The sequence below is a fragment of the Aristolochia californica genome, unplaced genomic scaffold (assembly GCF_029961685.1).
Source record: "Aristolochia californica isolate CCGP_79_NKW_82.1479 unplaced genomic scaffold, dmAriCali1.0.hap1 SCAF_6, whole genome shotgun sequence".
In the NCBI taxonomy this organism is placed as follows: Eukaryota; Viridiplantae; Streptophyta; class Magnoliopsida; order Piperales; family Aristolochiaceae; genus Aristolochia; species Aristolochia californica.
This window is the reverse complement of record NW_027182257.1, coordinates 28,811,753-28,883,841: the sequence shown is the minus strand read 5'-3', so window position 1 is coordinate 28,883,841 and position 72,089 is coordinate 28,811,753. Positions and strand designations below refer to the sequence as shown.

Sequence of the window (72,089 nt, the reverse complement as noted above, 5' to 3'; positions counted from 1 at the left end):
GGAGCCCAGAGTATATTAGAGAAGCCGAGGAGGATCTCTTCCATATAGAATGTTGAAGGGATTAGACTACAAGGAGGTGTGGAAGGAAGTGTTGTAACAATATTCAGCCCATGGAGCCATTGAACCCAGTTTTTAGGATGATCGCCCACAAGACATCAGAGATACATTTCCGCGGTGCGGTTAACCACCTCTGTTTGGCCGTTTGTTTGAGGATGATAGGATGATGTGAATTTCAATTTGGTGCCACATAGACGAAAAATTTCCTACCAAAAATAGCTAGTAAAGACTGTATCACGATCACTGATAATCGATTTTGGAATGCCATGTAAACGAAAAATATGCTTGAGGAATCTGTGCCACTCTGGATGCAGTATATGGGTGTGCCATGGGAATCAAGTGAGCATATTTGGAGAACCAATCCACCACCACAAATAATACCGATTTTTCAAAAGACTATGGAAGACCTTCGATGAAATCCATAGATATATCGGCCTACACTTGTGTAGGAAGTGCAAGAGGCTACAGAAGATCCGCTAGACTTAAGTGTTCGGCCTTGTTACATTGACAAACCGGACATGATGTTACATATGCTACAATGGAGGTCTTCATGACCTGCCAATAGAAATCCACTCGAATGCGATGCAATGTTTTTTGTATGCCTTCATGAGTGTTGTCATGGTATGCGGGGATGATGGCTGAAACTAACTCTGAAGTGTGTGGTACATATAAGCGCAATTTGTAGTATATAAGAGAATCCTGAATGGCCCATCTAGAGTCCAATGCCCCCGCTGTAATTTTTGTGTGCAGATTTAGGAGGACCGGATTGCTAGTATTTTCCTCCTTTACCAAGTCTAAGAGAATAAAATGAGGCTATTTGATAGAATAGAGAAGCGGCGGATTCTCCAAATGTCGTGACAAGGCATCAGCCACTTTTTTTAATCGCCCAACGTGGTATTCCACTATAAATTCAAACCCTATCAATTTGCTAATCCAGTGTTGTTGAGGAGAAGTCATGAGGCGCTGCTCCAACAAATATTTAAGACTGTAATGATCAGTGTGAATGAGAAATGTGTTGAATTTATGGAAAATTAAAATACTTCATTGACATCAATAACATGTTGTAATCAGAGTACATGAACCTCTATTTATAATAGTGGAAGGTAGTAGAGTCCAATTACAATAAAACTACATTTGTCCCAATTATACCCAAACTCTAACTCTTAAAGATAAGTCCTAACATAATTAAATAACTCAATATTGATAAAAGACAAACATAACTCAAACTAAAACTCTTCTTGGTCGTGACCCTAAGATAAAGATACTTTTGTAAGTCCTTTTTGATCTTCCAACTGATGTGATAAGGATGCCAGCTCATGGTAATCATTGTGGGTCCTACTTCTTATGGGCTTGGGCCCATCTAGTGGGCCTTCCTTGGTCATGTGGGCTTGAGCTTATCTTTCAACACTCCCCCTCAAGCTAGGGGTGAGAGAATAACATGAACTCCCAGCTTGTTGCATATTATGTATAGAATATTTTTGTATAAAATGGCACATCTTCCAATATACCTTCATCTTCCAATACTCCCCCTCACGCTGTTGCGTCCTTCATTGAGGCCCTGTGGCATTATATAAGTGAGAGTAAAAATCACTCTTAACAGGTAAGCCATTGTTTCATACTCCAGTCCCAATGTTGGATGTAGGATACACTACACTCCTATAGGTAGTGTGTCTATTGGCATTGCTCTGAAGTGTCCACCACCGTGTCCCTCCACAGGACAACGACTCTCAAGTGATAGGAGACATAAAAGCCATTAAAAAGGGGGGGGGGGGGGGGGGGGGGGGGGGGGGGGGGGGGGGGGGGTGTGGAGTAACGTAGATGTAATAATAAGTTCCTCCGTCATGGACTTCCAACCACAAATAGATCTTTTTTACGGGGATGAAGTTCCTTCGTCAAAGACTTCCAACCACAAATAATTTTGATCTTTTTGACGGGGATGAAGTTCCTCCATCATGGATTCCCAACCACAAATAATTTTCATCTTTTTGACGGGGTAAAATAAATGATGACATGAGGCCACCTTTTCTTCAATAATAATGTCCCCAAAGAGACATAATAGTTGCAGCTGAATATAACACAACCATCTTCCAACACATATAACATGAACCAAAATAATCAACCTTGTAGAAGGACCCATGAAATAATCATAATCCGATATAAATATTTTTTCTTAGATGCACAAGCTTCATATTTTATGCTCCCCCTTTCTTGAATATTTTGGTCACATAAACTTATCCACAACATAAGGAATAAAATACCTCTTTCTTGTACTTCTTCTACTTCTCCCCCTCAAGCTGGGATGTAATGGCAGTAATCCCAGCTTGAACCAAATATCATAGATGCAGCAATAGGCCCAAATAGCAAAGATGTATAAATAAGGTTTCAAACCATGGAGAAGTGAGTTATTTTCCTAATATATCAACTCAAAAAGTGACTCAAAACAATTGGCATAAATTCGGATTTTTCAATACAGCAGAATACCTGCATGACCTTTGATTCTTCTAATGCGAATATATCTTTAAATATAGATCAGATTGACAAGAAATTTTCTTCGTATGAAACTAGACTTAAATAAATTTCATCCAAGTATAACATCTCTTCATAAAATATAATTATGAAGAAGATAAATAATCTGATAGGTTTTGGTCTCTATCAACTGGCAGAACTAAATATTGTTTCTCCTATTTTTCTAGAATGACCATTGACTCTTCAAAGATCAATATCTCCTTATAATAAAATCATACCGAGAATTGGTTGAATAGGTAAAAAACTAGACTTATGTCAATATATAAAATACCTCAGAATTTGAAGCTTTCTACTGCCGCTCGAACCTCTTTTTCAATCTGACCTTTGCTGCTTCAAATATTTATTTATCTTTTTAGATAACTCAGATAAAAAATTGGTTGAATAGGTAAAAGAATAGACTTATAGATCTTTCTTTTCATATATACTTTTCATATAAATTATAGTTCTTCATAGAAAAAAATACCTCAGAATCTGAAGATTGCTACTACTGCTCGAACCTTTTTGTAATCTGACTTTTGCTCATTCAAATATTGATATCTCCATGTAGATAACTTCGATTGGAACAAATAGTTTTTCTTTGGAAAATAGACTCAAATATATTTTCGTCAATATATAATTTTCAATATGAAAAACTCCGTATAGAGGAAGAAAACACAAAGAAAACTACTGGTGTAGGGACTGAAAAAAAATAGTATGAACCTAGACCTAGGGTTTAGGGTTTAGAGAAAAGGATCACATTACCTCTTTGAGTTGACCAAGTCAACTCATAGGACCTGCTCTAATACCATGTTGAATTTATGGAAAAGTGAAATACTTCATTGACATCAATAACTTATTGTAATCAGAGTACATGAACCTCTATTATAATGGAGGAAGGTAGTAGAGTCAAATTACAATAAAACTACCCTTGTCCCAATTACACCCAAACTCTAACTCTTAAAGATAAGTCCTAACATAATTAAATAACTCAATATTGATAAAAGACAAACATAACTCAAACTAAAACTCTTCTTGGTCGTGACCCTAAGATAAAGATACTTTTGTGAGTCCTTCTTGGTCTTCCAACTGATGTGATAAGAATGCTAGTTCATGGTAATCACTGTGGGTCCTACTTCTTACGGGCTCGGGCCCATCTTGTTGGCCTTCCTTGGTCGTTTGGCTTATCTTATAATAATCTTAGATATGTGGGTCTTCCTTGGTCACGTCGGCTTGAGCTTATCTTTCAACAAAATGCATGGCCCCATAAGTAAGGTTGTCAATGTTGGACTACTTTGGCCAACCCGATTAGCTCGCTTTCATATGTTACCAATTTGTGATGTCGTTCTACCAATTGTCTGCTGAAATATGCAATAGGGTAAAAGTGCTGCTGTAGAATGGCCCCAATGCTCCCGCCAGATGCATCACACTTGACCTCAAATAAATCTTCAAAATTGGGAAGTTGTAGAACTGGTGCGGATGCAAGAGCTAATTTGAGATTTGAGAAGGACTGTGTTGCCTGGGCATTCCAAATAAAGAATTTTTTCTTGAGGAGGCTTGTCAATGGTGCTGCTAACAGCCCATAATTCTTGATAAAATTTCCGTAATAACCTGCTAATCCCAAAAACCCTCTCAACACAGAGGTATTCATAGGTTGTGGCCAATCGTCAATGGCTTGAATTTTTTTGGAATCAACCGTGACCCCATCATGGAAAATAATATGGCCGAGATAGGCCATATGTGATGTCAAAAAAGAACATTTATATTTGTTCAAATATAGTTGATGTGCACGTAACAATTGAAATACCACTCTTAAATGCTCTAAATGATCGTTGTAAATGAGTATGCCATAAAAAAAAACAAGTACAAATTTGCGTAGATAGTTGCAGAATACCTCATTCATTAACACTTGGAATGTGGATGGTGCATTGGATAACCCAAATAGCATGACCACAAATTCAAAATGACCGTGATGAGTACAAAAGGCAGTTTTCTCGATGTCATCTGGATGCATACGAATCTAATGATATCCAGAGCGCAAGTCCAATTTGGTGAATATATATGACCCATGTAATTCATCTAGAAGCTCCTACACCACATGAATAGGGAACTTGTCTTTCACAGTTTGTGCATTTAAATTCTGATAATCGACACAAAATTGCCATGTACCATAAAATGGCAATCCGTTATATCTTCACATACACCCCCTCAAGCTGGTGGTTTCTTTATTCTTTTCCAAGAGGCCCAGTTGGCATAATATAAGAGAGAGTAAAATCACTCCTAGTTGTAAGACATCGCTTAATACTCCAATCAAATGGTCATAGTCAAAAATAGTTTCTACTCAATTTTACACACGAAAAAGTAGCCCTACTATTGGGCACAGAGTCTACCCACTTTCTCAGGGTAGCTCAAAACAAAACACTTCTTGGGTAAATAATAGACTCAACTCACGCTGGATGTTGGGCACACTCTTATCCTTTGTAGGTAGTGGGTCTATAGGCATTGCTCAGTGTTGAAGAGTAAATATGGAAGAGTCTTACATGACTCTCACAATAAGAAGTCTTACAGAGCCACAATTATTATGAAAGGAGGTCTCACAGAAGAGTTTTAGTTTAAAGGTGTTTTAGTTATGTTAGTCTTCTATTTATGTTGAGTTATTTAATTATACTAGGACTTATCTTTAAGTACTATAGTTTAGGTGTAATTGGGACAAAAGTAGTTTAATTGTAATTTGACTCTACTACTTTCTGCTATTATGAATAGGGGTTCATATACTCTGATTACATCAAGTCAATAAAGTATGTCTTTTTTCCATAAATTCAACATGGTATCATATCAGATTCTATGAGTTGACTTGGTCAACCCACAAAAATAGTGTGATCCTTTTCTAATCTATTATCTCTAGTATTTTAGGTTCGCATTTTTTTTCCTCTTTTTAGTCCATATAATTGTTGTTTAGAGATTTTTATATTACATATTATATATTGGCTGAAAGATATTAGAATCTACTTTCCAACGAAATAAAAATTTTTGGCAATCGGAGTTTTCTACAAAGAAAAATCGATGTTTGAAGCAACAAAGGTCAGATTACAAAAGAAGTTCAAGTGGTAGAAGAAAGCTTCAACTTCCGAGTTATTTTGCGCTATCAAGAACGAGACTTTATATGAAGAATTATATATCAAAAGAAATATCTATAAGTCTATTTTCTTATCTATTCAACCAATTCTCAATCTGAATTTTTAATATGGAGATATTGATCTTGGAAGAGTCCATGGTCAAGCTGGAAAAAAGGAGAAAGAGTACTTAGTTCAATCTATTACAGAGACCAAAATATATCAGATTATTTATCTCAAAATAAGTATATTTTATGAAGAGAATTTATACTGAGATTAAATTTATTTAAGTCTTGTTTCAGAAGGAGAAAATTTCATGTCAATCTGATCTATATTTAATAATATATTCGTATTGGAAGAATCAAAGGTCATTCTGATATCATGTTGCATTGAAAAATCCGAATTTATGCTGATTTTTTTGCATCACTTTTTGAGTTGTTGTTATTGATCAACTATATTAGGAAAATATCTCACTTACCCCTTTTTCGGTTACCTTTCTCCTACCATCCTTTTTTTACTCTCACTTACTCCTTTGGGCCAACCTCTTGTGTGTTGTTTCAGTTGGTTTACCTTTATATATATATATATATGTGTGTGTGTGTGTGTGTGTGTGTGTGTGTGTGTGTGTGTGTGTGTATGGGTCTTTTAAAGTTCATTGAGACTTTTTATATGTATCTATGGGTCTTTTATTGTCGTCCTGTGAATGACAAGCATTACCCACATATCACCCTTTCTACCTTTGAGAATCGGTGCCCGGGTTGCGACACTGTGATAAAGGTGCTTATTTCTACATCTATGTTATTTGGTTCAAGCTGGGATCATTGCATTACCTCCCAATTTGAGGGGGGAGAAGTAGAAGTAGAAGAAAAAGTACAGGAAAAAGGTATTTTATTCCATATGTTGTGGTAAGTTTAATGTGACCAAAATATTCAAGAAAGGAGTAGCACAAAAGACGAAGTTTTTGCATCTATAAAGAATTGTATTTGCAAGAATTTTTTTTCAGCAAAAGAAAATTGAAGAGTAAGAATCTTTTTCATTGCAAGCTAAAGTTATAAACTCCACCTTGAGGGGGAGTGTTGAAGAGAAAATATGAAAAAGTCTTACATGAGTCTCACAATAAAAGTCTTGCAGAGCCACAATTATTATGGAAGGAGGTTTCACATAAAAAATTCAGTTTAAAGGTGTTTTAGTTATGTTAGTCTTCTATTTATGTTGAGTTATTTAATTATGCTAAGACTTATCTTTAAGTGTTAGAGTTTGGGTGTAATTGTAACAAAAGTAGCAACCGAGAAGTTTTTCAATAATAATATCTCAATCAAAGAGGCACAATAGCAACAGCTAAAATGGGCATGGGCCCAAATAACATGCACCGAATAGGCAGTTATATAGCAGAACATAAACCAGTAGGTAGTAAAAGTCCTTAAGAGCAATAAGGGCACATAAGATAATCTGCAACAAGTCCATCCTTGAATAAGGAAGTTATGCACCAAGTACTAAGTTGAGGATCCAAGGTAATAATCCATGGTAATAATCAAGCTGGTACTAGATAGAAAATAGCACATAGTAGCTTTGATAGTGAATGAGTGTGTCAAACCGAGTAATAGACTGCCAATAATAAATTGAACCAAGTATTGTTTGATAATCAATAAATCAAACAACCCCCAATGTGTTCATCTTTCATACTTCTCCTTCTATTCACCCCCTCGAGTTGGGAGATAATGTCAATGATCCCAACTTGAAGTCAACAAATATTTTGCAAGCCAAGTGTTAATCCAACTCTTGTATGATCAAGTAAAATAAGACTAGTATCAACAACTTCACTAGCTCAAATATTGTAAACCAAGTAACTCAAGCGATCCAAATATTTCAATCTTTTCTTGCCTTAATTTTTTAAGCAAGGATACTAAATCAAATTCTTTGTAATCTTTCAAAATATCAATAAAATCTCACAAATTTTGTGACAGGAAAAATCTAATAAATACTTCTCCATCAATTGGTGCCAACTTAGCAATCGGAGAAGACACATTTTGTTGCCTTTTTTTCTTGAAATATTTAGGTAAGGCAACCTTTAACAAATAAATCAAGGAAAATTTAAGAAAATTCATCTAAAGATTCTTTCCAAATATTATTAGTTAACAAAAAGAAATTTTCCAAAGGTAGATCATAAGATACTTTCCTAATATTGTTGATAAATAACATCAACTCAAAAAGTTAAGCAAAAGATGTTATGGTCCCTTGTCATGGATCGAGTAACTCAACATGGGATTGGTGAATCTATCGTTGTAAGAGGGCTCCTGCTCTTGTTAGGAGGAAAAGAGCCTCCTTTTTGTAGCTAGGGTTGACGCCAACATAGTTTTAGGGTTTAATTTTATAATTTTGTCCCTACGGTAATTTAACTTAAATAATGCATAAAAAACGAATTTAAAACAATATGGAAATAAAGAAATTAACTCAGGGACTCAATGCGCCTCCTTTGGATGACTCGGTTAGCTATTGAGTCATCAACATCTGCCCACCCCCCCCCCCCCCCCTGGAGAAAGAGCTTGTCCTCAAGCTTGTAAGCTGGGTAGACTTGTTTGAAGTTGTCCAACTGTTCCCATGTAGCTGCGGCGGGTTTAGTGGTTGTCCAATGGACAAGAATCGCCCACTGGTCATTAACCAATATGGCTCGTAACACTGTGGCTGGTGTAAGGATGACACATCTTTTGTCCAATGGAAGAAGTAACGGAGTGGTCGGGGTGGTGAGCCCTGACAGAGTTTTAGTAAGGATACATGAAACACATCGTGCAGCTTGGCCATGACTAGAAGTTGCAGCTAATAGGCCATTGGTCCCATGTGCCTATTGATTTTAAGGACTTCATGAATTTAGCTCATGGAGAAAAAGGGAGAGAAACCCATTGGGAGAAAACTGGAGGAGAAGAGGTTATGGACTTGATCCAAACCCTCCCCCATAAGGTATATTTATAGATATCAAAACTACCAATATTACAAGTATACCCTTCACCCTAATAAGAGTGAAGAAGAGACAGAAAACGTAAACTAATTACATCAGTGTCATCCTAATTACATCATATATTCCAACAACACCGAATAATGGGGAAAGGGCCAAAGTAATTTGGTGAGAGTTTATGGCGCGGCAGTCCTGCAATGGATTGTTGTATGTATGGTTGGAGGCGTAGCCAAACGTAGGCCCCCACCTAGTATGAGACGTCTTTGTCCCCTTTCTCATAGAAATCTTTCATACGAACCTGTCCTCGCATGAGACGATCTGTAATATTCTGCAGTACCTGGTCGCGGTCCATGAGGGCCTGATCAATTGCTTCCATACGGGTGGAACCTGAAGTATAAGAGAAAATCCTAGGAGGATTTCTGCCATATAGACCCTGAATGGAGTGGATTGCAAGGCGGATTGGAAGGAAGTGTTGTAACAATATTCAGCCCACAGTAGCCACTAAACCCAGTTTTTTCGACGATCGCCCACAAGGCACCAGAGATAAATCTCTATGGTGTGTTTAACCACCTTTGTTTGGCTATCTTTCTGAGGATGATATGATGATGAAAATTTCAATTTCATGTTGCTCAGACAAAAAAGTTCTCACCAAAAAGTGTGGGTAAAAACCGTGTCCCGATCACTGATAATGAATTTTGGAATGCCATCCAAGCGGGCAATATGCTCAAAGAAGGTCTATGCCACTCAAAATGATGTATCTGGGTGTGTCATACGAATAAAATGTGCATACTTGGAGAACCTATCGACCACCACAAATAATAACGATTTGCCAAATATCTAAGGAAAACCATCGACGAAGTCCATAGAAATATCAGCCCAGACATGGGTAGGGAGTGTGAGAGGTTGAAGAAGACCTATTGGACTTAAGTGTTCGACCTTGTTGCGTTGACATACCTGGCAAACTATGACATATGTTGCAATGGTGGTCTTCATGGCCTGCCAATAAAAATCTGCCAGAACGCGATGCAATGTTTCTGGATGCCTTCATGTGTGCTGTCATGGTACGCAGAGAGGATGGCTGCAAACAACTCAGAAGTGTGTGGAATATAAATCCGCATTTTGTAGCAAATAAGTGAATCCTGGATGGACCACTTAGAATCCATCATCCCCTCTAATATATTTTTTTGTGCAGCTCTTGTAGGGCAGGAATAATGGCATGTGCCTCCTGAACCAAGTCTAATATGAGGAAACGAGGTTGGCCGATAGCATAGATGAGTTGTTGGTTCTCCAAACGTCGTGACAAGGCATCCACTGCCTTGTTTAATCTCCCATAGCGGTACTCTACCGAAAAATTAAATCTCATCAACTTACTGACCTAGTGCTACTGTAGAGAAGTAGTGAGTCAATGTTCAAGGAAGAATTTAAAGCTGTAATGATCAGTGCGGATGAGAAATGCACGGCCCCATAAGTAAGGTCGCCAGTGTTGGACAACCTTGGCCAACCCGATTAATTCTCGTTCATACTAGGTCAATTTGTAATGCCGTTCGGCCAGCTGCCTGTTGAAATATGCAATGGGATGGGAGTGTTGCTGTAAGACGGCCCCAATTCCCCCATCGGATGCGTCACACTCGACCACAAATAAGTCATCAAAATTGGGAAGTTGTTGAGGTGAGAACTAGTTTGAGAGCCTTGAAGGACTGTCTGGCTTCATCATTCCAAATAAAGGAATTTTTTTTGAGGAAAATAGTCAATGGTGCTGCCAAGGGGCCATAATTCTAGATGAATTTTCGGTGGTATCTTGCAACGACCAAAAATCCTCTCAAAAAGCTGAGTTATTTTGAGGTTGTGGCCAATCGCTAACTGCTTGAATCTTCTTGGGATCAACAGTGACCCCTGCATGGGATATAATATGGTTGAGATATGTGACATGTGACTTCACAAAAGAGCATTCAGATTTCTTCAAATAGAGTTGGTGGGCTCATAATAGTTCAAATACTACCCATAAATCCGCTAAATGTTGTTCCCCGGACTTGCTGTATATGAGTATATCATAAAAAAAAAAACAAGCACAAAGTTTCATAGATAGTTGCGAAATACCTCATTCATCAATGCCTGAAAAGTGGATGGGGCATTTGATAACCTAAATGGCATCATCACAAACTCAAAATGGTCGTGATGTGTGCGAAAGGTCATCTTCTCAATGTCAGACGAGTGCATACGAAGCTGATGATATCCTAAGCACAAGTCCAATTTGGTGAAGACCAATGAACCAAGTAATTCATCCAGGAGCTCCTCCACGACCGGTATAGGGAACTTATCCTTCACAATTTGGGCATTTAATTCCCTGTAATCGACACAAAATCGCCATGTGCCATCATGTTTATTCACGAGCAAGACTAGTGAAGAGAATGGGCAGAGGTTGCTACGAATAAGGCCCTATTGTAGCATGGCCTAGCACTACCATTCGATTTCATCCTTTTGGAGGTGTGGATAACAGTACGGCCTAACCACCACCACATCTGAACCTGGTTTTAAACATATCCTATGGTCACAATGCCTCAAGGGAGGCAATCCGGAAGGCTCGTGGAAGAGGTCTGAAAACGCGTCAAGGAGTTTTTCCATAGTGTTGTTCGGTTGGTCCTGTGTGTGGATGGTATGAAGGTGATGGGGCTTGTCCACTTGACTATTCTATAATAGCACTTGGCGTCCGCCCATTGTAAAGCTCATAGTTAAAGTAGAGAAGTACCACAAGATCGGTCCCAATGTTTGTAACCATTTGATGCTCAATACCACATCAAATCCTGCCAACAGGTATAACAAAAAATTTTGAATGAAATAAAGTCGTACCAATTGAGAATTTTACCGCTTTGTTGATCCCATAGTTAGGGACTTTCTCCCCATTGGCCACTGAAATTGTGGTTGTTGGGTGTGGATGGATCTACAACCGAAGATGTTGAGCAGTTGTTAAGTTGAGAAAATTGTGTGCTTCCCGAATTCACGAGTTCCTAGTCCATGACTCGAGCTCTGACTTGCATAGTTTTGGCAAATTTTCGCCCAGTAATGGCATTCAGAGAGATTTCTGGTGAGTCCTCCTCAATAGGACCATTACTCTGTTTCCTCGACTTCCTCTAATTTTAGCCAAAACAACCATTGACATTGGTGGCATGTCCTGTATGGTTCATCACAGTTGTAGTACAGGTTCTTGGACCTCCGTTTTTCCATCTCTAAACTTATTAATTTTCTGATATACTAAGCTTGTGGATTAGTAGGGCGTGCATCGCTGGCAGAGTAGTGATCAGATTATTTGTGGGTGGTGGTAATGGTGGATGTGCCACCTGAGGGAAGTGTTTCTATCCCCTTGCCAAACTAGTCTTCATTGTTGAAGTCGTTGCCTTTGTTCCATTGCTCGAGAAAAATTCATTGCCTGAGCCAAGTCTGAAGGGGAGTGATGTTCCACCTCTAACCTCAAAGATTCATTGAGGCTTGTTGTAAATAAGTTGACCTGCTAGTCGACCCGCACCAATCGGCCAGCTCGATCGAATTTTTCTTGGACCTATTTTTTATACATTTCAACAAACGTGGTTTGTCTCAATAGCACCAAATCTCCAAAGGGGTTGTTGTAGGCTGGAGGGCCAAATCTAATTGTGCATAACTCTGTAAATTCCTCCCAATCCATCACTAATCTTTCTAGTTCCACTTGATGATACCATAGTTGTGCCTCATCTAGCATGTGGAAGGCGGCTAGTCCCACCTTGTCAAACTCAGTAGTCCCTTGATTTAAAAAATATTTCTCACATCTATGGAACAAAATTAAGGGATCGACTGACCCAATAAATGTAGGAAGATCCAATTTTGTATGCCTGGGTATTGTGCCTCCACCCTACGGTGTGCCCAGCAAACTGCTCCTCCCTTCGGTTGTGAGAATTATTCTCCCCCCTTCGGTATGGGGTAGTGTGTGTCTCTGCCATGATATCAGACATCATGCTAGAGAGTCGCTGGAGTTGCAAGTTAATGCCAGGAAGTTGTTCCAGTTGCTCTCGTTGTTCAGCCTGTGCATCATGCACCTCTTTGATTATGCTTCTCAGTTCTTTAATGCTGGATATATCCCCCATGTTATCCTGCTCTGATACCATGTTGGTATGGTCTTTTGTCATGCATCGAGTAACCCAGCGTGGGATTGGTGAATCTAGCGTTGTAAGAGAGATGCTGCTCTCAGTTAGGAGGAAAAGAACCTCCTTTTCGCAGCCAGGTCGGTAAGGGGCTATGAAGCCCTTGCTGCTCTAGGACAGGAAGGGGATGGCCCCTTGCTGCTCACGATTGAGAGTGGTTAGGACCCTTCCTGCTGCTGTCCGGGTTAGGGGCTGAAAAGCCTCTAACTTGGGCAGCCCATGGATTAGAGGTTAGGAGTCCCTAACCTTGATGCTCGTTGGATTAGAGGCTGAAGAACCTCTGGCCTTTGCTGCTCTCGGTATAGGGGCTAGAAAGCCTCTATCTTTGCTCGGAAAAGAGAGAAAGAGAGAGAGATCCTCTCTTGTTGTTGTGCACAGATTAGAGGTTAATAGCCACTTGTTGAGCTCGGAAAAGAGAAAAAAATCCCTCCTTGTTTTCGGTGAAGAGCAAGGTAAAACAGAAAATCAAAGAGAGAAGAAAGAAATTCAGATTCAAGAAAGAACCTGGGCCTGGAGCTCGACAAGGAGACCTCCAAACCCTAGAGTTTGTCAAGGAGAACTCCAAACCTTGTTTAACCTAATTCAAGAATTACCTTTTTATCATTCTCCTTCCCCTCTAGTAGGGTTGACGCCAACATAGTTTTAGGGTTTAATTTTACAATCCTGCCATTGCTGCAATTTAACTTAAATAATGCATAAAAAACGAATTTAAAATAATATAGAAATAAAGCAATTAACTCAGTGACTCAGTGCACCTCTTTTGGATTACTCGGTTCGCTATTGAGTCCTCAACAAAAGATCTGGCTTAAATCTGGATCCTCCTATGCAATAGTATACTAGCTTGACCTTTGATTCTTTCAATGTGAATATCTCTTTAAATATATATCAAATTGACATAAATTTTTCTTTTTTCTTAAACTAGAATTAAATGTCTTTCAACCAAATATAACTTCTATTCATAATATATACATTTGTTTAAATAAACAATCTGATAGATTTTGGACTCTGTAATCTAGCCGAACTAAGTACTCTTTCTCCTTTGGCCAACATGATCATAGACTCTTCCGAGATCGATATTTTCATATTAAAAACTCAAATTAATAATTGGTTGAATAGGTAAGAAAATAGACTTACATATATTTCTTTTGCTATATAATTCTCCGTATAAAGTCTCATTCTTGATACAGCTCAAAATTTGATGCTTTCTGCTACTACACAAAAATTTTTTGCTCTATTACCTTTGTTGTTTCAAATGTCGATTTCTCTTTTTAGAAAAATATGGTATATAATTTACTATATAAAACATACGTTAAGAGAGTTAAAATCCAATGAAAAACATGATTGGGAAAAACGACTAAAGAATAAACAAAAAAATCTCTTTTTCTTTCTTTTTCTCTTCTTCTTCTTCTTCTTCTTCCTCCCTTTCTTCTCCATCTTCATCTGCTTTTCCATCTCAGATCTTTCCTCACTCTGATACCGTGTTGAAACTTAAAATTCTATGATGTATAATCACAATAGAAGAAGATTAAGGGGTGAGCAGAATAAGAAGAGTTGTGGAAAAAAGGTAGAAGAGAAGAGGAAGAGTGACAAATTTGGAGAAAAGAAGAGGAAGATTAGGGTAATGAACTTATCCAAACCCTCCCCTTTAAGTTGTATTTATAGATATTAAAAGTACTAATATTACAAGAATATCCTTCACCCTAGTAAGAGTGAATAAGAGACATAAATCATAAACTAATTACATCAGTGTCACCCTAATTATATCATATCTTCAAACAAGTTTCAAGGACGAACTAATGGGTGTGCTAACTGCCTCAAGATTTTCAATAATTATCTACAATAGTTATATGCAATAACAATTGGTAAGAAAACAAGAACATCCTCTTCAAGAGTCTGAGCAACAATTTGTTTACCTGAAATAGGTGGAATAATACCCATAATAGCTGAAGAAAATAAAGGAACATCTTAAAAAAATTGAGTAGATACAAATGTCTTCTTAGTGGAAGGATAGAAACATTTCTACTAATTTGTGTATGAGAATACCCCGAAAAGATACATTTTACTATACGATAATTTATCTGAGGAACTAAATACATCAACAAAACATACACATTCAAAAACATGAGAAGATAAAGGAAAGGAAGTAACATAAGTCATTTACACCTGAATAAAAAATTTTCCCCAAGAATAGAATAATATATTTTGTTGAAAATAACACACGCACCCAATAAAGAATTATGATCAGGTTAGTAGGAATAAATGGTCCCTAATAAGAAATTATATGAAAATAAGATAAAGCACGAGTCACAAATTTGGTTATTAATGGGTTGTTTATTCAGTAATACAAAAACATAATGATAGAAAAGTACTATTTTTGGACATTTGTCTCTTCTAAATACTGAAAAATAAAATTCTTCTTGTTCGGTTTTGTTCCATTGGTATTTTTTTCATTTTTTTCTTATATGAGCAAATAGAATATCGTTTTGTTATATCTTCTTATAAGACGATTTAGGATAAAAATTCTCTTACTTAAGGCACAAATATTAGGAAATTTTGATCAAAATATTAAATATTCTTTATTGAAAACTTTTTAATGATTTTTACTATCCCTTTTTCGTGGAACTTGAAAAATATTTTTACTACTGATTTCTGGATTCCCTTACGTGAATCTTTTTTCTTCCGGATGACCGTGCCCATTCGAGCTCGTGTGCGATCCGACTCCATTCCTTATGTCAAAAGGATTGTCAAGGGGGCCTGCTCCACATCATGAACAAGCCTCCCGCGAGGTTCATGGTAGAACATATCGATGACAAACGGCAATTCCAAGAACCCCCTTTTAATCCTAGAGGAAGCTGAAATCCACTTGCGAGTGACGAGGAACGATTGCCTAATTTCACATTTCTTAAAGAGCAAAGGGCAGAATAATTAGAAATCCAAGTGAATGACACTATGCTCATTAGTAGCGAAAAGGGGAAGTAAAAGAACACATTTCACACAACTCTATTGGAGTTCAAACCCAGAATCTTTGGTTCCATAGACCAGACCTTATCACAACTCGATGACTTTGACTCAGATTTGACTCAACTCGGTCCATTTATTTTGAGCAACGTACTCACAAATTTAAATGACTCAAAATTTTAAAATATAATGCAACAATTAATTCCAAATTTGTGAAGAAAAAGTAGACGATCAGAAGCACTAGATTATTTAATAACAACTTCAGTAAGATGATTAAATATTCAGATTGAAGAAACAAATAACGAAATGCTAGTGATACCAAGCATCCTAATTGGATAACGTCTCGTACCTTAGGATGCCCAATTCGGGTGCCTGAAGTGAAATCCTAAACCCGAATCCAGCACCCTGATCTTATAGCTGTCTTCCCAGTCCAAATGAAAGGCAGCATCAACTAAGCAAAATAGAATCAACCTAGTACCTGGAAAGAGGCCATGCAAGAAAACTTTTAATGATTTTTGAAACAAAAAGGGAGAATAGCTGGAAGAACCTCACAAATGCTCACCTTAGAAGGGTCCAGAATTGATTGCATTGTCCAAATCTGCTATTAGATCTTCAACGTCTTCAATTCCAACCGAGATTCGAATAAGATCTTCAGTCAGTCCTCTGGATTCCCGAACTGAGGTTGGTATGCTTGCATGAGACATAAAGCATGGCAAGCTTATGAGTGACTTTACACTACCTGTAATCACAAAAAAGTGTTATATACATGATACAATTCTAACGAAAGACAAGATAGGCTAATTATTGTTAACCTACACCGTCTGGGAAAGTAATGCAGTGGTTTGGGATGGGGAAATAAGAACAGGAACAAAAATAAGAGTACATAAACAGATGTTACAATTGACAGACCATTAGAGCCAGTAAAAAAAGGCGGAAAATTATTCCTGTCAGTGCCATTTTAGATGAGACACTAAAATCTATTCTCCTAGGAGGAAGAAAAGAGAAAACAATTCCTCTTTCCCCAATAAGAAATGCTAAAAGAATTACTGCATTAAACCCAACATAAACCCCTAGGGAGGCATTTTGTAAGAAATTACTAGACTAATTAAAGCACATACTTTATGAATATAGAAACATATTCTCCATCCAGTTTCTATATAAACACTAACACCCTAAATATGATTTCTGTTAAAATCATCATTGATATGATTTCTTCATTGCCTCTTCTGCTCACTACAAGTTTTAATCCTTTCTTCAACATGCTATTCTGTGAATAAGAAAACCAAACCCTCTTCCTCTTTTCTTTATAAATAAATAATGAATATGGTAGACTAGATAATAATTTCCTAAGGTCACCATAAAAAATGGTCAGAGAGAAAAAGGTATCTTTCACAAACTTTCTCCATTACAAAAATGTCAAATGACCATTCTGATTCCTGCAGAAATATTGTCCCCATGGGAACACTAACCCCTGAGAACATACCAGAGTATAAAACTACGAATCAAACATGAAATATTTTTGAACCAGGAGGATGGTTTACCAAAGCTAACAGTAATGCTGAAATACTTGGTGGTTTCAACAATGTGTTTTGAGAGAGAAAGCGACCCTGTTAAAAAACTCAGAACAGAACCGGCACCTCTTGCCTGCAAGTGTAAAATGTTTCCAGTTTTCATCATTAATGCCAGCAATAGTTTCCAAATATAGAAAAAAAATAAAACTATGGAAAGCAAATTTTCCAAGGCTAGAACATAAGAAAACTAAACTAAATGAGCAAATTTTCCAAGGCAAGACTTTTTTAAGCAAGATATACCTGAGAAAAGTGTAAAGCACTTCCAGGATGATTAGAAAGACCAGCATAATTCACTCTCTTTACCCGTGGATGAGATGTGAGGAATTCGGCAATCTTCTGAGCGTTCTCCTGCCAAGAAAAAATCCATATGGGCAAATGATTAATGAACCTGTATCAATAATGAAATAAAAGAATTTGAATGGGCTGAGAAGACTAGAAAGTACATAAAATTGAAGTTAAACCTGCTGCTTTTCAACACGTAAAGCCATGGTCTTAATGCCTCGTGCACAGAGCCAGCAATCAAATGGAGCTAGGCCAGAGCCCTCTGCATTTTGTAAGAAGGCTATCTCTTTCACCAAGCTAGTGTAATACCAAAACATGAAAAAATCAAAATTTGGGTGAAGGAGGTGGAGAAAATTGAAAGAAAAAAGAGAATTAAAAGGAAGAAATTTCTGAAGAGCCTGAAAGGCTTCGTTGGGAATTGTGGACGAATTCCCAGACTTCTTAAATAGGTGTTTTACATTAAAATTACAAAAATGCCCCTATACACTTTGATAAACCTTAATCTCTTTGTATCTCCCTAACTGCACATCCTATGTAGATGAAAATTTAACCACTAATATAATTTAACATGCAGAACAAGATTACATAAAGAAAATTAACCACTGAAGTGGTAAAATGACCAAAATACCCATAAAAGATAAAATAACCAAACTACCCCTAGATGCATTTTCTAACACCCCCTCAAACTGGAGCGTATATATCTAGGAGTCCCAGTTTGTTGCAGAATGATATAAATTCTCGTTTGTCAAAGGCCTTAGTGAAGACATCTCCCAACTGATCTCCAAACCAAACAAACGGAGTTACTACCTCCTTTTTTATCACTGCATCTCGAATGAATTGGCAATCCACTTTTATATGGTTAGTCCTCTCACGGAAAACTGGGTTACTTGCAATAAAGATCACAGCTTGATTATCTCAAAACATGTTCATCGGCTCATCCTGGTTGAAACCCAACTCTCGTGAGACTGACCTAACCCACATCAACTCGTTCACTGTGTCAGCCATCACCCTGTACTCAGCTTCTACACTAGACCGGACTACAACATTCTGCTTTTTACTTCGCCAACAAACCAAATTTCCTCCTGGGAAGACACAATATCCAGAGGTTGACTTTTTGTCTAGTTGGGACCCTGCATAGTCTTCATAAGAGAAAACATCTATCTCTATATGATTGTTAGGTCTAAAGAAAAAACTTTTTTTCCCGGTGCTCCTTTCAAATACCTCCAAATTCTTTGCACAGCTTCTAAGTGTACTTTCTGAATACGTTCCATAAACTAGCTCACTACACTTACTACAAAAGAAGTGTCAGGTCTAGTAATTGTTGTATAAATTAACTTTCCCACTAACCTCTAATATTGTATTCTGTCATTTAATTCATCACTCTACTCATCATGGAGCTCACGTCCCACTTCCATTGGGGTATCAACTGGCTTGGCTCCTAACAAACCATACTCTTGAAGCATATCTGTGACATACTTCCATTGTGTCATCACAACGCCTTCTTTACTTTTCGCCACTTCAATGCCCAGAAAGTATTTCAACGGTCCCAAGTCTTTAGTTTGAAAATGTACACATAAATGAGACTTGGTATCCTCTATACCAGAAATATCACTCCAAGATAATATAATGTCAACTATATAAACCAAAAGCACTACAATTCCAAAGGATCTCTTCATCACAAACAAGGAGTGATCACAATGACTCCTCGAGAACCCCTTAGATACCACAACCTGGCTGAATTTTTCAAACCAAGCAAGTAGACTCCGCTTCAGCCCATAAATCGCCTTCTTAAGTCTGCATACTTTATGTGTCTCTCATTGAACAATATATCCTGAAGGTTGCTCCATATATACCTCTTCTTCCAGATCACCATATAAGAAGGCGTTGTTAATGTCCAGTTGACGTAGGGACCACCCCTGATTCACTACAACTGAGAGCAAAATACGAACAGACGACAAACGAGAAACAGGCGAAAAGGTTTCAAACACATCAATACCAAAGGTTTGAGTATACCCCTTCGCAACCAACCGAGCTTTATATTGCTCAATAGAACCGTTTGCAATATACTTTGGCCCATATGGTAGATCACACAGTTACCAAGTGCCCCGATCTATCAAAGCATCCATTTCAACAACCATAGCTTGTTTTTAATGAGGAGACAAGAAAGTCTCCAGCACTGAAGAAGTGATAGTGCAAATAGATATGGACAAAGCAAATTTTTATAGGAGTCAGATAAGGAACAAAAAGACACAGACTGAGATAACAGATACCGCGTACCTTTACCTTTCCTGACACCCTTCTTGAGTCCAATAGGTAGATGTAGATCATTACCTCTAGGATCATGAAACAAAGTAGAGTCATGTTCCGGTGAGAGAGTCGGTGGTGATACTTCTTTTCGGCGTTTATATATCAGTGAGGGTTTCTCAACAGTGAAAGTTTGTTACGGTCTAACAGGCTCATCAACTGGTACATGGATAATTGGTGCCGGTTCAGGTGAGACAACAGGATCATATGGTAAAGACATAGAGGAAAATAACAGTGCATCCTCAAAGAAAGTAACATCAGCAGATACAAATGTTTTTCTAGTGGACGGGGAAAAACACTAATACCTCTTCTGTGTGCGAGAGTACCACAAAAATACACACTTAATTGCTCGGGGAAACTACTTAACCCTAGAAGACCCAAATACATGAGCAAAACAGACACATCCAAACAAGTGAGGAGAAATAGCAAATAATGGTGCGGACGGTAATAGAGCCTACATAGGATTTTTTTCTTCTAACACAGACAAAAGCATTCTATTAACCAAGAAACAGGCTATAAGAACAGCATCACCCCAATAAGGCATATGTATCATCATTGTCCTAGCTACCTCCAATAAATGGCGATTCTTACATTCAGCTACACCATTTTGTTGAGGGGTAAAGACACACGATGTCTGATTAATAATTCCTTGTTTTTGACAAAAGACTCAAATTTTATGACTCATGAATTCGAAGCCATTATCAGTATGAAAGATATGAAGCGAAGTAGCAAACTGATTTTTTATTTCATTGAAGAAAAGTTTGAATACATCAAAGGCCTTAGATTTTTCCCTAAGAAGGTAAACCCAAGTACACCTACTAAAATCATCGATAAAGGAAATAAAATACCTATAACTAAATTGACTAGTCACAGGACAAGGGCCCCAAATGTCTGAGTAATCTCAAATAGATGGCTGATTTTATGAGACGAGACTAGAAACGAACTTCCGTGATGCTTACCCAGTTGACACTAGTCACACTGAAAAGAAGAACTCGAAGGAAAGTCTAGAAAGACTTGAGTCAGTTTTGTTGTAGAGAACTGACCTAGCCACTAGTGCCACTGTAGAGGAAAATTTACGGTATGTAATGCCTAAATACTATTCTATCGATGGGTCTCCAGGTAGTAAAGCCCATCTCTCTCACAAGCGGAACCAATTGTCCTCCTTGTCATGAGATCCTGAAAAACACAATGAGTAGGATAAAATGTGAGAGAACAAGTCATTGACTTGGCTAGTTGACTAACCGACAACAAATTTAGAAGAAACTAGGGAACAAAAAATCCTGACTAAGGAGACAAAAAGAAAGCAAAAGTAACATTGCCTACCCCTTGAACGGGAGAGGTAGAACCTAACATGTTTGACACAGAGACTTTTTTAAATCGAAAAACAATGACAACACTCCTAACATGTGTCTGGAGGCTCCTAAGTCAAGAACCTAAGATGGTGACGAGTGAACATGATAAGCTGCCATACCTAAGTCAACACTGGTAGAACTAGGAATTGGGATGGAAGAATGAGCTACAGAGGCTGAGGTCAAGGTAACATAGATCTGGGCCTTGTGCTGAGCAATTTGTTGTTGTTGCTATATCAATTGTTGTATTTCATTTGGAGCACCAGATGTAAACTTCCTCTATCAGGAGTTGTAGAATTAGCCCATGCAAGTTTTCCAAACTTAACCCAGCATCTGTCAGAATAATGATTATTTATGTCACAATGAACACACTTCCTTTCTGACTTATCAACACCATGTCCTCTACCTCTGCCTGGGCCCTCTCCAACTCAGCGTCTACCTCTACCTCTAGAGGAATCTATAAGGGTTGATGTAGTGTTGGAAGCATTTAGAGTAGTAGCTTCCATTATTTTACCTCTTTTACTTGTTCCAGGTACAAAAGTCTTCTCAACAATCATAATCCAATTAAAAGTGGTAGAGAGAGTAGGGATTTCATCTGAAGCTAACGACATGGCCTTTAATAGCATCAAATTCAACACCTAAACCATCCAAAAATTTTGTAACAAGCAGTTGATTTTTTTTTTCTCAACTCATTTTCTTCCGTAGTAAACAAATGATATGCATTGATCTCCTGCCATATACCAAGGAATGCACTATAATATTCTGTAACAATTCGATTTCCTCTTTTCAACACAAAAAAAATCTGTATACAGCTCATAAACTCTAGAGATATTACTCCTGTACATATAAAGATTCTAGAGAGAGTCACATAGCCTTTGTTCTCTCATAGTTCATCACCTGATTTTTAAGAGTAGAATCAATACTATTGACAATCCATATCATAACCTGACTATCCTCTGCCTCCAAATCATCATTTGGAGGTACTGGAGGAACATCTCGGATAAACTTCAAATTTTTTCTACCCTTAAGATACATTTTGATAGACAGCCTAATCAAGATATTTAGGCCCTATCAATTTTCCTGAAGTAATCATGAAGGTATCCTTTCCATCGAACCCAGAATTTTCTCTAGTCGGAGCATAAACTTCTCCTTTCTCAACTATAATATTGATATATGATAAGAAAATAACTTATATAAGCTTACAGACAATTTCCAAATTAATCACCAAGGTGGGTCCCACTCATAAAATTAGGGTTAGGGCACAAAAACAATATATGCGCATTTCAACAATCCAATAACCAGCAATTCACAGATGTAGGCATCCAACAATGGGTTGGGTGACGCAGATCTCAAAAAACGCCAATTAGGAACCCAATTAGGGAAATCAAAGTGTAGAGAATGCTTCAATGATTCATAAAGACCAGTGAGTTTAAGGTTATGGTAGAGAAAAGAAGAAAAAAAACTTAATTTTGATGAACCGGCATGAAAAGCCTATAGTTTTTTCCTACCAATAAGTCGCCCTCCTAAAAAATGGCAAGAATTTGCATTAGAAAGCTCCCAGCAACGATCTACTGCTTTGATAACATGTAAAAATCAAGATTGGGGTGAAAGAAGAGGAGAAAATTGAGAGAAAAAAAGAAATGAAAAGAAGAACTTTCTGAACAAAAAAAAAAATAGCTCAACGTCAAAAAATTATCAACTAGTCCAAATAGCGGAGCGATGTGCGAGTGGGCAAACACATGGATGAGATCGTGCGCGAAATCGCTAGCAATATTGTAGGCGATGAAATCGCTGGCGATAGCATAGGCAAACGAAGGAAACATATCGTAGGAGAGAATCGGCAAACTATGCAAGTGGGTGGAGCAGAAGGAGTACGGCGATCGGCGCGAGCATATACGGTGGATCAATCAGTGCTTTATCCGGAGACGGGAGGGACGACAGGGATGTCGGCTCACCACCGGCGATCCCCCTTGAAATGACCCATCTTTGCTCCAACAGCAAGCATTGTAGCTCTATTGGATGCGAGAAAGAGGACTTTATGGTGGACCTAGGCAACAGCAATGGCAACAAAAAGAAGATTGCGGTTGACGATTCGGAAGGATGGACGGAGATTCAGAGACAACGAAAAGGAAAAGGAGAGCTTCCTCAACAATCCCTAGTTACCCTCACTTTTGAGGACTTGGAGCTCTCCCTGAGATGAATCTTAGGCAGAAACGGCCTCTCGGTTTGCATTACCATCAGGAATGGTATGAAGCGGGCGTTCATTTCGATCCAGAGTCGGCGGGGATGGATTTCCTTCAGATTTTTTATGCCATCACAGCAGAGGGTTCTTCGTCACCACAACGAAGGGAGCTATGGACGAACCCTCTCTCCTTCTCCCTCTTTGTATTCCATTACCATGGAGCCAGAGAATGCAAAATTATTCAAAGCCAAGGAGAGTTGGTCATAGTCCAAATCTACATCCCGAAAAAAGCAAGCCCTTCTTTCAACTAGACCGTCTTTTGAAATTCTCTCTCCTCCTCAATGAAAACCACCCGAACCCTCTCCACACTCTAGCGACCACATTTCCTTTTCTAACACCCTCCGAAGTTCCAAATCAACATCCCCCCTCTAGGGATCTAAGCCAGTGTCCTCACCCCCACCCTATTCCTCCAACTTTGCACTGCCCGTCCCCCAAGTTCTACAAAACAACACCAATCCCTTTCCACTTGATGCCCTCACGGAGGGCCAACGCTCTCTAAGCTCAGCGGTGATCGATGAGGTCTTAACCCCATGCTAGGATAGAGGCAGTCTCGCCTCCTGGTTTTGTGATCCACTCAACATGGACTACCGGCCGGTCATATCCTTTCTGGGACACTTTCGATGGTTGGTCTCCTTCGGTTCTGTGGCGGATAAGGAGGTCGCCCTCGCCCTCGCCCTCTCTAGCATAGCACATTGATTTCAAGGCGATTAAGGATTGGACCGAGACCTCCCCCGAGAACCCCTATGGACAATGGATTTCCTTTTGGGGAATCCCGGTGGAGCTCTAGTAAAGAGGGCTCTGGATCAGATGGCATGGATCTTCGGGAAGCCGATAAAATGGGCGGACGAAACCACCAGTCAAGCCAGAATGGATGTCGCAATGGTTTTCGTAGCACCATCGTCCCCCTGATCGGAAATTTCTTTTTTCCAAATCGTGGTGGATAAGGAGTTCTTCTGGATCAAAGTGGAGTTCGGAGAATTCTCCACGGCAGACTCGTCGTCATCTTCATCCCAAAGGTAGGCCACCCATACATTGACTCCCCCCCCCCCCCCCTCTACAAGACCGAGTCATCGCTTGGCTGAGTCGAATCACCCAACCCACTTCCGACTCAGCCTCCCCCAACTCATCCGCGCCCCTCCCAATCTCAAATTCAAATTTTTAGGCTCTAACATAGGCTGACAAGACTACCACCCCAACTTTCAAACTTGACCCCTTGATAAAAGCCACCCTCAATCCTATCGCCCCACCTACTCAACCTGTCAATCACACCACCCGTACTCAGAACCCAACCGACACACATGCCAACCCTGGCCTCAAAACACTCACCCCTAGCCCTCGAAAAACCCACAAGCAGCCCTCGACTGCAGCTTTGGAAGAAGTTCACCTCGACTGTCCCACTCTAAACCCTCTTTTAACCCACCCACAATCCTCGAACCCCACTTTTGCAGACCCTGACCTTGATTGCCCTGACCTCAATCCTTGTCTACCCCGCCCCCAGTAATCGAGTGCCGTAGTAGTAGACCCGAGTCTAGACTACCCCACCCTCAATTTTCGTTTACACTGCCCTCAATCCTCAAGTACCACAACAGACCCTAGACTCGGCTGCCCCGCCCTCAACCCTCGATTGCCTCCCACCCTCGAATATCACAATCACAGTCCCCTGTCCTCGAATGCAATCCATCCTCCACCCTATCAAAACCAAACAACTTTCTTCGTGCCTGCCTTCCAAAACCCCTTTTCAACCACCAAGAAGACAACCATCCCGGAGTCTTCAGCCCATGCCTAGAGATAAACTTTTTGGACCCTTGGCGAAACGGACCTCCATCGGATAAACCCACAGTTTTCCAAAAATCACCCCAAATTCCCCCTCTAAACACCACCCCGACAAGCGCCGAACCCAACCTCACTACTGAAATGATGGATGCACCATATGTTTCTCCCCAACACTCTCCTACTGATCCCGGGGAATTTTCAAACTCTAAATCCCCCACTAAAACAACTCCCCGACCGGAGATACCATCTCCACCCATTTTGGCTACATACCAAAGAAGGCGATAGGCCCACCCTGTTTCAAATCAATCCGGTGAGTTTTCGGGGAGCGTGGATGCCCCCCCCCCCCCCCCCCCCCCCCCCCCTCCCACCGTGCCTTCTGCACCCAATCATCTCTCTTTTCCACCTCCTATTGAGAGATCTCAGAGGTTGGTAGAGGAACTTCAGTCCAAGCGTGATCAATTCAATGACAAAACATGGCAAAATATGATGAATCTGGAATGGTTTTTGGGGGTGGTTTACAATGGCCAGCTTCCAAGAGATAACGTTTGTTCGAGAGTCCAAAAGGAGAATCACAAATGATTCTGATCTTTTGGAATGTTCGGGGAGTGGGTTCTATTCGGAAGCATGCAATCATTTGTCGCCTCCTGTCCCAATTCAAGCCTTCAATCATTGTGCTTCAGGAAACGAAGTGTCAGGCCACGACTACAGTCTCGCCCGAGATTTCTGGAACTGTCCATCATTCAAGTGGGCGGCCGTAAATGCAATTGGCCACTCAGGCGGGATCCTAGTCCTTTGGGACGACTTTCTTTTTTATGCTATTGATACCCTTTATGGAAGTTTCTCAATGGGGATCCACTTTTATGATCGCAGTACTGGTTCCCAATGGTGCCTTGCTGGGGTCTATGGGCCAAACCAATATCGTGAGAGAATAAGCTTTTGGGAGGAACTCTCTGAGCTCCAACTCCAATGGTCCTTGCCTTGGATTTTTGTGAGGTATTTTAATGCAATCCGGTTCTGCGATGAAAAGCAACCACCAACAACTCACATCACCTCCTCCATGAGAGAATTAGCGGATTTCATTGGCAGCGGAGAGCTAGAGATTCCCCTTCCCCTTCTCGGGAAGACTTTCACTTGGTCCAACAGATAGCAACGTCCAGTTCTCTCCAAGCTGGACCGGTTGCTCGTTGACTCAAACTGCCTCCACCTATACGACAAGGTGGCTAGGAGGGTTCTCAACCGGGTTGGGTCTGATCAATGGCCCATCCTTCTATCCTCCTCGCATGGAAGATGGGGTCGCCCCCCCCCCCCCCCCCCCCCCTCTTTAGAATCGAGAATTTTTGGCTAATGGAAGCTGATTTCAATACTCTGCCGAAGGACTGGTTGTCAAACCTTCAGGCTAGAGAGAAACCTTAATGGTCTCTTCTGATTAAGCTTAAGCTCCTAAAGAAAAAGCTCAAGGATTGGTCTTTCTGCCGTCACCGACCGGTAGGTGCCGAAAAGGCTTCTCTCCTCTCCCATATTGCCGTTTTGGACTCAACAGAGGAGGAAAGGTATCTCTCCCACCCTAAGTTCTCAACTCGTCTTTCGCTCCAAAATGAGTTGAAATTATTTCTGCACCACGAGAGAATCAGTTGGAAACAAAAGGGCCCGTTTCAAGTAGCTAATTGATGATGATGCGAATACTAAATTTTTCCACTCACTCGCTTCGTCGAGGAGGAGATCTAACTAAAATACCTCCTTATGCATCAATAACGAGGTAACGTTGGATAGGATCTCCATTACTAATGAATTGCTCAAGCTTTTCACATAATTATACACAAAGGATTGCCTCAATCGGCCGAAAATTCTGCATCTTCATTTCGCCCATCTGCCTCACGCAATCTTGTTTCTCTGCTAGAGGTTCCTTTCTCCCAAATGGAAATTGAAAAAGCAGTGATTGGCTTGGCTTGTGATAGGTTTCCGGGTTCCGATAGTTTCAATTGTGATTGCTACCGGCACGCCTGGCCAATCATAAAGGAGGATATATGCTATGGTTGGAGGGTTTTTTTAGTGGGACACCACCTTTCGGAGCATGGGTGACTCCTTCATTACCCTGGTCCCCAAAAAGAAGAATGTCGAGAGCCTAGGTGATTTTCGGCCAATCAACCTGGCTTCGAGCACATATAAGATCATTGCCAGACTTCTCGTACATTGGCTCAAGATGATCCTCCCTTTAGTGATCAACCGTGGTTAGTGCTTTCCTGAAGGGCAAAAACATTTTGGACTCCACTATGGCGGCCCATGAGCTTGTCGACCATTTCTCCCGTTCAAAGAAGTCATGTTTCGCACTGAAGTTGGAATCTGGAAAAAGCTTTCGATCGTGTTAATTTGATTTTGTTGGAGGATCTCATGTATCTCATGTTGGGGATTTGTGGAGATTCTGGATCAGGAGTTGCTTATCCTCGGCATCCTACTCGCTCATCCTCAATAGTACAGCCTGTGGTTTTTTTAAAGGATCGAGGGGGCTAAGGCAAGGCGATCCTCTCTTCCAGCTTCTATTCAACATAGTGGCGGAATTTCTTCCGGCTATGTTCTATTCAGCTAAAGAGTGCGAGTGATTAGCCCCAACCAGCAATTCTCCAACTTTTGACATTCCGGTCCTCCAATATGCCAACGACACCATGATATTCGGAGACGGAACAATGAATGGATTAGAAGAATCAACGCGATTCTTGGGCTTTTGAGCTATGCTCGGGGCAAAAGGTTAACTAGCGAAAGACCTCGTTGATAGACTTTGATATTGACTCCAGGACTCTCTCAAATATGGCTGGAATTTTTGGAGATGGCACACATGCAAGGACCTCTGGGTTCCGGTGATTGAAAAGATCGAAATGCGTCTTGCCACGTGGAAGGGGCAAATGCTTAGCAAGGTAGGAAGACTCACCCTTCTCAAATCTAGTATAGCTGGAATCCCCAACTATTTCTTATCCTTTCTACCTTACCTTGGATCCGTGTGTCAAGTGCTGAAAAAAATGAAGAGGAGATTTCTTTGGCGGGGAACTAGCCCAGACTTCAAGTATCATTTGGTCAGCTGGGAGGAATGTCTGTCTTCCCAAATATCATGGGGGCCTAAGGATCCATCTAACCAAAGACATGAATCATGCTCTACTCTAAAGTGGATTTGGAGATACAACTCGATGCCCCAAATCTCTGGAAAGATGTGGTGCATGCAAAAGCAGCTCCGCAATCTAGTGGACCGAGGAGGGAAATAGAAGGCGTTTATCATCTATCTAAAGATCTCTCTATCTCCTTCTCCTAATTTATTCCCCTGTGATTCGCTTTTATGTGGGTAACAGGCAGTCTATCAGATTTTGGGAAGATTGGTGGGTGGGCAATGCACCCTTACAAAAGTCTTTTCTAGCTCTCTTTTGCCTCTCCATGCAAAGGAGGATTTTAGTAATTGAAGCCACCTATGATGGGGGGTGGAATCTTCATCCTAGCCGAGGTCTATCGAATCCAAAAGCTCTAGAGGCCAGTCGCCTGTTGGATGCTATTCAGCCAACTAAGATTCAGGTTTGCCGCTAGGACAAGTTAATTTGGTGGCCTGATAAGAGTGACACCTTCACGGTCTCCTCTGCTTACCTTGTTATCAGGGGATGGCTCATTCACAGTTTGGGGCATGAGGTGGCTTTCACTTGGCGGCTCTGTGCCCCACCCAAAGTGAAATTTTTCATGTACAATGTCTGCCTTAACAAAAAAAAATTCAGGAGAATCTCAGGAAGCGTGGTCAAAACACGGTGGATACCACCTGTCAATTTTGCCAAGGTGTAGAAGAAACTGTCAACCACTCGCTCCTCTTATGCCCTTTCTCGTGGGGGGTTTGGACATTGATTCTTAGCTGTATTGGTATTTAGTTTTGTATTCCTGCAGATCTCCCCACCATCTGTCATATGCTTCTTGGGTCTACCGTCCCCGGCCTTGGCAAAATGATGATATCTACTTGCTCTGCTTTCATTCCTTGGGGTCTATGGAATAAGCGCAACCGCAGGTGGTTTAACGCCAAGTTTGAATCCCCTGAGAGAGTTGCTGAAATCATTTTAGGGAATATTTCTACCTGACTTCACACAAAGAAAGCCTTCTCCCCCTTCACCAGATCATCCATTAGAGACAACTGGTGTCGCCTTGCCCAGCCCAGTTCCACGTGACCTCGAAGCCTCCAAGTGTTACCGAGTGGACCGCGCCAAAGCCTAATGTCCTTAAGTTAAATTTTGATGGCTCCTCACTCGGCAACCCCAAGAAGGCTGGTTTCAGCAAAGTTGTTTGTGATTATTTGGGTAATTAGATCGTCTCCTTTGCGGACTCCACGACGGTTGAGCTTCATGGTCTCCTCAATGGACTCCGAGTCTTCCAAGGTTGGTGATTGGCTGGTGCACAAGATCGTCCACTCCTTGGTGTCATTGGGACTGTTTTTATGAAATTATAGAGATTGTTAGCTTTTTTTATTGTGTTTGGTCTCACATCCCAAGATATGCTAATTTTGTGGCTGATGTTCTAGCTAAGCAGGGAGCCTCCTTTCAATCCCTTGTTGTTAGGGGTTTACTCCCTTGAGGTTGTGTTCTCCTTTTTTCTCTCTTAATAAAATCGCCTTTCATAAACAAAAGAAAACTTTTTGAAGAGCCTAAAAGGCTTCGTTGGGAACTGTGCACGAATTCTCAGACTTCTTAAACAGATGTTTTGAGTTACAAATTACAAAAATACCACCACACACTTAATAAACCTTAATCTCCTTATATCTCCCTAATTACACATCCTATGTACATGAAAATTTAACCACTAATATAATCTAACATGTAGAACAATCTTACATAAAGAAAATTAACCACTGAAGTAGTGAAATGACCAAAATACCCCTGGACGTATTTTCTAAAACAAATAAAAATGCAGAAATTAAGAAAACAGATATGAGAACATAATGCACAAAAAGATCAAAAGAATGAACATTATCACTCCATTACATATAATCATGAGGAGAAAATTAGTGACCTAGCAACTAAAATAGATAGAAAACAACTTTGCAGATAAAAGAATTAGTGTAGAACGTCAACCACTTTACATGACTTTATAGACCAAAACAAACTCTTAAGAAAATGTGGATAAAAAAAAAAACAAAAAAAATCAGCATTTGGCAATAAGGAGCAAAGAAAAAGAAAGGTTTTTTCAAAGACAGCATCAAAGCCTAAACAACATTTGAGTCGGTATGAAATAAAATAATTATAGTAACTTATTTTTTCTTGTATTAAGGGGACAGCTTGCACTTAATGATTTTGACAGCTATCAGTAACTATTTACATTTTTTCAAAAGGTAGCAAGACCCTTCTTTAGACGTTTCAAATATTAAATTAAATGACTTCAAACTTGCAAACTTTATTTCTTCTTATACTACAAGTTTTTGTCGAATGGAATCATGTTTTCTTATTTATTTTAATTTTAATGATAAAATAAGGATAATGGCATTATTCTTAATACAATGGATTAAATGGGATCCTTATAATTTGTGTAACTTTTCTAAAGCTATAATTAATGTATCCCTCAAGAAATAAATTTTTAAAACAAATAAAATTCTACACACTCTGTTCGATAATTCTTACCAATTAGAAGGTACATGACACTTTAATGCATGTTTTTGAGTTATAAACTTTTATAAGTGAAAACACTCAAATAATAACTTTGGAAGAACATAAGTGTGTACAAGAATATAATACCTATGTCAAAATCAATAAAATCCCATAAAACTCTTTCCTATAATTCTTAACCAATTAGAATGTTTTACTTGATATTTTCACATAAGTTTATCGCATCTTTTGTGTAATAAATTTTGCAAGAGTACAAAATGGCCAACAATAACCGTTGAAGAAATTGTCTTATCTTTTTAATAATTTTTGGATTGACCTTTAGCAATCTCATATGTACTCTTGTAGCGTCTGTTTCTTTTAATGGATATTTTTTCTCATAATCATTAAAAGAAAAACTGTAGAAGAAAATAAACAAGTACAAGAATAAGCATGCTAACAAGTTCCTTCAACGTGCTCTACATATTTCTAAAGATACATATCTATTCCTATTGCACAATTCAGAGATAACAGACTGACAACCTTTCCCCCTTTACAGCCAGGACGCCTGCCATAACATCACTATGCCCAGCTATGAACTTAGTAGCAGAGTGCATCACAATATCTGCAAAATGTGAGAACAAACAAGCAAAGTTCCATTCACACATTGACAAAAGGAAAATACATATTCTTGTCTAGAGTGAACCTACAATTTTCTCTAGAGAGTGAAGCTCCATTGACATACCTGCACCAAGTTCTAATGGCCGGCAAAGAACTGGGGACATAATGCTGTTATCAACCAATACAAGAGCACCATATGCATGAGCCAGTTCTGATACTCTCTGTTAGTTGGAAGGACAAACAACATCTAAGTAGGAGAAAATTGAACTTTTGAACAATATAAAGCAATACTTAGAGAAATGCAAGAAAGTATTCAAATAGCAGTTGGGCACATGGAGTGAAGCATGTGGAAACATGAGAACAAGAGAAAGTGTGTGTGTGTGTGTGTGTGTGAGAAAGAGAGAGAGAGACAGACAGACAGACAGACGGACAGAGAAACAGAGACAGACAGAGAGCTAGTAGACTTCCTAGAAAGTAAAGGTTTAAGATAAACTCACAAATGAGTAAAACATCAAGGAGAAACATGAGAATATGTTATGGGACATCCTGGTTATGGGCCTGGGTTAAGTATCTATGTCTTCCGCTCCTAACAGGCCGGTCTTTTGGGTAGTATTGGCTAGGTGCTTAACATTTGGTATCAGAGCCGACCCTCGGTCGCGAGTTCGATTCCCGGCAACGCTGCAGAGGCTGGATTAAAATACTGGTAGGCCGTAGGATAAAAAACCCGGGTCGGGCCAGTGTCGCTGCATCGCGCGCAAAGGCTAGATTAAAATACAGGTAGGTCGTAGGATAAAAACCCGGGTCGGGCCTGTGTCATTGTGCCGCCGTGGTCGTCGGCTCGCGAAGGGGGGGGGGGGGGGTGATGTTATGGGACATCCTGGTTATGGGCCTGGGTTAAGTATCTATGTCTTCCGCTCCTCACAGGCCGGTCTTTTGGGTAGTATTGGCTAGGTGTTTAACAGAATAATACAAAGAACACCACTGACATAGGATACTGATTAAATCCAAGCAAATTTTCAGAAAAGAATCGTTGTATTTATGAAATTTTAACCCACCAAAAGTATCAATTTTGCATCATTTCAATTCCTAAAGTAACTGCTAACCCAAATAATTATTAAGCACTACATAAAATAGAAATAAATACTCACCCGTATGTCTGAAATTTGCAAACGAGGATTTGTGGGACTCTCCAACCACACAAGTTTCGTTTGGGGGCCAATTGTAGTTGCAACCTCGACTAAGTCAGTTGTATTTACTCGTCTAATAATTAATATAACTCAGTCAAAGTTTGCCACATATTAATTGGCATACATAAAGAAAGAGCACAATACTTACTTCACCAGAATTCCCTTCTTGGGAACAACTTGAGAAAGCAACCGATCAGAACCACCATATATGTCATCACCAGCAACGATTTCCTGACCTTGTAAGTTTCACACATGGATGAAGAAAAAAGTTGTAGTGAACCAAGGATAACAATTAAAATAAGAATAGAAAATAAAACAAAAGATAGAAAAATCATTTTTTATGACTATGATAAAGAAGGATTTATTAAGCTCTTTCTTAATGAACCATGTGAGGTGGGCTGGATTGAACCAAATGGTCGGGATTTAGAGGTGGATGTCCTGCTATTTCAGTTTGCAGATGATACTTGCTGGTCCTACCAGGTGACGAGTGAGCAGATTAAGAACATCAAAGTGCTATTAGGCATTTATGAAGCTTTCTATGAACAGAAGGTCAACTGGAAGAAATAAATGTGGCTGATAGCTTAGTGCAAAAGGCTGAATGCATCCTTGGTTGGAGAGCCGATACTCTTACCATCCATGTACCTGGGGCTCCCTCTCTTCATGGATAGAAGTTCCACTCCCCTATGGGCAAAGTAGTGAAGAAAATGGAAGCCAGGTTATTGACCTGGAAAGGGGAAATCCATTCTAAAGCAGGGAAGCTACCCTTCTAAAATCCTCCCTTGACAGCATTCCTGCTTAACAACTCTCATTCCTTCTCTACCCAACCAGCATACTAGAGAGAATTTAAAAGCTCGAGAGGAGCTTATTCTGAAAAGGAACTAAGGGCTTCAAATTCCACATGGTCAACTAGAAGGAGACTTGTCAGGCCAAGGAAGAGGGAGGCCTGGGCATTAGAAGAGTGAAAGACATCAACAAGGCTTTTTTATTAAATGGACCAGGAAATTCGCCAATCAGGACAATACTATTTGGCAGAAAATCATTCTGGCTAAGCTGGGTATGGCGTGTGGTTCGACAGAATCACAAGCAAGAAACTTTTTCGAAAATGCACAAAATTGTCCCATATCCCACATGGGGAGACATCATTCTAGCTGCTCAACAAGTGCTGGAAATGGCACCAACTTCTGGACTGATCTGTAGGTCGGTAGACAGCCTCTTTGGAAAGAGTATGCAAGACTCTTCATTATCTCCAGCAGCCCACGCCAGCTTGTCACTGATGCTGCTGATGGAAATATCAAATCCTGGAATCGTAAAATATGGTGGAACCTGAAAGATGATGAAATGGCGGAGCTTTGTACTCTCCTCTCCAAATTAGAGAGCCATATCTCCAGACTTGCCATAAAAGTTACACTTCTCTGGACTCCTACCACTTTTGGGAGATACAAAGAGTGGATATACACTGATCCAATAACCATCCAGGCGTAGTCCTGTGGCACTGTACACTGATCCAATAACCATCCAGGCGTAGTCCTGTGGCACTGTACACTGATCCAATAACCATCCAGGCGTAGTCCTGTGGCACTGTTTGGTCACTTGGAAGCTCCCCCCCCCCCCCCCCCCCACAAAAGTGATGTTTTTGCTTGGAGTGCTTTTTTTTTTAAATGAGCTTGGAGTACTACGAAGAGCAGGATTTTAACATTTGATAATCTTCAAAAGAGAGGAGTCACCTTGGGATCATCCTTATGGCCCACCTCCTGAGCCATTGCTCCGCTGCCAATAGCCTTTGGTACCACTTCATGAACCTATTCAATTTCCAGGGAGCAATGCCATTTTTTTTTTTAAAATCATACATCAACTGCTTTCCTACAGCCTACCTTTTTTTGAGAAAGCTACAGCCCACCCTTGCTGGGCAAACTTCTCTGGGAAGCTCATCTCGCTTTCATACCATGGACAATTTGGAAAGAATGAAACAAGAAGCACTTCAACAATAACCTTTTATCCATTCAGCAGCTAATTGAGAAAGCCACTCAACAGAATTGTTCAAGTGTGCTCCAGAACAGCTTTTGAGGGCTTCAACAGTGATCTTAACTGGAGCAACTGACGTCTTGTTGCAAATATGACTTCTCCTGCTCAGCTGAATATCCAACAATAAACACCCCCACACACCCCTGGCAACTTAAAATTATATTTCAATGATTGTTTCAAAGGCATCCTTGGATCAGCGGGATTTGAGGTGCTTTTAGAACAGCTAATGGGGAGGTAATGCTGTCCTTCTCTCGTCTGCTGGGACATTCTCAATCTACTTCAGCAAAACTCAATGAGGTTCCTTGCTTATATTACCAGCATTTTTCCAAACCGTTAGAAGTTGAAGGAGACAGGCTGTGATAAGCTGGTGTTCCAAGTCCCTCAAGCCTCCTTGGTGTCATCTCAACAATTTCTTTGAAGTCTGTAACCTGATATCTAACATTGTTTACAAATGGTCCAATGTAATTTGGAATCCCTACTCTTTGTAATTTGCTTGTCGGTCATTTGGCATTATGAAATCATCTTTCTCGAAAAAACAGAAAATAGAGAGCTCCCAAGGAGAAAGTACAAACAAGGAATAACAAGAATTTTGGGAACAATGTAACTGATAGATAAATTATAAGAAACAGTTAATAATTACCAGCTTCAACAAGACTTGTTACAGCAGTTAAAGCAGCCATTCCACTAGTAAAGCAAAATGCACGATCAGCCTTATCAAGCTTTGCAAGGAGCCTAATCAGTCAGAAACATATTGTTGCTCAGAAGAATATAATTTCCAGAGAAAAATAAGCAACTTAGCAACATTAGACAGTGATGGCTAGTCACTACTTTTAAACATATGCACCTAAAGAAAAATAACTATCCAGACCTCTCCAGTGTCTCTCTAGTAGGGTTTCCACTCCTAGTATAATCATAAGGTCCATTCTCTACTGCTGAAGGCTGCAATTCAAATAAAAACCATAACATAAAGAAAATTAGAACTTGTAGTTAAGAATCTAATGTCATTTGACATCACATAGATGCACATAATTTAGCATAACCAATACAGTGTAAACATATCAAGAACATGATAACTTATAAAACCAGAATATGGTGAAAACCCACCTGCAGGATTTACTGCTAACCCATTAACCGGGCCGATCCAAGCTGGCCGACCGGGTCTAGTTATTGCATGAATGAAGAAATTCCCCCCATGCAATAAGATGGTCGGGGGGTGAGAGTCCCTACCCTCCCTGCCATCAACAACAAGAAAACGGAGAAGGGGAAAAGGAGTAGGGTTGTAAACGGATCTAATTCGGTCCAAATATTGCAATTCAGAATCCAATCTATTTGCAGATATCTGGATATCCAAAATATTATCTGAAGTTATAATTCTGAATTCAGTTCCATCAAATAGTTCTCAAATTTAAACATATTTGGATCCGAAATCATGTAATGAAAATGACTAAATTAACAAAAAAAAAAAAACCTCAATAACATGGTTCTTTGATGAATAGAGATGTAGCCCTAAAAGCTTAAGCACATAAGACAAATACAAGAAGAAAAGAAAAGAAAAAGATAAATGGTGGCAAAGGAAGAAAGAAAAAGGAGAGTAACAGAAGGCCGAGAGAGGAGTTATAAGAGTAAAGAAGATGAGTTGGCCCACCATTTCTTCTATATCTGACATTGTATCTACCATTTCTTGTACTTGGAATCATATTCCTAGATCAGCCAATTCCTCGGCTGACAGATTAACTAAACATGGAACCTCCCTGCAATCTCTCATTGTATGGGACGATCCCCCCACCTGGTAATTTTGCTTTTTACAGCTTTTTAATATAACTCAACACTGTTTCAAAAAAATAATAATAAACGAGAAAAGGAGATGAGCAGAAGAGAAACAGAGAGGGGCTACAAGGGCTGAGAGAGAGAAAAGGAAACAAGAGAAGAAGAAAGATAAAGAAAGGGGCTCAAACGAGAAAATAAAGGAGCCTAGAGAGAGAATTTGAGAGAGAAGAGTTAAGAGAGCTAACGGATGACAACCTTACTTGTACCTAGCATATTTATCATCGTGTTTCTAACCTCGCTGCCAACCTTACTTGTACTTGGTCTCATATTCCACGTTCAGCCAATTCTTTGGCAGATGGTCTAGCTAAACATGGGACCTCCCTCCCTACTCAGGTTGTAACGGGAAGCCCTCTTATAATGTAATCTTTCTCTTGTTTAATATAGTATCACTTTTATCCAAAAAAAAAAAAAAGAGTTAAGAGAGCTAAACAAGAGAGAGAGTAAGCCAAAGCTTACCAGGGAGGAGACTGAGAGGTTAGCAATGAGGAAGAAGAAAGGGCAACAAGGGATACATCTTTACAATAGAAGAGAAACAGTAGAAACTATAATAATGGCTAGGCTGAAGATTCTATGCCAGGCTGACAAAGTCATATTAATAGACTTAATTTAAAAGAAAGTACAAAATCAAAAATTCAAAAACTTGGGAACCAGGGTAATATTTGTTGTAATATGGAACTTCTTTGAAATCACATGTTTACTAGATCCAAATTCTTAAATTCTGATTCTGGTTATGAACCAAACCAGATATCTTATTCATATCCGCACTCAATCCAAAATATTGAAATTTTAGATTTATCCAAACTTTCAGATCTAGAAGTAGATTGAATCCGGATAATATCTGGATTTGTCAACACCACTAAAAGAAAGTGTTGTAACATAAAGGAAAGTGGGGGCCCAGCCCCACCCTCCCTCCCATCTTTCCCACCAGCATGGGAACGACCCCCACCCCTGCCACCAAATGAGATGGGAAGTGGCAGAGGTCCACTCTCACTTTCTTGCAGTTCAAGAGAGAAGAGAACCCCCTCCCATCAAAAAAAAAAAAAAAAAAGCGGATATCATCTTTGATCATGAGTTGAGTCAACCGTTTTGATCGCTTGTTGACCTGGGTTTAGCAAGACCCAGTCACCATATCAAGTAAAGGTTTTATAAAATTGGTCTCGAGTATATGTTATGGTCCTAAGTACCTATGCCTTCCGCTCCTAACAGGCCGGTCTTTTGGGTAGTATTGGCTAGGTGTTTAATAGTATAATTCACAAAAAATAAGAAAATTTATCATAAGGATGATTTTGTTTGCTTAGCAAGACATTATAATATCATCATGGTTAATGTTTTCCCTAATGATTCGAAAAACATTACCTATAAGTTACAAATACAAATCTACTCTAAGTCTTAGATTAACTGATCTTGAAACCCTTGCAGAGGTAAGTGGATGGAGACATCAACATCTATCACATCAATGTCTCCAAAGATTTTATTTTGCACTATGGAACTCTAAGTTGCGTGGACATGTAAGTCTCAGGGAGACATTAATTTGTTCACTTTTTCTTTTTAGAATCACCATCAATGCCTACTCACTTAATCTCAGATCCAAGCTAATTTCTAAATTCTCTTGAAGAGGAGGTGATTTTGAATTCTTCAACATCCTCACTCTTGGATTTCTCACTTTTCAGGATTTAAAAAGTCCAATTTGGCATTTATTATTTAGTGACTATACTTTCTTACTAGAAGGCAGGATAAACCTTACTTTTACTTAGACATGAAAAGATAAGATTGCATAGGGTTAGTTCCAATTATTTTGGGAAATAAAAATGAAGAAACCAGCAGGTCCTTTGAGAAAATCACTCGCCAAACTATATCATGGCTCCACAACCATAAAAAGAATTCGCAATTATAGTTTTCGTATGCAATTGAGAACTGGTATTCCATAGCCATTCTTTCTCTCAACCAGCAGCCAAAGATCTCTTAGTTGGACCCTCCCCTAGAAGGACACATCAAATTAAATTTCAACGGTGAAGTTGATGGAAGTCCCAGACAGGCAGGCTTTGGTGGATCATTCAAAAATCACAATGCAGATATTGTTCACTCCTGCACTAGCCCAATTGGGCTAGGTGATTCCCTCCTTGTGGAGACCACAGCCCTTCTCCATGGGTCCCGCATTGCCAGCAATTATTTCAGCTCCCCTCTTATGGTTGAAGGGGACTCTCTCATAGTGATCCTGTGGTGCAAGATGGGGGAAAATCCTCCTAGCATCTCTTAAGTTTCGTTAAAGAAATCAACAATCTGGCCGAATCCTTAAGTATATCATGGCAGCACACTCTGAGATAGTAAATGGTCATGCAGATGGCAGATGATCTAGCAAAAGAGGGACCCTCCCCCCTATCTCCTAAAGATCATTGTGTAGCATCATCACATTTCTGTTAGGAATTAACATTTTTCTCATTTAATTCTTGTAGCCATCTATTTTCAGCTCCTGAAGTAATTTTGTTTCCCGTAAACTCCTCCCCCCCCCCCCCCCCCCCATCACCACACAGACACACACACATTCCTTCCTTTGAGAGTCCCATTGTATTTGTGCCCCCTCACTTCAATAAAATCATATCTTGCATTAAAAAAAGGAAAAAAAACCAAGTAGTTTGTGCCTAACATGAGAACCCTTTGGGTCAGCTAGAACCAGTCAACTTGCAGAGTCCTGAAAACATGGTGCTATCACAATATCTTATCAGGATAATCTTTTTTTCTACCAACATAACATCAAACGGGCTTCTGATATTGCAGTCATTCTCTAACACTTACTTTCTCGCCATAATTTGTCTGTCTCTAGCTAAGTTAATGCCAATGTAGTTTTGGCTCTCTTTTAAACTTCAACATAAGCTTGAATTAGTATATATAAGAAAATACAATTGCATTACCTGCTTAAATGTAGCTGTCTGATATAAAGGAGTACTAAGGGCATCATATGGATCAAAATCATTGCCGAAACATGTTAATATTGTAGCAATTCCAGGGTCCTCTGCTTTAAAATCTGCAAAGCCCAATTTAAAATTACACAGACATTTGTAATTTTCAAAAATTTCAGGAATAAAAAAAGGAAAATCCTGACCAGCAGCAGGAGAAAAGTCAATCAGGCCCTCAGTGATGTCATCTACAAAAGAAGCACTCATAATTTCTGATTCTTTTTTCCCAATACAATGGGTTTGAAAGTTCTTGGAATATGAAACCGTTTTATTTCCACAATATGAAACTTTACTCATAGCAATGATTTGGCACAAAGTTTGATTTTTTGATATCTGAACACAAGAAGGGAGAAATGACATAAAAATAAAAAATAGAAATAAGAGAAATAAAGGATATGGAGAAAACTAAAATACAATAAACTAGGGTGGTAATAGATAGTTACATTATTTTTTGGCAAGAGGGAATAGAAAGAAAGGTTGAAAGTGGAAGCCATGGAGAAGTCTTGCTGATGTAATTTCTGCCTCTTGAGTTGCTCCTGCCTTCACACAGGAATGAGATTCAGTTATTTGAACAGACCACTAAAAAATGCAAGAGTTGAGAATGTTCAGCGAGAGGATTGTATTGTTGAGCTGAAAGCAATTAAAAATACATTATGACCTTCAAAAGCAAAACCATCAATGCCAACATGGTCCAGAAACAGCTTCCCATATGGGTACAGGATTACATAAATAACTGAAGATTTTTTTTTTTTTGTTTTGAAAGTGAATAAATTAGGATTACTTAGAAGAAGTGAAATAAAGAAAAGTGGAAGTTTATGACAATCTTGAGTAGAAATCTATACTTGAGGTCAAATAAAAGTTGGAGCTCCTTGAAGTATATATACAAATTTGAAATGCAGCAAAGAAAAAGCATTAAATGTTGACTTTTGAGAAGAAATTAAACAAGTCTCTAGAATTATTTACAACTGCTGTTGGTATTAGTACTATTATTTTGTCATTGCTATCTTCTTTGAATGTTTATTATACACATATGCACCCAATATCCTTACATTAAGCACCTCTCACATGGACACTGTGCCAAATGCCCAATCCACATGTTTTATCATCATTACTACTTTTTAAAAGATATCATTAATAAGGTATAATATATATTTCATATCTATGGAAATAGTCACTGCTTTCAAGAGTTTGTGTTGTAGGAATTCAAGTACTGTGATTTTGAATGGCAAGATGTGAAGAAACACTTATGGTAAAATTCTACTAACATCTGACAAGTCCTGGTACAAAGATAAATAAAAGCCTCCATCTCCTAAAAGAAACTTATGTTCCCATCAGCTCCATATATTTTTATTTAATTTAAAACAGCCCAGAAAATCAAATCAGTCTCAGTCTATTCTAGGATTTCCTCAAGAATTTTAGAAAAAATCTCCATGCAATTACTTAAAAGAAATACAGTCGATTGGACCACAGAATATTCAGAAACTATGACGAGAAAACAACTATTTCCCTGACAAATGATCAGGTCTTCCTCTGTCTAAAGCATGCAAGAGAAACAACTCTAGAAAGATATCATTGGGACAATACTAGCTAACAACTGTTAAGCTTTTGGACCAAAACCGGTGTTGAAGAACAGGGGAGTTCGCTCTTTCAGACAGGGGTGGGCATCTCACCAAAATGCCTCACATATTATGCAAAACGTTCAAAGTTTCAGGAGGGTAAGATGAAACAACTCCAAAATTAAATGGAAATATGTCACTTATTGCCCGAGAAGTGTCAGAAATTCGAGATGCACACCACGGCTTTTGAAGAGTAATTACTTTTTCAAATCTTCCTTGAGATTCCCTTTGGGTATATGCAATTAAAATGTCCAATGATTCTGGGAAATTTAGAAACAGTTCCAAGGGGGGAGGACAAGTAAAATGCATCATCCAGTTCACTTCAGAACTCTGAAAGTGTTCTTGAAAGAAAATGCTGCTGAATTGAACTTCTAGAAATTTTTTATTTCCTGATAAAGGAAGGTGTCAGTGAGAATTCGCCAAACTCTATCCAATTCGCAGAAAACATTCGGGAAAAATAAAAGAGAGAGTGGGACGGCCGCTTCCTCTGAACTCAACCAACTATTTTGAACTAAGCTTTCTAAAGCCTATCAACTCAGAGGCTCCAAAATTGGAGAGAAATAATAAAAGTTGCAACTTTCACCAGATATTCTCTCCACACACGTAAAAACGAAGTGAAAAAGTGGGGGAAATCAATATTAGCTGTAATATGTGTCATAATCAATTCTAGGGATTCCAAAAATTAAATTCAATCACAAAAGATAGAAACTTCTTACCCTCAGAGAAAACAATATCTTGAGGAAATTACAAATAAGACTCCACCAATCTTATATAAAATTGACGACCATGCAAAAATGCTTAAACTCTTCCTATATTAAAAATTAAGCCAAAGTCAAGAAAAGAACTTCATAAAACCTTGCCTGGAAAAATAATTCAACAGCGCTAAAATGAGATGAGTTTTTCTTTAAAGAGTCGGAGTTCTGAATGCATCCCACTCTAACAAATTTTAGGCAAACGCATCAGTTATACAAAAAAAAAAAGTATAAGACTGACGAGCTTAAAGAGTTTGAATATACAACTGAAGGTGCTACAGAACCAGGAAAGGACCTCCTCGAAGATCCAAGGCTCGGAGTGGCCGGTGGAAGAAGAGAAGGCTTTCCGACAAGAGAGGACGCTGGGATACTCGTGATGCTGGCTCCTCAATGTCGAGTTTCCCGGTCGAGTTTCCCGGTCGCAAATACTTATAAAAAGATGGTCCTCTTTTGTTCCCACTTTCAAGTATAGGCCTAGCTACACAAGCAACTACACATAAACATTCGTACCCGTCACATGGCAGTTCACGTGGAAGTACTATACTTAACCCCTATTTGTTCACTTTCTTCCCCAAAATTCCTCTTCACACTATCTTCCCTAAAATTCCTCTTCACACGATCTTCCCTTTAAAGCAGCCCCTCGGTATAACAATTTCTTTCCAACAAAACAATAAGATGTTCTATAGAAAAATGGGTACATTCTACAAAAAAAAAAAAAAATTGCATAGGAATAATGAAACTCCCTTACAAAAAATGAACAATAAAAATAAAGCTTATAAATGTTAGGAACTACATGAGAAAAAAGAGTTCTCCACTAATAATTTTGAGGCTTCGACTCAAAATGGCTGAATTTTTCGTTAAGTTACCTATTAGCCAGCAGTAGACTACCGATTACCACAACACTTGTTGTAAATGGTAAAAATGACATTGTAACAAAACTTATAATGTTCTCCATTCAAGACCTATTAGTGCAATGTGTACGTGAGGCCCTTTTAGTGCACTATGTATCACTTTCACTAGGGAAAGTGGCCCCAAAAGCGTTAGTGCATTGTGTAAGTGGGGAGTGAAAGTGAATTATGCTGGTAATTCACTTTCACTCATTCAAGTGAAAAAATAAGTAAAAGTGAATTCACTCTATGAGACCACTGAACTCATGTTCACATGTTGTTTCACTCAACGTTGGACAGTTTCACTCTTTTGGCTATTGCTCTCCGCTCTCCTCTGCATCCATCAATCTACTCGTTGTCCATCTGCCCACCATCAATGGCTTCTCATCTTCTTGTTAACCCTCTCTCTAAGTCTCCTCTGAGTCCTCATCCCTCTTCAACTTCTTTTCCTCTTTACAATCGTCTTTCTTCCTCTTTGCTTCAACTGGTTTCTTTTCACGTCATCTTTCTTTTCTCTATTTTCCCCAACCGTCATCCCTCTCAATCTCTCTTGTCATCTCTTTCTCTCACTGCCCCACTATTAGAACCTAACCCTAATTTTCTAGCATCTCAACCTTGTCACCCCTCTCTGTAACCCTAATTTCTCTCACCTCATCTTGACCTCCTCCTATTTTGAACCCTCAACCCTAAATTTCTCTCAATTTCTCTAACATAAATCCTAAACCTATCATTCCCACTCAAAAATTCTCTCAATTTATGTAACCCAAAATTAAAAAACCTCTCACATTTCACCAAAAGTGTTATACTCTAGCCGAAGAGGACATTCATAGGCTCAAGTAGCATTTCTCTTTTGTAAGTGTTTTCTACTTGTCGAGTCTTTACATTCATTTCCAAGATGTGTTCTTCTGGAATTATTCGGTTTGCCCTAGTTTCATCCCATGAACTTGGCTTTTCATTTCTTTCTTGTAAAGGCAAATCAATGTGATTAGTGCTTTTTGGTGTTTCTTCAGCTTCGTAACTTTTTCGAGTTTGATATTTATTTGATTAGTGCAAGAAGCTCAGGTTCTTGTTAGTGTCCATGTTATACAAAATAGTACTCTGTTTAGAGTTCTCTTTGAATTATAATGGCTCGTGATTCTTTATTTTGGATCAAGATCGTGAGATTTTGGTCACATTTGTTCTAGAAGTTGTTTTCCTTGGTGTTGTTATACTTATCTATTTTTTTAATCTACATTAACTTGCCAACGGTACAATGGCTTCCGTCCCTGGTGATCTTATCTGGGAGATTGTGAAGAAAAAAAATTCCTTCCTTGTGAAGGAATTCGGGAATGGCAACCAGATGGTACAGTTCAGCAAGGAGAAAAACAATCTCTACAATACAAGCATTTTGGTATGTCCTTGGAAACGTAGTTTTTTTAATTGTTGTTTTTTTTTAAGTAATGGTAATATCTTTTCTTTGGCAAAAAAAAATAATACTAGCCTTGGCAAACAACAAGACCATTTCTATTCAGCTAGATGGAAACAATCTTTTTGTTGTGCTTGCAACTACCAAGACAAAGAAGTAGAACCGGCCTGCAAGCCTTTTCCACAAATCTATAATGAAGAAGGAATTTCGTCGCATGAAAAAGGCTGTTATTTATCAATTAAATATACATATTTGTGAGCATTTTGTTTAATCTTCTCCATCTTATTCTTTTACTCATTTTGAAATCCACGATAAAATTCATATTTGGTTTTTTTTTCATCTTCATATATTGTAACTTTTGTGTGCCCTACTATAGTGTCTATTTATCCTTACCAGATGGTACAGTTCAGCAAGGAGAAGAACAATCTCTACAATACAAACATTCTAGTGTGTCCTTGGAAACGTTGTTTTTTTAATTGTTGTTCTTTTTTTTTTAAGTAATGGTAATATATTTTCTTTGGCAAAAAAAAATAATAATAATAGCCTTGGCAAACAAGAAGACCATTTCTATTGGGCCCGATGGAAACAATCTTTTTGTTGTGCTTGCAACTACCAAGACAAAGAAGTAGAACTGGCCTGCAAGCCTTTTCCACAAATCTGTAATGAAGAAGGAATTTCGTCGCATGAAAAAGGTTGTTATTAATCAATTAAATATACATATTTGTGAGCATTTTGTTTAATCTTCTTCATCTTATTCTTTTACTCATATTGAAATCCATGATAAAATTCATATGTAGTTTTTTTTTTTCATCTTCATATATTTTAACTTTTTGTGTGCCCTACCATAGTGTCTATTTAAGAAGAAGAGCTCACGGATAGAGAGAAGAAAAAAAAAAAGAGAAAAGAGAGGTGGCGCCACGCAAAGAGAGAGAGAGAGAGAGAGAAATTAACTCAAGAAGGAGATGTGTAACTTGATTAATTCTGAATTACAATACCTCTATTTATAGTAGAGGAAGAGATAAAGTCCTTATACAATTAGCCTTTCAATCTCCTAATTACATTCCAACTCTAACTCTCTAAGATAAGTCTATTCAAAACAATCTACTAGAAGACTAATATGAGTTGAACTAGAACTCTTTCTTCAATCAAGTGAATATAAGGGATAAGGCCAGCTCATGGCCTTATCCTTGTGGGTCCCTCATGATCTTCTAGCTTATCTTGATAAGGTTGCCAGCTTCTGAGATATTTGTGGGTCCCACTTGATTTTCAAGTCTTCTAACTCAATTCAGGTTGTGCTTCTTAACTCCTTAACTCGTGCTAGCTTGGGTGAGGACTCTTCTTGGTGTCCCACGTCCTCATGGTGGGTCCCACCAGCTCGAGCACCATGGTGGGTCCCACATTGTAACAATATATCAATTCACACAAGTATTCACCGTTGGAACTATCTTCTTATCTCTCCTTTCGTAGTTAATTAGAAAACAAGTGATCCAATTAACCCTAACTACTAAACCACCCAAGACAAGCGCTAAAAGTTTAATCTAGCAGCAACCTTAAGAATTAGAGAGATCGATGAAGCTAAAAAACACAAGCACAAGCGGCTGCATTTAATTTAGTCCAGCGTTCTTCTCAAGATCTAACAATTCTTGACGCAACAAATCATCAAATCTCAATTCCTTCACAGGTTAGAGGGATCAAACAATTACGGATTTGATATCTAACCTAGCAGTAGATTGCAACAAGTAATAAACTAGTAGGCCTCCTAGTGATTAAATGAGACAATCATGAAAGAAAATTACAGAAGAACTTCAGATACTCAAAACATAAATTGAACGATGAAAACAAGTCAAATCTCACAGTTGTATTGATTTTGATGGCTTCAGTTTCCTTCGACGAAGTCTGAAAACTTAGCCACGCAGAGCCATGAAGAAAGTTGAGGGTAAAACTAGAGAAAAGAGGATGAAAAGCTGGAGAAGAGACCAAGAGGGGGCGTCCGCCTGAACTCTCCTTGTGCCTACTTTTTGTTCCCTTTCTTTCTCCCGGTTTAGGGTTTTTCTTTTCGTGCATCCAGTCTGGGTCACAGTGCATGTGCTACGACTTTAAGCCCCATTTCGACCTGGATTCATCTAGTATCTCTCAAAATTCATAACATAAAAGTTGTATAAAGTTTTCTTTTTGTTCCATAGCATCTTGAATAATCTCCATCAAAGCTCGAATGAGAGAGTTATTCCTAGATTATGAAGCAATGTTAAAACTATCCAGAATCTCCATATTAACTTCGTTTTGCACTTAACGCCTCCATTTGCATCCTAAATCAAAATATAAGAATAATGAGTATATTTAGGCCCAAAATAATTATAAAAACCTAAGCATTAAGGGAGGAAAATATGACATTTTGCATACTCATCAAATTCCCCCACACTTAGCTTTTGCTAGTCCTCGGGCAAAACTCAAATTCCCTTTCCCAAAAACACCAAGGTTGTAATGCCATCAACAAAGAACAACCAAGCTCTTAAAAAATCATAACATATCATGAACAAACATTCTTAAACAACTTTCAATTACTTAGTAAGAATTTTCATTCAAAGATGGTGTAAACTAAATAACGGGGTTTAGGATCAAAGTGGGAATTATTTGGGAATGTAGCTCAAAAGCCATCGAAACTAGTGGAGAAAAAATGAATCAACTCAAGGTCGAATATATAAGACATGTAAAACCAATCACTCCACTCAGCAGCTTCTTCAATTTGTATCTATCTAGTATAAATATACCATTTTCTTGGAATTTTAGGAGGAATTATGAACACGAACAGTTTGTAACTTTAAAAGCCATTCCCTCCATCACTTCCTTTCTTCTTTTCTTTTTCTCTTCACCTTTTTTTTTAATTACACTAACAATGGAACTCATGAATTGAGGATGAAAACATGTTCCATTTCTCTAGTCATAGCCATACCACAAATCCAAACACCCCCACACTTATTGCTTGCACACCAATACGAACCATAATGATGAACAATGCTCCACTAGCTCTACGACTTGGGTAAAGTTTTTTTTTCATGTTTGAAGCTTTTAACGTGGGTTCACAAAAAAAAAATAAAAACAATAAAGCTTGAAGGGGTTCAACAAAAGGAAAAAAAATTAATTACAAGGTAGGCTATTTGGCTTATGTAGCTTAGAACAAAGAGGGTCTTAATCATGTTCATGCATGCATGTGTCAATGTGACCTCAAAGAGAATCAAGGCAAGTTCTAGAGAAAAAAATCCATGGAGAATATCTCTCATGAAATAAAATAGTCAGACTGATATGAATGTGTCAGTCTAAAGGCTCAAAATCTCACCGTCTTTTGTCTACCAAATTTAGTCACTACCATCCTCAAAGAAAATAACTAGAATAATTAATTCTCAGTTGGAAGATTACTTATCAATCATGTTATGAATCTTTCAAGAGCCTAATTTAATCTTTGTCATGACATACCCAACCTAAATCATTAAAAACTACAAAAACAAAGATTTTTATTTTTATTTTTTGGATTTTTTTTGAAAACAGAATTGAAACACAACCCGAATCCCTTCCCCCACACTTGGAACTTACATTGTCCCCAATGTAAGGTAAAATTTAACGACAAGGCACAAATAACCAAAATATAAATGCGAAACTAAAAAGAAAAAGGAACGAACTCCACTTGGGTTGCCTCCCTAGCAACACCTTTGTTTATTGTCATTGGCTTGACTCAATGCTTCCATAATTATGGGTCATCCCACACATAGTATTTGGCATCACTCTTGATCTTATATCTTTGAGCCCTAAAGGTAACATATTAGTAACCAAATAATTTACAATATTCACATACCAAGGTAATGTCACACTCGCGGTGAGCAATTGCTCATCAGGGAACATTTCCTGCAAATGAAGTTCATCCTACACATGCTTTTCTTCTTACGATGCACTAAGGTTATTGGAGATGATCACTGGTAATGTTCCTCCATCTCCAAGGAACACGTACTTGAGGTGACTGGGGAGAGGCTTAAAATCTAGAGTGGGAGCCTGCAAAACAAAGGGTAAATGTCTCTCGTTAGAAACTGGTAATGCAATATAAAGAATGTTACCTGACTGCTGTAACTGTGGAATATCATTCAACGCTGCAACAGTTTCCTACAAATCAAAACTCAAGGCTAATTCCCCATTCTCTTTCTCAAGATACTTATTAATGGAACCTTCCAATTCATCTTTTCTATCAAGTTCAAAAACTTTCTGTGCGAAAGAATCAATCACATCAATAAAATAAATAGGATTATCATCACCAGGATACTTCATCATCATTGGGAATGTTCCTGTTTGCAATGATGTTTTTCTCTTTTTCTTGCTCCGACGATGCAGGGGTTGCCTTTACTGGGATATTTCATGGCATCATAAATGTTAAACTTAACAATTTCACCATCAAATTCCATGGTAAGTGTGCCACTATGAACATCTTTCTTAGTCTTGGATGCCTTTAAGAATGGTCTTCATAACAAAATGAGAGCAGTTTGGTCACCATTTTCCATATCAAGCACATAGAAATCAGCAGGGAAAATCAAATCATTAACTTGCACAAGAACATCCTCAACTACACCCTTAGGATAGGCAGTAGATCTATCAGCCAATTGAATCACAACACCAGTTTTATTCAAATGTCCAAGTTTTAAAGAAGCATATATAGAATATAGCATGACATTAATCGAAGCTCCTAAATCTATCATGGCCTTCTCAAATCTGATGCTACCTAATGTACAAGGGATAGTAAACATACCTGGATCTTTGCACTTCGTAGGGAGTTTTCTTTGAATAACTGCAAAAACATTCTCCCCTACTCTCGCCTTCTCATATCCATTAAGTTTTTGTTTCCTCTTAATTGTGCACAGTTCTTTCAAGAATTTAGCATAACGAGGAACTTTTTTGATAGATTCTAAAAGTGAAATATTTACCTCACATCTACGAAAAGTCTCATTTAAATCTTTAATTTGCTCATCTTTTCTAGAATTTGCCAAAGCCTGAGGAAAAGGAGGAAGTGGTTTATAATCAGAAAGAGGTGAAAACTTATGCGTAGGTACATCATCATCATTGGGAATGTTTTTCTCTTTTTCTTGCTCCGACGATACAGAGGCTGCCTTTACCGGAATCTCAACTATTTTACCACTTCTCAAAAAGATTGCACTTACATTTTCTCTTGGATTTACTACCATTTGAGAGGGTAATTTTCCCGAACTTTGTGCCTTTACCCGACTAAATGTGGTTGCCATCTGGCCCATCTGATTGTCCAAACTTTGAATATTGACCCTTGCCTCTTATTGAAATCATTTTGTCTCCTTTGAAATTGAAAAGTATTAGTGGCAAGAGACTTAAAAATATCTTCTAAAGACATATCAGAATTGGAAGTTTGGCCCGGTTGTCCAGCCAAACTTATGCTTCATCACAATTGAACTGATGTCCTGCCCTGTATGTTTCATCACAATTGTATCATAAGTTTTTTGCCCTGCGCTCAACCATCTCTCCACTAGTTAATTTCCGAATAAATGAGGCGGGTGGGTTGCTGGGCCGTGTATCTGCTACAGAAGTAATACTGGGATAATTTTGGACTGGTTGCCCTGCTGGAGAAGTTAACTGAGGGCTAGTGTTGTGCCTCCCTTGCCAGCTAGTAGAAGTGTTCCAGTCCCCTTGCCAAGTTGGTGTTCTGTTTTGAACTTTTTGTCGAAGTTCCAGTGCGCGAGCTAGATTCATTGCTCGAGCTTAGTCAGCAGGTGCATGTAGCACCTCTAACCTTAATGACTCATTAAGGCCCGCTGTAAATAAATTGACCTGCTGGTCTATGCGAACCATCCGGCTAGCTCTTGCCAATTTTTCTTGGAACTATTTTTGATAGAATTCCATTGGACCAATTTGTCATAACAACACCAAATCCCCCAAGGGTTGCTGTGGGCTAGAGGAATGAATCGTATAAAGCATAATTCTTTAAACACTTTCCAATCCAACACTAATCTATCCAACTCAACTTGATGAAACCAAAGTTGTGCTTCCACAAGCCAGTGGAAAGAGGCCAGACCTACCATATCACTAGCTGTTATTCTTTGATGGATAATTTTTTTTCACACCTATGTAACCAAATCCAAGGGTCTTCTAACCCATTAAAAGTAGGAAAATCAAATTTTATATACTTTGGTACGATGCCTCCTCCCTGGTTGAAATTTCCAGTCTGGCTAGAAAAACTAGTGTGCCCGAAAAATTGGTCTCCCCCTCTGTTGTGCGAGTTGTCCTCTCCTCTCTGTTCCGGAATTGAGTTCCTTCTAGTCATCATATTTTCCATCATCCCAGAAATTCACTTAATTTGAATATTCATATCCAGAATTTGTACCATCTGCTCCATGATTAGAGCAATTTTTTTGTCAGTCTCTGCCTGACCTCTGAGCACCACTGCCTTTAACTCATTAATGTTGTTCTCCACTGTGTTACCCTACTTTGATACCAAATTGCTATGGTCCTTAGCCTTGGATCGAGTAACTCGGCGTGGTAATTGTGAATCCAACATTGCAATGGAATTGTTGCTCTCGGTAAGGAGGAAATGAGCCTCCTTTCCTTACCTGTCCTCGGTAAGATTGAAAAGGAGTTTCCTTTTCTCAATCTTCTCGGTTAAGGGAGGAAGTCCCTTGCTGTTCTCGGCCAGGAAGGGTTATACCTTTTTTTTTGCTCATGTCTAAGAGGGTAGGGACACTCTAGGAAGGTTGCTTCTGTTCACGTATGAGGGGTTAGGCCTTCCTAACCTTGCCTTGCTCGGTTAGAGGCTAAAACAACCTCCTTTGGATGTGCTTCTCGGTTAGGGAATTCAAGAAGCTCCCTTTCTTGCTCAGAATGAAAGAGATCAACTCTCTCTTGCTGTTGTGAACGTGGAAGGGGCTAAAGCCACTTCTTGAACTCTGAAAACAGTAACTCAAGTCCCTCTCCCTTAGCTTGGATAATATCAATGCAAACTAAAATTCAAAGAGATTAAGAATAAACCCAAATCAAGAGAGAACTATACCTGGAGCTCGTCAAAGAGACCTCCCAACCCTAGAGCTCATCAAGGAGAACTCCAAACCCTAATTAACCTAATTCAATACTTGACTTTTCTTTATTTCTCTACCCTCTAAATAAGGTTTGACGTCATAAGTGTTTTAGGGCTAAAACTGGCAATTCTACCCTTGCGTCCTCGATCATTACATAATTAGTGAAAAAATATACATAAAGCATTATAAAATATGGAATTTAAAAGTAATTAACTTAGTGAGTTATTGCCACTTTCTTTGAGTGACTCGGTGTGCTATTGTGTCTTCAATAGTATGTGTGCCGAATGTCACCACATCTCCCCACATAGCATCTGCGGCAGTCGCGACAACCCACTTGATGACAAAAGCAGCTTGGCCAAGCCCTAGTCTGCCCTCCATCAGTCCTGGACTAGTGTGAAACAGCCCTTCACTCCGGTCCCCCATTTGCAAGGTTGCACTTCCCTCTCTGTTCGTGGTTATGGCGGAGAATTAGCATGGCAACAACAACGTCATGACCAAAATTGGTTGTTCTATTACTCTCCCCCTGGGAATGAGAAGGCGCATCAACACTAACCCCCTCAATTTGTAGCACCTTGAAACACTTAGAGGCATGAATCCATCATGGAAAACAAAATCTACATTGTGAAGATTTATGGTGGGTTGAGCAATTCCATAGTGTAGTGCCACGATAGCAAGGATTGCTTCAACTGTCCCAGCTGCCCCAAGGAGATGACCAGTAGCACCCTTTGTTGAAGACAATGCCAAAGCCCCAGAAATTGCATGCTCAAGGTCATGTTCTCTATTATGATCATTATCATTCCAGATTTCATGCCACTTGAACCTATCACTCATGTAATGCATTTACTCTATTGAGCTAAGTACATAAGCTATTACACTGGTTGGTTCATTGCCATAAACAACCATTACCACATTATTGGAGCTAGTTAGTGGCAGCAGCAATCGAGTACCATCACTTACCATGCAAGAGGTCAATGAGACAAATACTGGAGTACAACCGAGAATGAAGTTCAATTTTTGGTTGGCCAGTGGAGAGGTCTGAGTATAGGCCCTTCCTCTGTTTAAAGTTGGGTCTTGTGCTAAACTTCCAATTTCTCCAGATGCAGGGAAAGACCTCATGGATGACAAATGCAATGATGCATGAGATATTCCTTTATGAACTTTATCATGAAATTTCAATCCAGAATCAAATGAGTGCACTCGAACTGGAGCCATAACTCTTCTGTGATGTAAATTCTCTAAACATTTCTTTGGGCTCATGGAAACTTCTTCAACCTCATTAGGATGCCCTGAACTAGTCCAAGCCAAATCTATCTTATCTAAAAGGTTTGATGCAGGGGAAGGCAAGCTATCCAAATATTTTTTCTCAACAAAAGCCTCACAACCATATGTTTCCACCTCTTGAATAGGAATCTTCACTTGGAACTGTTCATTTAACCTAGGCTCTTAGAGTTCCAAATTACATTCATCTTTCTCTCTTGACAGAACTTGTTCATTGGAATTTTCTCTAATGGACAAAGACTTGATGGAGTTTTCCTCTAATCCATAGCTAGGACTGCCATCAGAAGATAAATATCCATTTTGAGACATTTTCAGTTTGGGAGATGCAACGACTTCACCCATAGAAAGAGGCCTTTTTGACTTGAGATGTGAATCAACTAAAGAGAGCCGCCGGTCCCACAGGTATGAATCAATGAGGAGGCAATGCCTCCCACGATTGAGCTCCAAAATATCTGAAGCCATCTGGACAAAGTCTGAATAAACCTGGGCGGCAAACTACAACAATCCTTCTTTCCTTCTTCAACATCTCTTTTAGCTTGCCTTCGAGGTTTCAAATCCAGACATCGCAAGCTTCTATTCAATGCCTTGAAATACACCAAACACCTCAACAAACATAAATTCCATGTTCTTCGAGACCTCTACAGCTTCTGTTTAAATTCATTCCTGATGACATTGGCCATTAAATTCCCAAATCATAGGTTAGCAACGAAATAAGGCCACCATGCTTACTGCAACAACAACATCAATTTTACTTTTCATCATCATCTCAGTGTCAAGATCTCCAAGAATGGCACCTGCATTAAGAACATTGTTTTTGTTCTCAACAACAATAATATAATTCCTCACATTCCCCTGTTCAATGAAACTTCTGAGCACAAAAATCCCGTACTCCACCTTTCTTTCCAGTCTTTCATCAAACATAAGAGTTACATTTTCTTTGATCCCATTATCAACATCATTCAAATCCCTCCAACACATTTCAGAAATTCCAACAGAACTTCCAGTAGGCCCCTCTCTGGATCCACTCTTGTCCTTGTCAAAATCTTCAAAAACCATATACAAGTGATCATCTTTATCCACTCTATTCAGATGCGTCGTTGCTGTTAGGAATTCAATATAATCAATTATACCATTTCCCTCCACCTCAACTGCTCCATTAGTTGCCTAACTTCATATTCATACCTCTTTGTGCCTACTGCATTTATTTCATCAATAAATACAATAGACGAAGAAAGATCATCAGCCACCCTGAAAAACTCCCTAATCCATTTTGGGCCATTACCTAGATATTTCTGAATCGACTAACTACCAACAACACGCAAGAAAGTGTCTGATGTTGAATTGGTCACTGCCTTCACAGGTAAAATTATGCCAGTACCAGGCTCTCCATAGAGTATAATGTCATGCGGTGGCTTGATTCGAATGTCTTCATAGAGCTCCAGATGAGTTAGAGGAAAATCAATGGCTTCCTTGAACTTTTGTATTTGAGCATCTAATCCATCAATGTTAGCATATGATTCCAATGGAGCCTTCTCAACCTTCATAACTGAAGCCATAGGGTCCACTTCATCTTGCAGCATCGGCGCCTGGTATCCATCAGTCTTTGCTGTTGCCACCATCTCGTCGGCCACAACAGAGACCAACAACTTGGCGAGACCGAATGCCGTTAGTCCAACAATAGAAAAATCATCGATGAGGACGTTATTGGATCGAACATTTTCATGCGTGATCAACATTTCGTAAATCGAAAGCTATTGGGTGAGGCCCCTTGCCATGCCCAAAGCAATTTTGTGTCACCGAACTTAGTGCAGCATTGGCCTTCCTGCCCGGGTTTCGTGGAGAAGAGCATGAAGAGTTTTATTAGGGAGATAGTCATAATTGAGGAGTTTTTCGCCTCTCTGTCCCTGATAGAAGGCTTGAATTGAAACGAGATTTTCATGGCGGACACGACCCACCTGCTTTATCACGGGCATACACAAAGCCCTATCATTACCACTTCCTTCTCTCAATAGCCTTAAAGCGGTGGTTCCACCATCAAAAAGCTTTGCCAAAAAAATGATTTTGTTCCCATCAACAGTAATAAAATTCATCCCCCAATAATTGTTTAATTTTGGTTCTCACTTTTTACGACGGTGAACAACAGGAAGTTGTGGCCTCGACCTTTTCCCACGCCGAACAACAGCAAGTCGAGGTTGTGCGAAGGAACCTTGAGGTTGGCCGAACTATTTTGGGGAAGACAAAACCCGATCAGAATTTTGTCGTCTTCTGTCTGGGAGACGTTTTGTTGGCCATGAGAAGGGGTTTTTTGAGGTCAAACTTAAATCAGCCATTACCGTCGAGTTTTTCGCAGAATAACTGTCCCATTTCGGATTTCCAGGGGCTCTAGACTTTTGCTCTGGATTTCCCTGCTCAGAATTTTGAGGTCGGCCGACAAAAAGAAGCAATTGTTCATCTTCTGGAATGGCGACCTTCCTCTTTAAAAATAGTTTACGACACTTTTTGAATTCCAACAACCTATCTTCTATGTTAATGGCAGACTGATGTAGCATTGCTGAAATCTCAACGCACAGAACTGCACATATTTCATCTATGATCCACGAATAGCTCATTGTGTTTCTGCTATGATACCATGTTGTTGTGGTCTTGGATCCAACATGGCGATTCATAGGAAAGAAGAGAGAAGAAAGAAAATCAATTCGAAGGGAAACTTGAAAACCCTAGGTTCGTTAAGGAGAACGCATGCCCTCGAGTTTGTTTAGGAGAACTCAAACCCTATGTTTAACCTAAATTCAGACTTCCTTCTTTCCATTCCATTTCCCCTCTAAATATGGTCCATGTCCACAAGATTCAAGAGAAAATTACAATTTTGCCCGAGTTGGATGATTGTTCTTGGAAAATAAAAAAAAGAATATTGTGTTTTACACAAAAGGAATCAAGCACAAAATAAGAAAGCAATTGGTCCTTTGAAAGTCTAGTTGACGCCAATCTATTTGAAGAAAGACAATTGTTTTTTAAGATCTCACAATATCTTCTTGATTAGGCCTGATTTTGTTTGATTTTCAATCAATCATATCTTGCCTAATTTATGAGGACCAAAATCTAGGCAGCTTTATCCCATGCTGAAGTCAAATATATTCTTGGAATGATCTTGGAAATATCTAATTCGGAATTGCTACCTCACCTTACTTGATGTCATGCTTATAGATTGATTTTTGCTATTCTTTACAAGGAATACTTGAGAATTAATTATAGAAATTTTTGGCCAGCAAGTTGACTGGCCTAAGAGGATTCCCTCCTTGCCTAAAGACTTGATAAGCTCGGGTTCTCTGTTACGATCCCGGATCTGACACGTGGATTCTTTGGGAGGATCTGGAATCTACCACGGGTTACGGGTCTTCCAGGCATTACCGTAGGGGTAGTAGGAAGACATGGGGAAGACGAAAACGAAGATCAAGCCAAAGGGAAGCTTGAAAACCCTAGAGCTCGTTGAGGAGAACTCTAAGCCTCTTACGCTAAATTAACCTAATTCTTAATACTTCAATGCTTTCTTTTCTCATTACTCTTACCCCTTAAATAGGGTTCACCCGGTTAGGGTTTACAATAAAATATTCCAAAAATACCCCTATAAATAAAATATTCCAAAAATACCCCTATAAATAAAATATTCCAAAAATACCCCTATGACCTAAAACTGAAATAAAATAAAGTAAATTAAAGAAAACACTAAAATAATAATGTTATTGCGTGCATAACATTACACCCCCCTTGGAAAACGAGCTTGTCCTCAAGCTCGGAAGTAGTGTCTGTATGCCGACGTCTTCACCGGTGCTGAAGTAGCATCCGCGAAAGCTATGACGCCCCCTCTGTTTGCCCATTTTTTTTTTTGGGGGGGGGGGGACTGGTCCGAGTTAACCTGGGTTGACCCGGTTCAGGAACCCGGTCCAGCTTGCGACTCAGCGGACCGGGCCGATTAAATTTTCCTAAGTTAGGAAAATTTAATCGGGAGTCGTCTTCTTCCTTCGGCGGCTCCCGAACTCTGCGGCCGGCGGTTCCGTTCCTCACGGCACCGACGATTACCGACGACGTTCGTCTCCTTCCTCTCTCCCGGCACCGACGGAATCGCATGATTTTTCGGTGGCGAATCGCAGCCCGTCGGGGCTTCGCCGCCTGGATAGTTTCCGAGACAGAGGGGTCTCGAAAACTTGTAAATCGTCGTTCCTCAGCCTCCCGGAACCGAGATCCCTTGCGGAAAAGTTGCTTATGGCGCCGACGAACTATCCTGCTTCGTCGGTGGCGACGAGAAGCCCGCTGAGGCATCGCCGCTTGGAATTTTTTCGAGACAGAGGGCTCTCGGGTAGTTTGCCGATGAACCCAAGGGAAGCGACTGGGTCGCCTGCTACTCCGGCGGCGAATCGCACCACTTGGAGGCGAATTGTAGCCCTTGGAGGCATATCGGAAGTTCTGCGCTTGCTCGGAGATTTTGAGTGCCGTCGGAATTTTCGGTGCAGCCAATTTTGGAATTTCGAAATCCCCAAATTCCGATGTCGTCGCAGCTGGAGTTCCTGGCCGTTGGCCTTTCTGCTCATCCAAGGCAGCAGCTGCCTCTTCTACGCATATGCCTACGCATATGCAGGAAATTTCAGGTCGTATGACCTTTTCTGTGGGAGCACGTGGCTCCATTGCCGAACATTCAATTGAAGCATCTAACCGTGCTCGTAATTCCTCCAATTCCTTACCCATAGCAACCCATCTTTCTTGGGATATAGAATAATCCATTGTGTTCCTGCTCTGATACCAGTTGTTACGATCTCGGATCTGACACGTGGATTCTTTGGGAGGATCTGGAATCTGCCACGGGTTACGGGTCTTCCAGGCATTACCGTAGGGGTAGCAGGAAGACATGGGGAAGACGAAAACGAAGATCAAGCCAAAGGGAAGCTTGAAAACCCTAGAGCTCGTTGAGGAGAACTCTAAGCCTCTTACGCTAAATTTAACCTAATTCTTAATACTTCAATGCTTCATTTTCTCATTACTCTTACCGCTTAAATAGGGTTCACCCGGTTAGGGTTTACAATAAAATATTCCAAAAATACCCCTATAAATAAAATATTCCAAAAATACCCCTATAAATAAAATATTCCAAAAATACCCCTATAAATAAAATATTCCAAAAATACCCCTATGACCTAAAACTTAAATAAAATAAAGTAAATTAAAGAAAACACTAAAATAATAATGTTATTGCGTGCATAACATTCTCATCCCATCTACCCAAGCTAGCCTTGGCTGCACTTGAATCTCTAAGCCGCTTACTTAGGCTACTTCAAATTTGAGTACATTATTACCCTTGAATTATTGTGGTTGAAGAATACATGGGTAACAAGAATGATACTCTCACGATTACTACCATACCCTTGTGAAGGATATCAAATTTCTTGAGATGGTCCACATTGGTTCGACGGTTCCTTATAACAAGGGACCTACTTTTTCACCTCACCAAAATTGAGCCACCCATTAATGAAGAAGATGTTGCTTAGGCTAAGTGGTTAAAAAATGACACTATGGTAATTGGTTGGCTCATCAACAACATGGAAGAACCTGGCTCCAACAATGTTATTCATCTCAACACTGCCAAACAAATTTGGGAGACATGTGCTAGGTTGCACTCTAGCCCTGTCAACTTACACAGGCCATATGATATTCTCCAAAGAATGTTCAACACTAAACAAGGAGAAAATATCCATGAATATTTGGCTAATTTTAGAGGTCTTCTTCAAGAATGGAAGCTACCTGAGCCTACCTCCACCGATGTCTTTGTCCAAGACAAGTAGAAGGAAGCCTTAGCCACTGCTATTTTGCCTAGCAAACATTAAGCCATATCTCGGTGTTGCTAAAATACATCTCCTTAGTGCCTTTGATATTACAACTTTTGCTAACATATTTGCCACATTACTCCGCATTCTAGACTCTTCTTCTCCTACTGAAGTGTCATCCTCTATCTACTCCGGGTATAGGGGAACATCAACCGACCATGGCCGTGGCTGTGGAAGAAATTATAGAGGAGGAAGAGGAAGAGGTGGAAGGAATGGTTTTGTCAGAACAGACGGTAGGGCATGCACCCATTGTGGGAAATATGGGCACACTATAGATCAGTGTTTTAAAATCCTTGACATACCAGATTGTGTTAAGGCTAATGAAGCCTCAGTAAGTGATACAAAGGAGGACCAGTCTACCCCCACCAACAGAAAAGAAAACCCTTACCGATGATGAGTATGATTTATTCCAGAAAATGCAAACTCTAATGGTCTCTCCTCCTGGTTCCTCCTCAAATGCTGCCACCACCACCGCTTCAGGTATGCTCTTTGCCATTTCCTCCTCTTCATCTTAGATAATTGACTCAGGGGCCTCTGAGTTTCTCACAGGTAACAAAAATCTACTCCACTCATTTTCTCCTTGTCTCTCGAATAAATTTGTTACCATAATTGACAACTCCCAAACTAAAGTTCTCGGGAAAGGATCCACCTTTGTTACACCATCACTTCCCCTCATAGATATTCTTTTGTTCCTACCTTTCCATTGAATCTTTTATTTATTAGTCAGCTAACATGACATTTCAATTGCTCAATTACCTTCTCACCCACTTCGTGTGTGTTTCAAGATCTTATAATGAAGTAGGTGATTGGTGGAGGCCATGAACAAGAGGGGCTCTAGTACCTGGACGTGCCTCAAATAAATGTCGTCTCAACCAAGAAAATTGAGACAACTCTATGGCATAATCTATTGGGATATCCATCTACGCAATCTCTTCATCTTCTTTTTACTACCTTTATGGATAGGTCAAATTTAAATTGTAAAGTGTGTCAACTGAGCAAACACCAGAGGACCACATACTCACCTCATCCACAACTTAATAGTGTTGTTCCTTTTTCATTGATCCACACAGATTTATGGGGACCCTTGAGTGTTTCAAAAAATTTTGAGTCAAGTACTTTTTTACCTTTATTAATGATTTTAGTTGTACCACATGGCTATTTCTTTGTAAAGAGTGATCTAAAATACCATCCATATTTAAATCCTTTCATGCTATGGTTGTGACTCAATTTGATTAGAAAATCAAAGTATTTATGTCTAATAATGCCAAAGAATATACTTCCAAAGATCTTGACAAATTTTGTCAAGAGAATGATAATATCCATCAAACATCTTGTGCCTACACCCCCCAATAGAATGTTGTTGCAAAATGGAAGAATCATCACCTTCTTGAGGTAGCTTGTAGCTTGTTGTATACCATGAAAGTCCCATACTTTTATTGGTCGCGTGCCATCCTTACTTCTTGCTTTCTTATAAATAGGCTACCCTCTTCTGCTCCAGGTCATAAATCCCCACATTCCTTATTGTATCCACATGGTGATCCTTTTTCACTTCCCTTGAAAGTCTTCGGTTGTACAAGCTTTGTTCATATTACCTCCACAACATAGTAAACTTGATCCACAACATAATATCTTCTTAGGATACTGTCACATGTAGAAAGCTTATATTTGCTGCAATCCCAATCTCCAAAGGTTACTTGTGTCAAGGGATGTAACTTTTTTTGAAGACTCTTCATACTACTCTAACAATGCTCCTCCAAGTCTCTCTTCTATACCAGCGTCTCCTCGACTGGTTGTGCCCCATGCTATGGAAATTGTTCAGCCCCCTAAAGCCCTTGCTAACACCACACCTCCAAAGTTTGCGGATTCCATCGAGGTAAGTCCATCTTCTTCTATTCCTTTTAGACCACAATATGATACTCAACCCATTGCCATAAGAAAAGAACCCAAAACTTGCAGTAGGCCTTCTACTTCTCACCCCATATCCAATTTTGTGTCTCACCATTGTTTATACTTTTCATGTAGTTAATTTCTTGCATCTATCTCCTCCATCTCACTCCCACAGTCCCATCAAGAGGCTCTAAAACATCCAGTGTGGAAGGCGGCAATGGACAAAGAAATGTAGGCACTCTATGAGAATCAGACATGGGCTCTAGTTCCTTTTACAACAGGAAAAAAAACATGTCGTATGTAAGTGGGTCTTTACATTTAAACACAATCTGGATGGGGCAGTTACTCACCTTAAGGCCCACCTCATTGCCAAAGGCTATACGCAGTGTTATGGGATCGATTATGAGGAAACATTCTCTCCAGTGGCCAAATTGAACTCGATGTAATTTTTTTTTATCTCTTGCTGCTAATCCTTCCCTGTCTGTCTATCAACTTGATGTGAAAAATGGTTTTCTCAATGGTGATATAAATTAATAAGTTTATATGCAACAACCACCTTGATTTTTGGTTGAGGGGGAGTCGGTATGTCGATTGAAGAAATCCCTTTATGGTCTAAAACAGTCTCCTCGTGCGTGGTTTATTAAATTTAGCCAAGTACTCATATGGGTTGGATTTTACAGATGTTTCGTAGATTACTTCATGTTTCTTAAAGACACGTCTAAAGGGAAAGTGATTTTGGCTTTATATGTTGATGATATTGTCTTAATAGGCAGTGATCCTGGGGGCATTGGAAACCAAGGAAAAGATATGTGAAGAATTCAAGACAAAAGATCTTGGACTACTTAAATACTTTTTAGATATTGAAGTACTGCAGTCTAAACATGGGATTATACTATCTCAAGGGAAGTATGTCCTTGATCTATTGAAGGAGACATGAATGATGTGGTGTAGACCAGCAGAAACCCGTATGGTTTCCAATACAAAATTATCTACAGGCACTGGAGAAGATGTGGATATCAAAAAATATCAAAGACTTGTGGGGATTCTCATTTATCTCTGTGTAACAATGCTAGATATATCATATGCAGTAAGTATTGTGAGTCAATACATACACAAATCACAACTTACTCACTGACAAGCACTAGAAAGAATATTGCGATATTTGAAATGAGCTCCAGGAAGAGGGCTTCTTTATATGAACCATGGTCATTTCAACATAGAAGGGTTCTTAGATGCAGACTGAGTCGGATCCCCGAATGATAGAAAATCTACTTTGGGATATTGTACAATGGTTGGAGAAAACTTGGTAACTTGGAGAAGCAAGAAGTAGAATGTAGTTGCAAGGTCCAGTGCAGAAGCAGAATATAGGCCATGGCACACACAATTAGTGTTCTATGGATTAAATCTCTTCTCACTGAACTAGGATTCTATAAAGAAGCCCTTATGTATCTACATTGTAATAATTAGGTGGCAATAAATATCACCTCAATTCCGGTCTTCCATGAGAGAACAAAGCACATTGAGGTAGATTGCCATTTTATATGAGAGACATTCCAAGCAGTCATATTATGTCTCAAACATATCTCCTAGCAAGGGCAAGTTGCAGACATTCTCACCAAACCAGTAACTCATAAAATCTTGTCAACCATCTGCAACAAACAAGACATTTATTATGTTTTCTCATCCCTAGCTTTAGGGGAAGTGTTACAAGGTGGGACCCACCATGTCCACACGAGCTGGCATGATGAGTCACCACATGAGCTAGCATGATGAGTGATCACATGAGCTGGAATCCTTATCACACGAGTAGGAAGATTTGGCAATCTTCCTTGATTAATGTAATTTATTTATCTTCCTTTGAATTATGTAGATTTGGATAATCATCATTGATGTAATTAGGGATATTAGGGATCCTAACTTATCTCTGATGTTTTCCTAAATATGTAATGGATATAGTATAAATAGGAGTCTTGGTTGAAGGGTTCAATCAAGCTCTCCACTTTTCAACTCATGGAAGAATCTCTCTCTAGCCTAAAGTCTTTTTATCTCTTCTCTTCTCTCTTCTCTACCAGAGCTCTCTCTCTCTCTCTCTCTCTCTCTCTCTCTCTCTCTCTCTTTACTCTTTTTCTTATCCCTCTCTCATCTTGCTCGAGGTTTCAATCAATGGGTCCTAAATTCAAAAAATTTCTTGAATGATGCTTATCTGAGTCTTTCATTTCTTCTAGCAACTCCTCATTCATTTGTGCCCTTTAATGTCGATATCACTTTGACCCCCAAAGCATCAACCGATACCACACTTTTGGAGTTTTTTTATCCTCCTAAAGTAAGTCCTTCTTCCCACATTCCATTTGGTCCATAGAGTTATACTCAAACCATTGATCTAAGAAAAGAACCTCGCACTTGCACTACTTCTCACGTTATCTCCAACTTTATGTCTCACCATCAGCTGTCTTCTGCATGTTATCATTTCCTTCCATCTCTTTCTTCCATCAATATTCCATAATCCTATCAGAAGACCCTAAAACATCTATGATGGACGGTAGCTATGGATGAGTAAATGCAAGCCTTATATGAGAATTAGACATGGACCTTAGCACCTCTTCCAATAGGTAAGAAACCCGTGGGTTGTAAATGGGGTTTTACCATCAAACTTAATTTGAATGGGTTTGTTGCTCGTCTTATGGCTTGCCTCGTTGCTAAAGGGTACACTTAGTATTATGGAGTGGATTATGAGGAGACCTTTTTCTCTTGTTGCCAAGTTAAATTCGATTCGTACCTTGTTATCTCTTGTAGCTGACTTTTCATGGCCCATATATCAACTTGATGTAAAAAAATGCTTTCTTAAATAGTGTTATTCGTAAAGAGATTATTATGCTTCAACCACCTGGTTATGCATTTGAGGGGGAGTCTGTATGCCGATTAAAAAAGTCCTGACATGGGCTTAAACAGACTCTTCAGGCCTGGTTTGATAAGTTTAGCCAACCACTACTACGGTTTGGATTTCGGCGGTGTTCCCTAGATCATTCAGTATTTTTTAAAGAAACCTTGAAGCAAAGTGTTGTTGGCTGTTTATGTTGATGATATTGTCTTAACTAGCAATGATGCGACTAGCATACAAGAAGTTACAAATAAGATATATCATGAATTTAAAACCAAAGATCTTGGACTCTTTAAGTATTTTTTGGGCATTGAGGTTCTTCAGTCCAAGTATGGGATAGTATTATCTCAGGGGAGGTATGTATTGGACCTTCTTGAAGAAACATGAATGATTGGGTATCGCCTAGTGGACACACCTATGGATGCTAATACTAAACTATGTGCAAGTTCTGGGAAAGATATTGATATTGGTAAATATCAAAGACTTGTGGCAAACTTATCTATCTCACAATAACTAGACCAGACATCTCATATACAGTAAGTGTAGTAAGTCACTACATGCATAAACCACAACTTACCCTTTGGCAAACCTTGGAGAGAATATTATGGTATCTAAAAGGAGCCCCAAGAAGAGGGCTTCTTTATAATGTTAGAAGATGGGCTCAAGCTAACAAGACCAAGGAAGGATCACACGTCCAAGAGAGGTGTGTTAGAAGATGGGCTCAAGCCCACATTATCAAGGAAGACTCACATGTCCAAGAGAGGTGGAAGATGGGCTCAAACCTACACGACCAAGGAAGGCCACATGTGTCCAAGAGAGGTGGCATGATAGAAAATAAGAAGACTTCTCATAAAGATGTGACTCATGTAATTAGTTTAAGTTTCTTGTATCTTCTTCACTCTTCTGGGGTGAATGAAATTTTTTTAATATTGTAGGCTTATTCATCTATAAATAGAGCTTCATGTGAAGGGTTAAGACTAAAATCTATAACCTCATTCTTCCTCCTTTTTTCTTCTCAACGTGCCTTCTCTCTTTTACTCCATTGCATAATCCATGGAGTCCTAAAAATCAACATGGTATCAGAGTATTGATTTTCAGAACTCCTAGCTATGGTGTTTTAGGAAGGTGTTGTTATTCTGAAGAAAGTTGACGAAGTCTTATTATGAGAATTGTCTTCTTCTCTACTGCTTGGTGGATGATCAACTTGACGATCACTCTATCATTTATTTTCTTTATCCTTGCTGCTCTGGACTCAAGTGGTGCATCATTGAAATAACTCTGACTGCCTCAAGTGTCTAACACATTTATGGGTAGTTTTTGAATTATTATGAGCCCACCAACTCTATTTGAAGAAATTTAAATGCACTTTTGCGAAGACACATGTCGCCTATCTTTGTTATATTATATCACATGCGGGGGTCACTGTTGATCCCGAGAAGATTCAAGCAATACATGATTGGGCACAACCTCAGACGAGCTCAGATTTGAGAGGATTTTTGGGCCTAGCCGGATACTACCAAAAATTCATTCAAAATTAAGGACCCTTGGCAGCACCATTGACCACTCTCCTCAAGAAAAAAATCCTTTATTTGGAATGATGAGGACTCAGTCCTTCCAAGCTCTCAAACTAGTTTTTGCCTCCACACCCATAATACAACTTCCAAATTTTGAGGACTTATTTGTGGTAGAGTGCGACGAATCCGGTGGGGGCATTGGGTCCGTCTTACAGCAACACTCCCACCCATCACATATTTCAGTAGGCAGTTGGTTGCACAACATCACAAATTGACAACATATGAAAGAGAATTAATTGGGTTGGCCAAGGTTGTCCAACATTGGCGACCTTACTATGTGGACGTGCATTTCTATTCCATACTGATCATTACAGCCTTAAATTCTTACTTGAACAACACATTTCTACCTCTCCACAACAACACTGGATCAGTATATTGATGGGTTTTGATTTTTTGGTAGAGTACCGCGCGGGAAGATTAAACAAGGCAACGAATGCCTTGTCACGACGTTTCGAGAACCTGCAACTCATATATGCTATTAGCCAGCCACGTTTACTCATATTAGACTTGGTTAGAGAGGCACATGCCAATCTTCCTACCTCCAGGAGTTACAAAAAATAAAAATAAAGAAGGAACAATGGATTCTAAGTGGTCCATCCAGGATTCCTTTATTTGCTACAAAATATGGATTTATCTACCACACACTTCCGAGTTGATTCCAACCATCATCTCTGCTTACCACGACAACACACATGAAGGCATCCAGAAAACATTGCATTAGGTTCGAGCAGATTTCTATTGGCAAGCCATGAAGACCACCGTAGCAACATATGTCATAGCCTGCCAGGTATGTCAATGCAACAAGGCTGAACACTTAAGTCTAACAGGTCTTCTTCAACCTCTCGCGCTCCCTACACAAGTCTAGGCCTATATTTCTATGGACTTCATCGAGGGTCTTCCCCAGACAACCGACAAACCGGTATTATTTGTGGGGATCGATCACTTCACCAAGTATGCACATTTTATTTCTATGACACACCCATATACCGCCTCCTGAGTGGCACAGACCTTCCTTGAGCATATTGTCCACTTGCATGACATTCCAGAATCCATTGTCAGTGATCGGGATGCGGCCTTTACAACACTTTTTGGTGGGAACTTTTTCGTCTGAGTGGAACGAAGCTAAAATTTTCCTCCTCATATCATCCTCAGACAGATGGCCAAATCGAGGTGGTTAAGCTCACCATAGAAATGTATCTAAAAATTGAGGTGACTTGTGGGCGACTATCCTAAAAATTGGGTGCAGTGGCTACCGTGGGCTGAATATTGTTACAACACTTCATTCCACTTAACTTTGCAATCCACTCCATTCAGAGTTCTATATGGTTGGGATCCTCCTCGGCTCCTATCTTATACTCCAGGTTCCACCCATGTGGAAGCAATCGATTAGGCACTCATGGATCACAACCAGGTATTACAGAATATTACAGATCGCCTCCTGCGCGCACAGGTTCGTATGAAAAATTTCTATGACAAGGGACACAGAGACGTCTCGTACGAGGTGGGGGACTACGTTTGGCTACGACTCCAACCGCACATACAACATTCCATTTTCGAACCGCCATGACATAAACTCTCACCCAAGTACTTTGGGCATTTCTCCATTATTCGGCGTGTGAGACCAGTGGCTATCAGCTGAAATTTCTTGCCATAGCCAAGCTGCATGATGTTTCATGTCTCCCTCTAAAAACCATATACGGGCTCACCCCCTACATCCGCTCTGTTCCTTCCTCAGGTGGACAATGGACACATTATCCTTACACCAACAATGGTGTTACACCAACGATGATTGGTTAATGACCAGTTGGAGATTCTAGTCCATTGGACAACCACCAAACCTACCACATCGACATGGGAATAGTTGGACAACTTCAAAGAGGTCTACCCAGCTTACAAGCTTGAGGACAAGCTCTTTCTCCAAGGGGGAGGGTGGGTGGGTGGGTGGGGGGGGGGGATTCAATAGCTAACCGAGTCATACAAAGGAGGCGCACTGAGTCACTGAGTTAATAGTTTTCTTTCCATATTGTTTTAAATTATTTTTTATGCATTATGTAAGTTAAATTGCCATAGGGGCAGAATTGTAATAATTAACCCTAAAACTATGTTGTCAACCCTAGTTAGAGGGGAAGAGTAATGAGAAAAGGCAAGTCTTTAATTAGGTTAAACAGGGTTTGGAGTTCTCCTTGACGAGCACAAGGGTTTGGAGGTCTCCTTGACAAGCTCTAGGTCCAATTCCCTCTTGAATCTAAATTTCTTTCTTCTCTCTTTTTGATTTATGTTTTACCTTGCTCATTGCCAAAAACAAAGGATGATTTCTTCCTCTTTTCCGAGATCAACATGAGGCTTCTTAGCCTCTAATTTGTGCACATAAGCTAGAGGGGATCTCTCCCCCTTTTCTGAGCAAAGATGGAGTCTTACAACCTCTCTATCGAGATCAGCAAAAGCTAGAGGCTTTTCAACCTCTAATTCAGTAAGCAGCCAGGTTAGGGCCTTCTACCCTTAGTTCCGTGGACTGTCCAAGTCAGAGGTTTTCCAGCCCCTAACTTGGAAAGTAGCGGGAAGGGCTCTAACCCCTCACAGCAGCAGCAACAAGGGGCCATCCCCCCTTCCTCTTGTCCGAGCAGCAGCAAGGGCTCCCTAGCCCTTACAGAGACCAGCAGCCCAACTTGCAAAAAGGAGGTTCCTTTTCCTCCTTACCGAGGGTAGCAACTCTCTCTCTACACTAGATTTACCAATCTCACGCCGAGTTACTCAATCCATGACATGGGACCATAACAGGATTCTGGAATGCCATTCAATTGGACAATATGCTCTAGGAAGGTTTGTGCCACTAGGGATGCTGTATATGGGTGTGCCATAGGAATAAAATGTGCGTACTTGGAGAACCTATTGATCACCACAAATAATAGTGATTTGCCGGCAATCTGGGGAAGACCATCGATGAAGTCCATAGAAATATCAGCCCAGACTTGTGTAGGGAGTTTGAGAGGTTTGAAGAAGACCTGCTTGACTTAAGTGTTTGGCCTTGTTGCATTGACATACCTGACAGACTGTGACATATGTTGCAATGGTGGTCTTCATGGCCTGCCAATAGAAATCAGCCTGAACGTGATGCAATGTTTGCTGGATGCCTTCATGGTATGCAGAGAGGATGACTACAACCAACTCAGAAGTGTGTTGTATATAAATCCGCCTATTGTAGCAAATAAATGAATCCTGGATGGATCACTTAGAATCCTTTGTCCCCTCTGTAATTTATTTGTGTAGCTCCAGTAGGGCGCATGTGCCTCCCTAACCAAGTCTAATATGAGGGAACGAGGCTGGCTGATAGCATAGATGAACTACCGGTTCTCCAAACGCCATGATAAGGCATCCACTCCCTTGCTTAATCTCTCAGAGTTGTATTCTACCAAAAAATCAAATCCCATCAACTTACTGATTCAATGCTGCTATGGAGAAGTAGTGAGTCGTTGTTCAAGTAATAATTGAAGATTGTAATGATTAGTGCGGATGAGAAATGTACGTCCCCATAAGTAAGGTCGCCAATGTTGGATAGCCTTGGCCAAACCGATTAGTTCCTGTTCATACACGGTCAATTTGTGATGTCATTCTACCAACTGCCTGCTGAAATATGCAATGGGGTGGGAGTGCTACTATAAGATGGCCCCAATGCCCCCACCAGATGTGTCGCACTCTGTTGGCTTTCAGGACTCTTGAATTTAGTTCATGGAGAAAAAGGGAAAGAAACCCATTGGGAGAAAGCTGGAGGAAGAAAGGTTATGGAATTGATTATTCCTAACCCTCCACCTGAAGATCTATTTATAGATTTATGAAACTACATTATTATAATAATACCCCTGAACTTAGGGTTTAGGGTTAGGGTTTTAAACCTGAAACTTTAACTTAATTACATCAATGCCATCTCTATGAGATGACCCTTTATTTACCACCCTGCCATCACTCTATGTGGGCCTATGGGCCTTCTCCTTGATTTGTGGGCCTTGAGCCCGTCTTCTATTTCTCTTGGATCCATGAGTCTTCCTTGGTCTTTTAGGCTTGGGACCATCTTCTAATACACTTTGATATGTGGGCCTTCCTTGGTTGTGTGGGCTTGGACCTTGTGTTCCAACACTTCCCCTCAAGCTAGGGGAGAGAGAATAGTATGAGCTCTTAGCTTGCTGCAAATGATGTATAAAATATTTTTTGTACAACTTGCCTTCATCTTCCAACACTCCCCCTCACACTGGTGCTCTAGTTCATGAGGCCCAGCTGGTATAATATCAGTGAGAGTAAATCACTCCTAGCCGCTAAGACATTGCTCTGAAGTGTCCACCTCCACCACCGTGTCCCTCCACAGGACAACGACTCTCAAGTGGTAAAGTAATATATGATATTAATGGGGGGAAGTAACATAAATACAATAATAAGTTCCTCCTTCTAGGACTTCCAACCACAAAAATTTGATATTTTTTACAGGGATGAAGTTCCTCCGTCGTGGACTTCCAACTACAAAAAATTTGATATTTTTGATTGGGTTGAAGTTCCTTCGTCATGGACCCCCAACCACAAATAAATTTGATATTTTTGATGGGGATGAAGTTCCTCTATCATAGACTCCCAACCACAAAAATTTGATATTTTTAATGGGGATGAAGTTCCTCCGTCATGGATTCCAAACAAAAAAAAATTGATATTTTTAGCAGGGATGAAGTTCCTCCATCATGGACTCCCAACCACAAATAATTTTGATATTTTTTACAGGGATAAAGTTCCTCCGTCATGGACTCCCAACCACAAAAATTTGATATTTTTTACGGGGACATAAATAAATAATGGTATGAGGCTACCTCTTCTTCAATAATAATGTCTCATCAAAATAGACACAATAGTAGCAGCTGAAATGGGCTTGGCTTGGGCCTATTTAACACAACCCAAAATAATCTTTGTAAAATGACCCATGAAATAATCCAATGCACATATTTGTACCAAATAATATTCTGACTAAGGAATAATCTATCAATTCTTCAAAAATAATAATCCAGCCAAAGAAAAAATTTACCAAATTGCGCTGAAATATCCATAAAACTTGGGCATGTATACCGAGGCAAAAAAAAAGTGGCCTGAGTCGAGTTGACCCAGACCGAGTTGACTCAGCCTGTGTTGGTCTGGGTTGACTCGGTCTGCTGGTGCTGAAATAGTGGTCGTCTGGCAGGCTCACTGTCCGAGTTGACTCAGCGAGTTCGGGTCTCGGCAGTTTTGGGTTAACTCAGTGCTCAATTAAATTTCCTTAGCCGCTGAAAAATTTCTTAACTTAGGAACCATCTTCCTGCGCTCTGAGACGGAAAACCAGAGAGAGATCGGGAGGAAACTTTCCCTCTGAGAGTTCGGATCTCTCCCGGCGACACCTTGTTCGTCCTCCCAAAATGGCAACCCTCCATACAACAACGTAGGACCTTCCAAAAATAAATGGAGCATTTCTGGAGGGCAACTTTCCATTAATCAACGACTTCTGGAAAAAAAAAAAAGCAGCAGCAGTGGCAGCAGAACATCTTCTCCGGCGACGGTGGGTCGTTTTTCCCGTCAGCCGAACAGAGACAGCAACGATACACTTCTTCCCCGACGCCGACGCGGAATGAAAAAACAAAAAACGGCAATGGCGCCGAACAGCTCGTGAGAACGCTAGGCGACTTCCTCACCAGGAGAAGTCGTTGTCTTCGGCGTCAAAAAAACAATCGGCAATAGCAGCCGCGGCGGTGACGGGGAGGCTTCGAAAGAGGACGGTAAGCTGGACTGGTGCTTCTTCTCATGTTCATGGCGTCATCATCTCTGGCAACGACGACGTGACTTTCGGCAAAACAGCGCTCGGCGGATCGGTTCTGGAATTCGTTCTGAGTGATTTGGTGATTCTTTCTGTGCTACTCTGTTACTCTTTTTTTGTCCCTTCAAAAATCAAACCGATAACCGACCCGTTTCTTTTGTTTTTGGTTTCAATGGCGAGGGCTGGTCCAAACTCCAGAGACGAAGGCAAGAGGAGGTAGTCAGTTACGCTTTAGCTGAGAGAGATACTCTGTGATGGGAAAAAAAATAACAGTATAATAGTAAGAAATAAAAAAAAGAATTCCAATGAGCATGGTCTCACGGAGAGAGTAGCAGCTGAAAAACCTAAAATTAAAAAACAAAAACCTAATATCTAGCAACTATAAAAAAAACCCAAGGGGGAATGAGATATGAAAAACAATAGTCGAAGTCCTTAAAAAACAAAACTTTGATACCATGTTGACTTTCAGGATTCCATGAATTTAGCTCATGGAGAAAAAGGGAAAGAAATCCATTGGGAGAAAACTAGAGGAAGAAGGGTTGTGGATTGATTATTCCTAACCCTCCCCCTGAAGCTCTATTTATAGATTTATGAAACTATAATATTCCAGAACTTTAACTTGCCATCTCTATGAGATGACCCTTTATTTACCATCCTGTCATCACTATATGTGGGCCTATGGGCCTTCTCTTTGATTTGTGGGCCTTGAGCATGTCTTCTATTTCTCTTGGATCCATGGGTCTTCCTTGGTCTTATGGGCTTGTGCCCATCTTCCAATACACTTTGATATGTGGGCCTTCCTTGGTCGTGTGGGTTTGGGCCCTGTCTTCCAACACACTCTACCACAAATAAGTTCTCAAAATTGGGAAGTTGTAGTACGGGAGTGGAGGTGAGAGCTTGTTTTAAAGCCTGGAAGGACTGTGTGGCTTCATCATTCCAAATAAAGGAATTTTTCTTGAGGAGACTGTTCTATGGTGCTGCTAAGGGCCCATAATTTTTGATAAATTTGTAGTAGTATCCGGCTAGGCCCAAAAATCCTCTCAAAGCTGAGCTATTTTGAGGTTGTGGCCAATCATTAACTGGTTGAATCTTCTTGGGATCAATAGTGACCCTTGCATGGGATATAATATGGCCAAGATGGGCGACATGTGACTTCTCAAAAGAGCATTTAGATTTCTTGAAATAGAGTTGATGGGCTCGTAATAATTCAAGTACTACCCGTAAATCCGCTAAATGTTGTTCCCCGGACTTGATGTATATGAGTATATCATAAAAAAAAACAAGCACAAAGTTTTGGAGATAGCTGCAGAATACCTCATTCATCAACGCCTGAAAAGTGGAGGGGCATTTGATAACCCAAACGGCATCACCATAAACTCAAAATGGCCGTGATGTGTGTGGAAGGTCGTCTTCTCAATATCAGATGAGTGCATATGAAGCTAATGATATCCTGAACGCAAGTCCAATTTTGTGAAGAACCATGAACCATGTAATTCATCTAGGTGCTCCTCCACTATCGGTATAGGGAACTTATCCTTTACGGTTTGGGCATATAATTCCCTTTAATCGACACAAAATC

The 72,089-nt window shown here is 39.6% G+C and overlaps 1 protein-coding gene across 7 annotated transcripts; it reads right to left on the bottom strand.

The window, feature by feature from the left end:
- Positions 1-15,767: 15,767 nt before the first annotated feature.
- LOC137934063 (cystathionine beta-lyase, chloroplastic-like) lies at positions 15,768-42,248 on the bottom strand. Of its 7 annotated transcripts, none has more exons than XM_068778264.1 (16): positions 42,102-42,248; positions 41,946-42,021; positions 39,913-40,009; positions 39,616-39,802; positions 39,425-39,537; positions 35,557-35,627; positions 35,329-35,420; positions 32,815-32,902; positions 32,628-32,739; positions 31,604-31,700; positions 31,402-31,483; positions 17,782-17,899; positions 17,561-17,668; positions 17,291-17,393; positions 16,312-16,488; positions 15,768-16,227 (listed from the first exon to the last, which is right to left on the bottom strand). In XM_068778264.1, the coding sequence occupies exons 3-15, from the start codon at positions 39,961-39,963 to the stop codon at positions 16,313-16,315; spliced, it is 1,398 nt and encodes a 465-aa protein (XP_068634365.1). In that variant the 5' UTR covers positions 39,964-40,009; positions 41,946-42,021; positions 42,102-42,248; the 3' UTR covers positions 15,768-16,227; position 16,312. The 7 variants fall into 7 exon arrangements, with proteins under 7 accessions (XP_068634365.1, XP_068634366.1, XP_068634368.1 ...); XM_068778265.1 differs by having other exon boundaries at positions 42,133-42,248; XM_068778267.1 differs by lacking the exon at positions 41,946-42,021 and having other exon boundaries at positions 42,079-42,248.
- Positions 42,249-72,089: the final 29,841 nt, after the last annotated feature.

What these genes read in the sequence shown, in the direction of transcription:
- LOC137934063 (XM_068778267.1), bottom strand. Translation starts at nt 39,963, where the DNA reads ATGGCTTCCACTTTCAACCTTTCTTTCTATTCCCTCTTGCCAAAAAAT. An exon ending in ACTAGAGAGACACTGGAGAG is followed by an intron (nt 35,421 to 35,556) that starts GTCTGGATAGTT and finishes CTGACTGATTAG; the next exon opens with GCTCCTTGCAAAGCTTGATA. An exon ending in AAGAAGGGAATTCTGGTGAA is followed by an intron (nt 32,740 to 32,814) that starts GTAAGTATTGTG and finishes ATTAATTATTAG; the next exon opens with ACGAGTAAATACAACTGACT.